The sequence below is a fragment of the Geotrypetes seraphini genome, chromosome 10 (genome assembly GCF_902459505.1).
Source record: "Geotrypetes seraphini chromosome 10, aGeoSer1.1, whole genome shotgun sequence".
NCBI lineage: Eukaryota > Metazoa > Chordata > Amphibia > Gymnophiona > Dermophiidae > Geotrypetes > Geotrypetes seraphini.
Genome location: NC_047093.1, coordinates 136884266 through 136956354, shown reverse-complemented (window position 1 = coordinate 136956354; position 72089 = coordinate 136884266). Strand labels below are relative to the sequence as shown.

The 72089-nt window shown below is 39.9% G+C and overlaps 1 protein-coding gene across 1 annotated transcript; it reads right to left on the bottom strand.

Annotated features, from left to right (window-relative positions):
* Positions 1-30879: 30879 nt before the first annotated feature.
* LOC117368637 (vomeronasal type-2 receptor 26-like) lies at positions 30880-61783 on the bottom strand. The gene is made up of 7 exons (XM_033962364.1): positions 61770-61783; positions 57710-57998; positions 37928-38728; positions 35683-35910; positions 34569-34695; positions 31070-31959; positions 30880-30903 (listed from the first exon to the last, which is right to left on the bottom strand). Exons 1-7 carry the CDS (start codon positions 61781-61783, stop codon positions 30880-30882), a joined length of 2373 nt encoding a protein of 790 aa, XP_033818255.1.
* Between the last annotated feature and the right edge of the window lie 10306 nt (positions 61784-72089).

Sequence of the window (72089 nt, the reverse complement as noted above, 5' to 3'; positions counted from 1 at the left end):
CGAGAGCGAAGGGGGTGATATGATAGAGAACAGAAAGAAGGGGAAGGGTCATTCATTGACAGGAAAGAAGGGCAAGAACTGTAGCTTATATTCTGCTCCCAGAGGAAGAAGCAAGAGTAAGTTCACAAGGGAAGATAGCGGGGCACAATGCTGGCATCAGGGAGGGACAGAGGTATAGACAGGCAGTGCAGGAAAGAGGGTGGCATGGAGCCTCTGGACCGCATAAGCATAGGAGTGAGGAAAGAAAATGGACAGAGAGCTTTGTACGAGCACCACAGCTGAAGGAAGCGGCAAAGTAGGATTCAAGCCCCGCTTTAACTTAGTGAGCACACGGTAGACAGAGGGAAGAAATCAGTGAAGCTCCCGCTGAATGCAGGCACTGCTTCATCTTTCCAAGAAATTTAAGGCTATTGGAGTCCCACTGGCATGGCACTGCTGGATTGGCTACTGCTAGGAAACCGGATAGTAGGCTTTAGTCCTTTGGTCTGACCTAGTATGTGACCCAATTGGGGAGTGAGAGGGAAGGAGGGAGAAGGAAGACCAGAGAAGGGAGAGGAGAAGAAAGAGAGATGCCAAGACCTTGGGGCACTCCTGGACAACAGACCCTCTTATTAGATGGCTGTTTATAGTTTCTGAGATAAATCCTTGTAGTTGGTAGTTTAAGTTTTTGGACATATGTGATTTCCTGCTAATCAAGTAGTGATTTTTGCACTTTTCTTTGCTTTTTGAAATTCTGGAACGCTGTGATTTTGCACTTGACACTTTGGACATTTTATTATAACTATTGTCAATTTTTGCACTTCTGAATTCATATTTATTAGATTTTATATATGTACAAAAAAGCTTATTGAGCTAGATCTAGAGCAGGGGTCTCCAAAGTCCCTCCTTGAGAGCTGAATCCAGTCAGGTTTTCAGGATTTCCCCAATGAATATGGATGAGATCTATGTGCATGCACTGCTTTCAATGCATATTCATTGGGGAAATCCTAAAAAATCCGACTGGATTCGGCCCTCTAGGAGGGACTTTGGAGACCCCTGATCTAGAGGATGGTGTTATATGATATTTGTGAGTAACCTTGCAGGCACTTTAGGGTGCTGTATGCTTGACTAGCCCTAGTGAACATCTGACTTTTTGTCAAAAAGTTCCCATAAACTGATTGCCATCCTCTGCTATCTATTACATTTTCTGAATCTATTAGTACTTCTAAGCTGTATTAATTAAGTAGTACAAACTTGAAAGCCTATAGGTTCAAAACAGTTCCATGAATTGAGAGTAGGTCTGTTTCTTCCAGTTTATATGTTATGACCCTTCTTTTATAGAGTAGGCTATTTATTACGAAGGAAAAGAGATACCAGACCTATTCATAAAAGTGGTCACAGGGATGAAGCAGGAAACTACAGGCCGGTGAGCCTCACTTCAGTTGTTGGAAAAATAATGGAAGTGTTGCTGAAAGAAAGGATAGTGTATTTCCTTGAATCTAATGGGTTACAGGATCCGAGGCAACATGGCTTTACAAAAGGTAAATCGTGCCAAACGAACCTGATTGAATTTTTTGATTGGGTGACCAGAGAGCTGGATCGAGGACATATGCTAGATGTAATTTATTTGGATTTCAGCAAAGCCTTTGATACAGTTCCTCATAGGAGGCTGTTGAACAAACTTGAAGGGCTGAAGTTAGGACCCAAAGTGGTGAACTGGGTCAGAAACTGGCTGTCGGACAGACGCCAGAGGGTGGTGGTTAATGGAAGTCGCTCGAAGGAAGGAAAGGTGACTAGTGGAGTCCCTCAGGGTTCGGTGCTGGTGCCAATCCTGTTCAATATGTATGTAAGTGACATTGCTGAAGGGTTAGAAGGAAAAGTGGAAAGGAGAGGCAGACAGTTTCTGGAAGAGGCATAGAAAAAGAGCAGATGCCATATGGAAGAGGCAAAGAGAGGGCAGGCAGTGGATAGAAGGAAGAGAATGATGAGGAAGGCAGAAAGACGACAAAGGTAGAAAAAAATTTCTATTTGTTTTATATATTTATGTTTGCTTTAGGATAAAGTATATTGTAGCTGTGTTGATAATAGGTAATTAATAGAAAATGGAAATAAAGTGATCCTGTTTATTGCACTAATTTTAATACAGTTTTTTTTTACTAATTCAGAGACCATAACTCCTTTCCTCGGGTCAGGACATGGATAATGTAAAAGCAGTATAGTTTATTGACCTGAAGAAAAAGGTTTTAACCTCTTAAAGCTAATTGAGAAATGTATTAGTTTAGTAAAATGACGGGCACTAAATTTTCTTCCCGCCATACCCCTTGCTTCCTATCCAAATGCAAAATATAAATTGGTGGGCTTCCCAAAGCTCAGCCAGCTGAAGATATCTTTTTCTAGGAAGGAAGGGGGGATTTGGTCAGACACTTTGGAGGTTGTATAGAAGAGAAACTGTACACTGGCACTGTTATGGTAATCTTTGGTGTTTGTTTTGAATTTTAAAATAAAAGAAATAAAGTGGAAATAAAGAAGTAAATAAGAAAATGGGGCAGGGGGCATGATAGGGAGGCAGAGGGCCCAGTGGACCTGTGTGCATTGGGGCCCTCGATGAACTAATCTTGTCCTGAATTCAGGTCCTTACCTTCCATGGCAAAGAGTCCAAAACGTCCATATTTTCTCTAATCCATGTAGTGCCATTTCTTGAGCCAGACATGATCATGTTATGCAGTGCGTGTGCCACGGCATACACAGCATTATACACACTGTAGCTGCTCCCAAAGAATGTGCCGAGACAGTGAGCTACGAAACCTATCTCAAGTGTAGAGTTACAGTCTCTTCTGATCTTCTTTGGGCATCTGCTGTCACACAAGAGCTTCCACCAATTGTTACTATTGATATCACTTGCAAGCCTGACAGGTATCATCTCACGGATAAATTTATAAAAATTTGGCATAGCTTTCTTATATGGTTTGAATATAAAGAACTTGTTACTTATGTTAAAATGTTCTATATTTTTTTTTTCTTCTACCTCAGCTATAGTGATAAAAACCAGGCCACTTTTCACATTTGCTTGAAGATACCATAGATCAAATAGAGAAAATGCAGAATTTTTATTAAAGTAGTAAATGTTCACAGCAGATGATTGTTTAATTGCTCTATAAAATTTCTGTAATTCTACACTTGAGCAAATGCTCTGGTGAGGACAGCTTTGATGTAATGCGATGCAGCCACCATTCCGTTCAATCCCTTCTTTCATGATCTCGATAGCTCTCACACTGCTTTCGTCATCGGTTGATATGATATTGACCCATTTCCAGCCAAAATACTTCAGTAGCTTGCCTATCGCAGCACAGAGATGCAACTCACTGGGGACAGTCCGGTAAAAATAAGGATACTGAACAGGGTCACTCATATAAAGATTCTGTGAGATATAACTGACCTAACAGGACAATATAAAATAATTAATATATAATCCTTTTTCATCTCTCTGAGAGAACAGCTTATATCACATAGGTCATAGGATTTAACAGCACATAGTTTGCAGGAGGGTGCTTGTGTCTAGGCTCCTGTTAGTCTCTCCTTTATAAAATTGCTCTTTATGAAGATCATTTTATAAAGGGATGCATAATATACCTTATATTACATGCTCCCCGTTTGGGGATATTTAGTCACTTACACATAGACAGCCTCATATTAGGCCAACTTTCTTCCTCCCACCCTCCCTCACAAATCCAAGGAGGTACATAAATGTATTTGAATCTAGAATGATTTTAGTGTAGTATTGCTTTGCAAGTTAATCAAGGCAACATTAAATGATCTTGGCTTTTCTTTGGAGCCTCTGGAAGAATACAAAATGGGAGCAGTCAGTAATTTTTTCAAGCTGTAAATATTGTTCAATCCAGTATGTATATTTGTTTTAGAGCAGTGGTCTGAAAGTGGTGGCCCAAGGGCCACATGCGGCACGCCAGGTAATATTTTGCGACCCGCAGTCTGTACTATTGCTGACCGCTCTTTCCAGCGTCCTCTGGTTTCCCCCTGGCCTCCCGCTCTTATTACTGCAGCCTACAGAGAGGATTGACAGTGCTGTAGCGATCCTTGCAGGCTGCTTTTGTCCTCAGCAGCACGTTCCCTCTTCTGTGATTTTGCCCTTGACATCAGAGGAGGAGGGGCAGGACCACAGCAGAGGGAACGTGCTGTGGAGGCCGAAGGCAGCCTGCAAGGAACGCTACAGCACCGGCGATCTTCTCTGCAGGCTGCGGTAATTAGCTGAAACTAAGATCAGGAGGCCCGGGGGAAGCTGGAGGACACTGCAAAGAAGGGGAACATGCAGGCCTTCGGGTGGGAGGAAGGTTTCTAAACTATACAGAATTCTACCTCATGCAAAATTGTTATTTCTTTAATAAGAAATTAACTATTTTTTCTGAGGCCCTCCAAGTACCTACAAATCCAAAATGTGGTCATGCAAAGGGTTTGAGTTTGAGACCACTCTTTTAGTAGTAAAGGGAAATAGGGACATTTCAAGGGGAAACAGTAGGCAGGAAGATGGGCTGATATTTCTTTCTACTGGTTGCACCACTTGGTTTAATTTTCAAGGCTCCTTTCTCTTGAAACACAGATTAGTGCACGGGTAGATGAGGTTAAATGTGATCAAGTGCAGGGATCCATGTTAGGAGCCACCACCCATGGAAAGGATCTAGATGTCATCACTGAGGATACATTGATAACCAGAGCTCAGTGTGTGGTGTTAGCTAAGAAATCAAATCAGATTTTAGAAATGGAAAAGAAAGATGCAGAACCATCTGAGACTCATTCAACCAGGTCACAGAGGAAGCTGTTGAAATCCCCCTGTAAGGTCTATGGCCTACAACCTGCCTGCTATACAGCAAAAATAGTACAAGTGAGTATTGGCCTCGTTGAAGGGGCCAATTAAATTGTTCACTCCTTGTTTGGAGAAGGGCAGCAGCCAACAACACAAAAAAAGACCTGTGGTACACCTCTTGATGATAAAGAGCTCCCTTGATGAGGACAAGCTCAAAAACTACCAAACAGTCCCTAACATGCGTTTCCTGACAAAACATAGAATGGACAGTTTGCATTCAACTCAATAACCAGTTAATTGAATGTAAATATCTAGACCAAGATGTCAATCTGGCTTCCGACCTGGGTACAGAACAAAGACAGTTCTTGTGTCCCTTTTTGATAATCTACATAGGGGCCATTACAATAAATTAGCCTTCAACACTGTGAATCATAATATCATGCTTACAAGACTGGCAGAAAAAGGTATTTATGGCACAGTACTTACAGTACATGGCTCAAAACCTATTTGTCAAAGAGACAACAATGAGTTTTGTTCAGCAACAACACATCATTACCTTGGGCAGTGAACTGTGGGGTGCACAGGGGTCCATACTCTCTTCCATCTGATTTAATATCCACCTTAAGCCTTTGGCTGAACAGCTTCAGTCAATGGACTCAAAATTCTATATCCATGCCTATGACACACAACTTATCATACCCATTAAATGAGATCTACCCAAAGCTTTGAGTAAACTGACTGCCTGTTGAAACTGGGCATGGCCAAGCTGGGCTCAGCAACTGACCTAACCCAGTGTACACAATCTCGGCCGAGCAGTTTGCAAGGTTCTTTTGGTACCTTGGTATTGGTATCAAAATAAGTGTTCAAAACTTTGGGTGCAGTTTTCTTAGGTACTGTTTATTGTTTCACCAGCATAAACAAATGTCAAATAAAATGCTCAGGTTTGTATCATCTTGTGCTTATGTCCAGCATTCACAAACAAAAAAACATGCAAGAATATAAAAGCCTTATTCCAACAAAATAAAAGCTTTTCTTCTGAGGAAGGGCTCTTTATCCACCAAGGGCCCTCCGTCCCATATGAAGTGGAACTCTTATAAACTAACTGGTATCAAGACTCTATATACAGGCTGCCCTGAACTTTTTAGCTAGGCTGGACCTAACACCAGCTAACACAAAAACAACAACTTTAAATTGCCAAATAAGGAAATGACAGAACTATAGAAAAAAAAAAACAGTGGACTTGTGTATGGATTGGTCATTTATATATAAGAGCAGCTATGGTTACCAGGAAATGATAGGATATGGTAGATAGGAGCAAATTTGCAATATGAGTTTTGATTGGCATAAGAGTAAAGGGTGTAGCCATGAGAGAAGGTTATAAAAATTGATGCATGCCTTTGTGTAAGCTAGGGATGATTACTTACAGCTAGATTTTTTTTTTTGACTTGGTATCTACCTGTACCAATCCCTCCAATGGGAGGGATACCAATTGAGACAATATCCTTTGTTAAATATATTTTTATGCTGTTACATTTTCATATTTTGCTTAAAAACATTGCCCGTTTGCATGGTACTTTGCGTCAATTATTGAGGAGCTTGGCAGCGGCTTCTCACTTCTGCCAGGCAAAACTCCCTTGTTGTTATGCTTAATGCCCCAAGGGATGGATCCTCTCCAAATAATTTTCCCTCTATGGATCAGCTTGGAAAGATACCCACCCCAGATCCCAAGAAAATGGCTGCCTGTGGCTTGTATTTAAAGTTCAAAACAAAACCTCAACATTTTCAATAAACTTAGACAGACTTTACTTTTCCCTCTAGCTCCCTTATTAGCAATGGCTCTCAGCCTATGCTCATACCTTCAGAGCTGAGCAAATCAGAACATTTTATTTCCATATCATAGGTAATATCATTATCTGCTATTTCACTATCCTGCAAAAACCCAGAATCAACCTTATCATTAGCCTCTCATCACAAACCTCTGCCTGAGTTTGTTGCCATGAGGTGGACTGTTGCTTTCTGGTTCTCTGTGGCTGTAGTCTGCTGCTTTCTTCTTTCTGTGTGGCTCTGGCTGCTGAGTCTGGAGTAGAGGTCTGCACGGGAATGGGGATCATGGGAATCCTGCGGGTCCCGTGGGATTCCCCCCTAACCCACGGGACTCCCACAGGGACCCCCTCTGGCCCACGGGACTCCCACGGGGACCCCCTCTAGCCAACGGGACTCCCATGGGGATGGAAGGCTTTGGAAGCAGGGTTCATCCGTATAATATAATGGACACGCCAGTAAAAGAGGGGGTTTAGAAGTTAATTACCTGAACAGAAAACAAAAAAAGGGTTCCACCAAAGAGATTCCACAAGGAAAACAGCAGCGCAAACACAAAAGAAACTGTGGAATTGATGATCCTGTCAGAAGTAATTGCTGCTTTTATGGGGATGGGCAGGGATGGAGGTAATTCCTTGTGGGGACAGGTGGGGATGGAGAGGATCCTGACGGGGACGGAGAGGATCCTGGCAGGGACGGGGAGGATCCTGGCGGGGACGGGCGGGGATGGATGGGATTTCTGTCCCCGTGCAACTCTCTAGTCTGGAGCAGGTGTGAACTCTGAGGATGGCCCTTGAACTGTCTGTGTGAAAACTAAACCCTTTTCTTTCATTGCAGGGAGCTGATTAGTCCTCCCTGCAGGTGTGTTAGGGTAGCCTGCCCTCAGAGAACTTCTCACCTGGCCTAAACCAGTTTGAGCTTGTTTGGGTATGGTGAATATTTCATTCCTGCTCTTTCCTTTTTCTGGTCCTATGGCTACTGGGAGATGTAGTCTTTGCCTCTTTTTTCCCACAACTGGCTTAGGTAAAGCTAAATATATCAAGGGATACAATCGTATATATCCAAAAACAATCAAATCCAAAACGTATTGTATATTGAGTTTAGTAGAAGGGTTTCATTCATACCACATCAAAAAGACCATGGACATAAAATATATATATATAATAATAAATACATAAACGGAGAAAAACAAATCTGATCCACAAGCAGCTGGGACTACACAAGTGCCCAAAGCCACTTGTTTCATCACTGGTTTGGAAAAAAACTCCTTACAAATATATATACTTTCATTTCATTCATATCAAAGGAATTTCTTATTTGTAACGTTCGATTAGTCTCGTGTATCAAAAAGTGTGAATAGAAGTCCAATCTATCTAAAACATTAATAGAGGCAGCAGCTCATTCTCATAGAGTTCTTAATGACGTGGACCAAAAAGCAAAAAAAGTCAGATATAGAAAAAATAACCTACCTTAGAGTACTTTAGCAAACATCTTCTTATCTAATTTCTGGCTTTTCTTCTCGACAGAAAAGTCTTTCTGTTTCGCCTCTGCAGGCTACTTCACGGGATCCATCTTTAGTATTCAATCATCTCCACACTCTTATGTAGCATAAACAGTGGAACTAACTCCTCTCAAGATGGCCCAAAACCCAGAGCCCAGAGCCCAGAGCCATCTTGAGAGGAGTTAGTTCCACTGTTTATGCTACATAAGAGCGTGGAGATGATTGAATACTAAAAATGGATCCCTGAAGTAGCCTGCAGAGGCGAAACAGAAAGACTTTTCTGTCAGGAAGAGAAGCCAGATATTAGATGAGAAGATGTTTGCTAAAGCACCCTAAGATAAGTCATTTTTTCAATATCTGACATTTTTTGCTTTTTGGTCCACGTCATTAGGAACTCTATGAGACTGAGCTGATGCCTCTATTACTGTTTTAGATAGACTGGACTACTATTCACACTTTTTGATACACAAGACTAATCGAACATTACAAATAAGAAATTCCTTTGATATGAATGAAATGAAAGTATATATATTTGTACGGATTTTTTTTTTCAAACCAGTGATGAAACAAGCGGCATTGGGCACTTGTGTAGTCCCGGCCTTGTGGATGAGGTTTGTTTTTCTCCATTTATGTATTTATTATTATTATATATATATTTTTTAATGTCTGTAGTCTTTTTGATGTGGTATGAATGAAACCCTTCTACTATACTCAATATACAATATGTTTTGGATTCGATTGTTTTTAGGTAAAGCTAAACCAGATCTGCCTGGTTTAGGCAGGGCTTTAGGAGGTTTCTTTGCTGGAAGGCTTGGCTTGTGAGTATTCCTAGGGGCTACTTTGGGACTCTCCTTAGCAGGCTTAGGAATACTTTCAAGGGATTTAACCTCATTTCCTTCTTCTAGCAAGACTTTCTCACTATGAACTGGGTCCGCCCTGTGACACTGTCTAACAGCAAATCAGGAATAGGAAAACAACAACAAACTCCATCTGAACCCAAACAAAACAGAGATTCTTTGGGTTCCTAACACAATGGGACAAATACCTGACTTTAAAATTTATTTGGGTACATATGAACTCTCCCTAAAATGACAGGAAAGGAATTTTGGGATACTGTTAGACTCACCGCTCACTCTGATCCTACAAATTCAAACAACCTTTAAAAATAGTCTGTATAATCTTTGGCAACTATGAAATATCTCTCCATATATTGAAAATACAAGTCTAAACAGAGTTGTCCATACCATGATTTCATCACGACTAGACTACTGCAATGCTCCGTGCATTGGTCTAAACAAAACGAGTTTGAATCACCTGCAACTAATTCAGAAATCAGAGTGAAAGCAGCATGACCACATTGCAATCTTCTAGAAAAATCTACATTGGCTACCAGTACCTTACAGGAATAAATTTAAAGCTCTATTTTTATCTTCACTAGGTCTAGTGGACATACAATGAAGCTACTAAGTGGTAGATTTAAAGCAAAATGCCTAAAACAGCTCCTAACTTAACATGTAATTAAACTCAAATTTGCTGCCAGAGAATGAGGTGAAAGCAGTTATCTTAGCAGGGTTTTTAAAAAAAGTTTAAATAATTTCCTAAAATAAAAGTCCATTAGCCATTATTAAGATGGACTTGGGGAATTCCACTGGTTATGCCTAGGATTAGCAACATAAAATCTATTTGACTCTTTTGGAATCTCTCCAAATACTTGTGACCTGGGTTGACCACTGCTGGAAACAGGATACTAGGCTTGGTTGACCTCCAGTCTCTCCCAGTGTTGCAATTGTTTTGATGTTATGATACTGTAGCTCTGATGATTGATAACTAAGATTGAAAGAATATGAGAGTGATAAAGCTTTCAAAAGAGGGTTCACCATACAATATAAGCAGTTTATATTGACATGTGTACCTTGGACTATACAAGGTCTGTTCAATTTGGGGATGTATTGTGTTGCAGCAAAATTTGTTCCACTGTTGATGACCAATGACTAGAAGAACAACCACAAATTGTGCACAAAAATCACAATGACAGCTCTTCCCAATCTACCTTAATTTCCTGACTTGGCCCAGCTGACTTCTTGTTTCCTAAACTTAAATCCATACTAAAAGGAAAGTGATTTGACACCATTGAAGTCATAAAGCAAAAATTTGATGAAGCAACTTTTGTCGATTCCTGAACATCTGTTTTCTAATGACTTTTTCCAGAAGTGGAAATGAAATTGGGAAAAGTGTATATTTAGGGAAGGGGAGAACTTTGAAGATGACCGGAAGTTCTTATGTTCTTATTGTTTAATATATTTTTATAAAATAAGTACTGGAATTTTTAACAGACTTCTTATGTTACCAGGAGCTTCTTCTATGTTATACTTTCTCTGGCAAAGAATCAAGATCCAGTCCCCAAATGACCAGACTCTTCTCCTTAGGTCACACTGTTCCTGTAATGAGCAGTTGTTGGTCAGACTTATATACCTCTGTTCAGTTCATTTAGCATGTGAACAAGTCTCTATCTTTCTTCTATATAACAACAGGGGACAGCTGTTGCCCAGACTCACAATACATTTGCTAATTCTTTTCCTTCCTCTCCTTCCATAGTTCATAGATATTCCAGTGAGCTTCTGGTGGGATTTCCCACTTGTGGCTGCTCTACATATTTCTTGCTGGACCAGCTCCAGGAAGAAAACGACATGCACCTCCCTAACTTGGAATATTATACTTCCCTCATAAAGCTCAAGCTCAAATCTAGTTGGGCCACTTCCTCAGCACAGACCTCTTTCTATTCAGATTTGATTCACACATTTTGGGAGCAGGAGTCTCAAATGTTCTTCCTGAAACTGCAAAGGAAAGAGCATTTTGGCAGCATGATATAGATTAATTCATTTGAAGAGGATTTATATATGCAAGGTTGGACTATATAGGGTAAGGAGAAGAGTGTAAAGTTAGATTAAGAATCTCTCTGACCTGTGGGTAGTGATATATCTGGAACATGTTGTAGAATGCATATGTTTCCTCATTTGTAAAGCCTTCAATGATGGCAGCCACTGTGCGAAATGAATTACACTTGAAATTTACGATTGTGTTCTGTCCTGCCAAAATTTGCAAGGCTGATTCAATTATTTTCCTTGTATACATGAAAGAATCTTTAATATGGAGCCCCAGTGTGATGTTGGGTAAGAGATCTGAGTTGTTGTTAATTTCCTCCACCGCAAAAACAAAGGCCAAGAAGTTATAGTTAATATAATAAAAATATCTGTAATGACATTAAGATCATAATTTCATAACAGTGTACCTGAAATATTTTTAAAAATACACATATTTATGCGTATTTATTTTTTTAATAAAATATCAGAATGCAAAGCAAATCAAAACAAAACTATGTCCTCTTTTACGATGCAGTGTGCAAAAGAAACCTGGTGTACTGAAGCCACTTGTAATGCTGCCAGGAACATGCAGCTTTTTCTATTTTTTTATAATGACCATGAGCTAATTTCCCCACTAAGGAAGTAGATTTTAAGCCCTTCCAGCACCTCTTTTGCATATAGTATGAGATAATCAGTTAGCAATGCACAAGTGCTGATGGATTTGCATTGCTTTGTCCACCCTCTATTTCCTACAAGTATATCTTATCCTCTATAATAAAACCCTTACCCATGCATGTGCTGTTGAAACGGCATGATGCCTGCTGGCGTGATTTATGCTTCCATGCTAAATTCAATTTCAGACATGTGGGACAGCGTGCGGCATATGGGGCAGCTTGCGTGGAGTGCGTGCAACAATTTGAGCGGTGGTGGCGGTTTGACTCCTGCACTGCCACTGCCGGGACACCTCTTTTCACCCCCGGACCAGCAAACACAGCAGCCGTGGGGCATTTGCTAGGCTGGCCCACTTCGATAATGCGAGGTGGGCTGGCCTAGCAAAAGCCCCGAGGCTGCCCGAGCTAGCGGATGCTGGACAGGGAGAGCAGGGAAAGGAGAAGGCATACTGCTAGACAGGGGTTCAGGTAAGAGGTGCTGCTGGATAGGGGGGAGGTAAAAGGAAGGGAGAAGGCCTACTGCTGGAGAGGGGGAGCAGTGAAGAAGTGCTGCTGGACAAGGGAGAGGTAAAACGGAGGGAGAAGGGCTGCTGCTGGACAGGGGGAGCAGGGAAGGGATGGTGCTGGACAAGGGGGAGGTAAAAGGAAGGGAGAAGGGGGAGCAGCCAAGGGGTGGTGGTGGACAGCCGAGGAAAGAGAGAGACAGAAAGAAAGACAGGCATACAGCGGCCAAGGAGAGAGACAGAAAGAAAGAAAGACAGACAGAAAGCGGCCAAGGAGAGAGAGAGAGAAAGAAAGACAGACACACTCATCTATTCTAACACCCGTTAATGTAACGGGCTTAAAGACTAGTAGAATATTAGAACAACCATACTGGGTCAGACCTGTGCTCTCCTGTTTCTAAAATTAGTCAATTCAGGTCACAAGTATGTTATGTTAGGATATGTTAATCACGTTCTTTGTACCCTCTCTACCTATTCAGTTCAAGGTCAGATTACATTACAAGAGATTGGTTCAGTTACCCAGGAAGTTACACAGACACAGACATTCAATAGAGTTGGAAGTTCAGGTAGATCAGTACGACTATTAATACAATTATGTTGTAGTTACAAATACATAATTACAAGTTACAAGTCAAAGGGAGCCTGAGAAGTTTCACTTCATGTACACCATCGAGAGTACTTCATGTACTGTGGTGTTTTGCCCATTAATATAGGTGGGTAAAATATGAAGGCTTTTAAAAATGAGGCTTATTGAGCATTGAATTCACCTCCAAAAACAGGTCAAGAACTCACCTGAAGCTGCACATTGTTTGATTTCCACCATTCTTTTAATAACTTATGATTCACAGTTTTTGAGACAACTCAGAATAGTCCGAGGGGAAGTGGCTTTCATAGACTCTTGATACAGAAGGAGGGGCATTGGATTGCTTTTATTTAGCCAGTGTGTTTCCAAATGGCTAGAATCATGCGTGTGGTATTGGAGCCCACTGTTTGCATTCTAGGCATTAACTTCCAGCTTAGGGAGTATTTTGGAAACAAAGAGGAGAAGTGCATGCCATTCCTAGGGCTAGGCAAGTTGAGTGTTGTAAGGGTTTTCTTTATTTTGGTGATTTAGAGTGTATATGAAGGGGTTTTGTGATCTTGCATGTTTCTGATGGTGTGTTTTTGTAGGGGTGGGAGCAGCTTTAAAGTGGTTTTCTAGATATTCAATGCTACTGATGTCTTTAACATATTCCTCCATTAAACCCTGATTATCACCAGATTACACACAAGCGGGTGCTGTAAATTATCAAAGGTTGTTGACTCTCCTTGAGTCAGGAATCTTCTTGAACCATGAATTGTTGTGCGCTAGTTGTAGTAGAGTAAGTTTTGATTGAGATAATTTTATTCTTCTTAGATGTTGGTGTAGGTGGTTAGATATTTAATCATGTTATGTATTTCTCAAGGGCAGGGGTAGGCATGAGATAGATTTGCATCTCAAGGAGGCACTGCATGCAAATCCATCTCATACATATTTATTGTGGATATCCTGAAAACCTGACCTGGTTCCGGCTCTCGAGGACCGGAATTGCCTACCCCTGCTCTAGGGTATCAGCAGTATGAATCCCCTGAAACAAGTTGCCTTAATTCATATACCAATGTTTGGAGTTGAAAAGGGCATATATAGTTTGGACTATTTTTGAATTTTCTGGGTTCTCTGCATTTATAAGTTGGTGGTGACTCCTAACAACAGAAGTAAATAGGAAAATAGAGCAGTGATTCCCAACCCTGTCCTGGAGGAACACCAGGCCAATCGGGATTTCAGGCTAGCCCTAATGAATATGCATGAGAGAGATTTGCATATGATAGAAGTGATAGGCATGCAAATTTGCTTCATGCATATTCATTAGGGCTAGCCTGAAAACCCAATTGGCCTGGTGTTCCTCCAGGACAGGGTTGGGAACCACTGAAATAGAGTCACTTGATTAAAGGCTTACATCATATGATCAGGACCTGGAATAACTGCGTTAGAGAAGGTCATATGATCCATGTTTCATAAGCAACTCATACCTCTCTTCCAATTTATAGCAAGCAGTTTTTTCAACAATTTGTTTTGACGTTCATTGCAACTCTAGGGAGTAATAGTAATTTATATATTCACCTATCCCCCTTTTTTTTGACTTGTTGAGGCCATGTGGGACAGTGTGTGAGAGACCCAAATAGAAGCAACATTTCATGCTACTGATCCCATGGCAAGCAGTGGCTTTCCTCAATGTCCATCTCAAAAGCAAATTATGAACTTTTCCTGTTTGAATGAAAAAAAGTATTTTCTCCTATTGGTTTAAAAAGTATCTCCTTGTAACTTCATCGACTGTCCCTAGTCTTTGTTTTCAAAGTATTCCCATGTAATGTAATTTAGTGTCTCCTGGTTTTTGTTCTCTTTGAAAGAGTGAAAAATTGACTAAGTCTCTTACTCTAAAATTTGGAGAGTTCACAAAAGCAAAATATAGTTTCACAAACTGTTCACTCTTTCTATCCAAAAGAACATTTTATTTGGGAATCAGTGTTTCCCATTCAATCCAAGAACATTACACCTTTGAAATTAAAATGATGAAATATTTTGACTCCTACCAGACAGCACTTAAAGATTTGGACTTTATTTCACACTCCAAAGAAATTAAAAATGTCTTTGCCACCTCTCTATCTCCTGTCTACCCACCCACTCCTCCCTCTTCCTGTGATACTATCACTGAAATGCTTACATGTTTTTCTTATATATACTGATATTTGTCACCATTTGCATCATAAAATGCATTGAGTTACCTTTCTTCCTTTGTTTTTGTTTTATTTCTGTTACCTTGAAAAGTGAGCCAACACAGCCACCAACCATTTCAACATATACACAAAGTCTTACTCAGCAACTCAGTGGCATGGTCATGGTAGGAGGTACCCCCTCTCTCCTTCTGCACCCCCACACTCCTCCCGTGTTCCTATCAAATGTTTGTCTAATTTTCTTCCCATATCTCTTTAACTCTTTGCCAGCACATGCAGCACCTACAGTCTTCTGCCCACACTGATTTTGGATCTCCCTTTAATGTTACTTTCTGTTTATCAGCATTACCCCACACCATCTTACATCTGATCAGCTAGTGATGCTTCAGTTTCAGTGGCATTAACCAGTCAAGTAGTGCTGAAAATCCAGGAGTAGCCAGCTCATCAGGAATTAACAAGGCAGGAGTCTTTCATGATGTGAAAGTTCTTCTCTAGGGTCCCCTCCTAAATGGTCTTCAGTTTGTAAAGTATGTGCTTTAAATGTGACTGCACATTCTATTTTGGTTGGTTGATTGTAAAGAGGAAATTCCCTGCCTTTTTGTGAAAATGTCATGTACATTCTCTGCTTTTCTCTTCTTTTCAAAGCATCCTTCTGGGAAAACCTTCTCACTGGCTGCCTAAGGTGGAAGAAGAAATGTACTTTTCACTGGGCAGAGGACATTTTCAAACAGGACTATCAAGGCATGTTCATCTGTTTTAAGATTGACAAAAGTGGGGTTCACATGACTGCACACAAGATGGCAGCCTAGCTAACTCCTCTGCTCCAGCCCTCTAGTATAATCTTGATTTCAACCCATCCAACTCATTCTAAAGATCAGTACCTTTCCTTTTGCGAGATTGCTATGTCCTCCAGATCTTCTAAACCGGATGGTTCTTCGCCCACTTACACCTCCGCAGCGCACAATGTGTCGAAGCGCTCCAAACACGACTCTCCGTCACCGAAGAAAGCTTGTTCCTCCACTCCTAAAGACCAAGGAGCCTCAATTGCTGCCGATTTACATATTTTGTGCAGCCTTATGCAGGATAATCTTGCTGTAACTGAGGACATTAAATCGGAAATCAATAATATCACTCTCCAGCTCAAACAATACAGCACCCGTCTAGATCTCAATTACAGGAAATGCAGCGGGGCCTACACAAGATCGATCTTATTCAACGTGATCTAGAAGATATGTCCAACCGTATGCGCAGGAATAATGTTCATCTCATCGGCCTTCCGGAAACTTTGGAAGGTAAAGATCTCATATCTTATCTCAAGGATTTTCTCCTTAAGACTTTGAACATACAGTTTTCTCCTCCATTAGAAATCGAGTGGGCCCACCATGTGCCATCTGCCTCCCCCCTCTCAGTTTAAATTTACAAGACCGATTGTTATGAAAATTCCCTGCAGATTTTACAAGCAGCAAAATCTAAATCTCCATTGCTGGTTGATACTAAAAAGATTTTATTAGTACCGGATCTGTCAAAAACCTCCGCTCAAAAGAGGAAAACTTTTCTCTACATGTGTTCTCACCTCAAAAGCATCGGTGCTCAATATGGCCTATTGTACCCAGCCAAAATGAAAATAACGTATCGCAACACTACCAAAAGTTTTGACGATTCTAAGGACCTACAAAAATTCTTGGACGAAAATGTTGGTGTTATGACCTGATGTTTCTCTTAATATATCATCAGTTGACGGGTTGACTTTACCTCTGTTCCTCCTCTATGATTGGCTCTTTTTGGGCTGAGGAGCAGTATGCTGGGCACATTTTGTTGACATGCCACCTCAGCACTGGTTCTCCTTCTTCATGCTTTGTATGCATGGCACTAAAATGGATCTAATTTATTTTTCTTTCTCTCAGTTTTTTTCCTTTTCAATCTCTATCATATGGAGCTTTTTTTCCTTTTGCTGTTTTTTGGTTCTCTCTCTCTCACTGAAAGCAGACTTCATTGGCAACCCTGAGATAACATAACCAGAGCATCAGATCTCATCTTAGACTCATTGGTCATTATCTTTTAATGCTAATTTAAGACTAAAATTAACCTGGTTTCCCTGAATGTTAAAGGTATTTCCAATCCTGTCAAAAAGAAGAAGATTCTTCAATATTTTAAACATCTGAATGCTGACATTTGTCTGATTCAAGAATCCCATCTTACAGTAGCTGAAGCTCAAAAACTTTCTATGGGAGGGATCCAGTAATGCTATGCAGCCCCGGCTGATGGTAAAAAAAACCCGGAACCATAATTCTCATCAGCAAATCTCTCAATTTTCAACTCTCTCTTCATAAATCTGACCCTATTAGTCGTTGGACTTACATTGAAGGCACTATTGATGATTTACCACTCAAGTTACTCAATATATACGCTCCTAATTCTGATGATCCAGTTTTTTTTAGCTCCTTTCAAACCATAACTAACTCTTCTTTATCTGAACATACCATCATCATGGGTGATTTTAACTTCCCCATTGATCTTCTACATGCCATCCTTCCAAACTCCGTTCAAGATCTGTACTTACCAATGCAATGTATACTTAAGGATGGTCTGACATTTGGAGGATCCTATACCCTACCACAAAGGATTTCACATTCTACTCTGCATCCCACAAAACGTATTCCAGAATCAACTATATCCTGGGAACTAAAGGCATCTTAAACATGACTACTGCTGCCAAAATTCATGACGTTACTATCTCTGACCATGCTGCTGTTTCTTGCTCCCTCTTTTGGACATCTACAACATTGTCAAAGATTTGGAGATTGAATAATATCTTATTGCAGGACAAGGACTTTTTATCCCACATTACTAAGGAATCTGAAATCTTCTTTTCCGTTAATCAAGATTTGGTTGCTGATTACCCCATGATACTCAGCATGGCTACGTGGGGAATCCATCAGTTATTCAGCATTCCAACTCAAACAAAAAAAAAGGCTGAATTATTTCACCTTGAAAAAGATATTCATACCTATGAAACAAAATTGTATGACAAACATAATTCAGTCTTATTCAAATCTCTGCAGTCTCAAATTTAAATACAATGAAATATTTAGCAACTCGGCTTCTTCGTCTATGTTCAGACAATCTACCACGTACTATGTACACTCTAATAAAGCAGGTCGTCTTTTGGCCTCCTATCTGAAGGGATGAAGAATGAAGCATAGAGTTTCTCATATAACCTCTTCTTCTGGATCGATTCACACAGCCACCCGAGACATCCTTGAAGATTTCCGCACCTTTTATGAGTCTCTCTATACCTCTGAAACATCTTGTCCTGATCATCAAATCACGGATTTTCTACAATTCATCAACTTACCTTCTGTTCCTGAGAATCAACGTCTATATCTACAGCAACCTATTTCATCTGATGAATTCTCCAGAGCCATTTCTTCCATGGCCTCAGCGAAAGCCCCAGGACCGGATGGCCTTCCATCTGAATTCTACAAATCATTTTCCTCCTTGCTATCTCCACATCTTCTAGCCTACTACCAATCTCTCATTTCTTCCCCGAATGATCCACGCTGTTTTCATGAAGCTAATATCATCGTACTTCTGAAACCAAATAGAGATGCTCATCTGGTGAAAAATTATCATCCAATATCTCTACTAAATATGGACTATAAAATCTTTGCTAAAATACTTGTATTCAGATTGGAAAATGTTATGCCTTGCCTAATTCATAGAGACCAAGTAGGGTTTCTAAAGGGAAGATATGGAGCAGATACTACCAGATTACTCTGCCATGTACTCCACTCTGCCCTGTCTGCTCCACATCCCCTGATGATAGCTTCCCTCGATGCTGAAAAAGCTTTTGATAGGGTAGAGTGGAGATACATGTTTAAAGTTCTTGATTATTTTGGTTTCCATGTGGAATTTACTGACATGATTTCACTACTGTACAACCAACCCATAACCAAATTAATAGTTAATGATGAAATATCTAACCCTTTCACTCTTCACAGAGGAACAAGACAAGGTTGCCCCATGTCCCCACTTTTATTTAATTTGGCCTTGGAACCACTATTATCCACTATTAGACAATCCACGTCCATTGAAGGTATTACTATAGCTAACATTGAATTTAAACTGTCAGTATATGCTGATGACATCTTACTATACCTATCAAATCTGCAATCTTCTCTCACATCTCTAGTCCAATTAATATCTTCATTTTCCAACATGTCAGGTTACAAAGTAAATTGGGACAAAACTGAATTAATGCCACTCAATGATGCCTGCACTCCCTTCCATATTACCTTGTACCCTTTCACTTGGGTTACATCTGGCATGAAATATCTAGGAATACCTTTTGACAGATATATTAAACCTACCACTACCTTATTTATTGATAAATCCATATCCACGGTAAAAACAAGGTTTATCTTCCTAGTCCCCTCTACACCTCTCCTGGTGGGGTAGACTAGACACCCTGAAAATGATGGTAGTCCTTAAAATTACATATATGCTAAACATGTTTCCTTTATTGCTCCCCGCCTCTTTTTACAAACAGCTAGAAACCTTAATGCTTAATTTTCTTTGGAACAATAAACCTCATCGAATCTCAATACAAAAATTGAAAGTTCCCAAATGCTCTGGAGGAGTAAATTTTCCAGACCTAGGTTTAAACCATAGAGCTTTTATTCTGAGACAGGGTGCAGCATGGCTTCATGTTACAGAACCAGCTGATATCCCCAATTGGCTACATTTGGAAACTTTGCTTGTACAACCCATCCCTCTTCTTCAATTATTGGGTTCCACTCATCTCCACTTCTTCTCTTGCAACCCCTTAATGCAAACCACTCATAACATCCTCACTGATCTTGACAAACATCTAGAACATCTATGGCTTCAGTCTGCCTTTTGTCCCATATGTCGTAACCGATTATTTTCCATTGGAAAGAAAATTATTTTCTGGCCATCGTGGTCTCAACACCAGTCCTTTTGTCATTCTGATGGTTCTTGGCTCACTTTTCATGAGATGCACTAAATTCTCCCTCCCAGCCTCTCAATTCTATCGCTGGCTCCATCTTCGATCATCCATTAGAAAATCTAGTTTCAATTTATTGTATATCACTCACGTCCCCACACTATACATCCTTTCTAACCAATTTCTCATCTTAGGCCATACAGCTTCGAAATTTTACAAACTTTTCAAACAAATTCGATTCGCTCCAACACCCGCCCTGAAAAGCTCCTGGGAACGTGATCTAGGAATTTCTATTTCTGACTCTACCTGGGACTCTATTCTGAAATCCACTTTTCATACTTCCAGATCAGCTTCTCTCACACAAAGTCTTTACTTCCTTTTACACAGGGCACAATGGACCCCTATTAAATCTCATAGAATTGATTCCTCCTTCCCTAGTTCCTGCTGGACGTGCTCTACATCCACTAGAATGCTGAAACACCTCATATTCTCTTGTACTGAGATACATATTTACTGGACATCTGTATGGAATACCTTATGTTCCTTATTTCACATAGATGTCGCATTGTTTTGTCAAATGTTATTGCTGAAGTCTTATGCTTCTCCGCTTGCCCTATCTACACATGATGCTTTTTTATTTTATATTCTTATAACCTTAAGCCCTTAAGGTTCTTCTTGGCTCCTGGAGGAATCTATTTAAAGCTTCTTATTCTCAATGGTGGAATTTAGTATGTCAAACTTACTGTTTTGAGGCCAAAATTGCCAAAAAACTAAAAAGATATCCTAGATTTCAAGATAACTGGCAATCTTTAAAGCTCTATCTGCAACACTCTGGTACCTAACTTTTCTTTCTATTCTTTTCTCTTCTTTCCTTCCTTTCTTTCTACTACTTTACTTTACTCGTTTCTTTCTTCCTCCATGATAACCTGTGCCTCTTTATGATTGATATACAAGTATTTTTTGGTTTTATTATATTCATGATAGATCATTGTTAATTCTTGCAGATCACCATCAATCATGTTTCTGTATCATTTTATCATTTCATTATTTGTATTATTGTATTGTATTAGTTCATGTTTATACGAAAAATTTTCAATAAACAAACTTTGACTTAAAAAAAAGATTGACAAAAGTGCAAATATATTAAACTTCAGTTTAAAAAAATGATAGCATATTAGCAGTGTATGGAAGATTATTGCTTGGCTAGTAAAAATTCACTTGCTACAGGTTATCATGAGTTTATGTGTTCAATGGTAAATAAAAATATTCATAGACAGAATGAGGACATCAAAAACTCAGTTGTAATTATAAATGTAGTAATATCGTATAAAAAAGAAGGAAAATGTAAACTCCTTAGAAGACATAGACCACAAAAGATCCTTCATATAGGTACAACAGCTAGTTACGGAGCAACTCACAAACACTTCTGAAATGGGAGGTAATGCACAATGCTACTTACCCTGAGTATTTAAAAGATATGGTGTTGCTAAAGGATTTAGTTAACTTAACTTCATACTGTTGAACAAATCCCCCGATTATAATGTCCCCATCCATGTAGTAGCCATCTTCTGAAAATTTCATATACAGCTTTGGACATCGGCTCTCAATTGACTTCCAGAGATCAGTGTAAAATATGAATAAAATCAAAAGGGGATGAGCTCCCATATTTCAAGGTGAGGAACAACTGCTCTTCCTGCTCTGTCACTTTGGGAAATGTCTAGTGGAAGATTCTGCACGTCATGGTGAACCCCACCTTTTTAAATCTATGTATTATGTATCACACAAGAAGTTTCAAACTGACACTGAGAAGACGCTTTGATGGACACAGATCACATTATGAATGGATCAGAGAACTTCATCCTGATGTTGATGTGAACGCTGATCCGAGCGAGTATCCTGCAGCTGTGTGGGCATCGGGTGATCTTTATAGGTCTCTGCTCCTGAAAGGTTTAGCCTCAGGGGATTTCATCCACTGACTTGTGCATTTGATATTAAATATAGATTGTTTTTATAAACTTGTTTTTCTGAACATGACCTTGCAAGATATATATTAATTTGAAAGGAGTGCTTTGTGAAGAGTATAATAATACCAGCAGGGGAATTGTGTACTTGATTTATAAAACACAGAAATTAAATAAATTAGAAAATGCATTTTGATGATTAGAATATAACAGATAGTCAACCCCCTGAAGACCATGACAGGACTCACTGTATATAGAATAATATTTTCTGTCTTATAGCTGAATTTATCAGTTGTTTCATTATGAAAATACTTAATTTTGAGGGCAATCTTGTGGATTTGTTCACAGGTGAATGGTTCTTTAGTCATATACAAATACGCATGGAAAAAAACCACTTTCCTATCTGTGTTATGGTCCTTGACACCAATAAAGCCTTTATGTTGAATGGACGTTATTTATTTGAGGCATTGCACTGGTATCATCTAGGCTCCAATTTTATTAATAAGGTCAATGTATTGCACTATTGCCCATTGGCCTGCATTTTTCTTGATGGTTCTTGATGGTTTTTCTTGATGGTTGTGCCTTTGAGTTATCCAGATGAACCAATCAAGGATGCCCCAATCAAGGATGCTCTTCAATTTAGATTTAGATCCATTATTGCACACAATTCAGTCACATCTCACAATCTTTGGAATTCCCATGAGTGATCAAGTTAAGGAAGAAGTCCAGCTCATGGCCTTCATAGATGATGTTCTACTCTGATTAATGCATGCAGAAAAGTCTACACAGCAGTATTAGCCCTGCTTAAGTGTTTTGGATCTTTATCTGGCTGTACTATAAACTTGGAGAAAACTGAAGTTATGCCACTTAATATACACTATACAAAAACTATGCTAGCTTCCTTTCCACTTCAATGTGCTCCTCTGGGCTTAAGTATCTTGGTATAAAATGTTCTCCCTCTTGGGAAGACACATTGAAAATTAATATACATATTATGTTGACCAAACTATGTGATTTATGCCAGTCTTGTTTCCCCTTATGGCTTACATGGTGGGGTTGGTTGGAGGCTATCCGAATGACCATGACTCCTCAAATTCTCTATGTTCTACAGATGTTACCCTTTTCTTTTCCAGCTTCGTTTTTTTAAACAAGTTTATTGTATCTTGCATAAATTTTTAATGGTGAGGTAAAGCGCTCAGGATATCTCTCAATACCCTGAAACTACCCAGAGCTAAAGGGGGAGCCAAGTTTTCTAATTTTTGTAGATACGTATACATTAGCTTTACCCTGTTCCAGTCTGGGTGTCGTTGAAGTCAAAAGAAGTTCAACCTTATCCACTGCAAGCTTTGCTTGGATCACCAAAGCTCCCATTCCTTTCTACCACTCCCATTGTAGCAGCAGCCTATGATTCTCAATTAGACTGTTCTATTAACACTATATTCCTTTATGAGGTAACCCTGTATTGACCATTGGTAATCATCCTTTTTATTGGAAACAGTGAATGGTTCGGGGCATTTTTTTCATTGAGAGATATCCTGGTTAATAACTGATTTCTATATTTCTTAGAGTTGCAACTAACGCATGGACTTTTAGATCATCATGCATATCAGTATTTTCAACTTGGACATTCTGTTCAGCATTATTTAACATTGCTATGAGCATTTAGATCGTGACTCAGATGTGTTACTACTTTTGAGAACTGGTATTTTCATTCCAAATATCACTTCTCGTTTGCACAAAAAACTGCTACTTTCATCTTGAAATGGCTTTTCTTTAGGAGGAGAAAAAACTTGAAATGAAGGTAATGGCAAGCACTGGTCCAAACCTTTAACCTTCAACATATTTTCTTACTTTTAACTTTTGATTACAGATGTGATTCCCTCCCTTTTGTACAACCCTTAAATGACTCACTTTCCTTTTTTACAAGTATTTCTTACCCCTTATCCCTCTCGTTAAAGTACGTGTGTTTATGTGTCTGTCACCCAAATTTATAGTTTTAAATATGTAGATGGCTTAGAAATCCGATAAGCGTTATATCAAATTTTTAATAAACTTTGATGGAAAGGAATTTCAGCTAACCACATCTACATATGCCATGGGTTGGCTCCAGGACCCTCTTCAACCCTTAGGCATTCTCTTGGTTGAATTATGATTCTGATGTATCTATTTATCTAAGTACGTGTTAGTTACATGCTGATTATTTTTTTGTTTTTATGTAGATTGCTTAGGTTTAAGCAGGTTAGAAATGTTTTTTTTTAAATTCTTTATTAATTTTCAAATCAAATGCAAAGTGCAAACAAGATACAATCAAATACATTAAACAGCACTTATATCAAACAAATATTATTACAAAGTACATTCCCCTCCCCTCCCTCCCTAGATGTGTGCAAAAATCTATTAGGAATTAAAAACTTATTCAATTAATCAGTTTTAACAAATGCCGTTAATGGATCCCCCATGTATCTTTAAATTTCCTTTTATGTCCCAATTGTTTAGAATATATTCTTTCATATCTATAATATTGACAAAGAGTTTCCCACCAAAAGTTAAAGTTCAATCTGTCCCAGTTCTTCCAATTTCTAGTTATTAACTGCATAACTACCCCCATCATAATAAGAAGTCTGTTTATGTTTGCATCAATTGGACTCTTAGGTTGCAATAAAGTCCCAAATAAAACAGTATCATAAGACAGTGGAACAGAAGCCTCCAATATCCTGTTAATGTTACCCCATATTGATTTCCAGAAATTGAGTATCAAGGAACAATTAAACAACAAGTGATCCAGTGTCTCTACCTCAAGACGAGAGTGCCAGTATCTATTAGACTTTGAACTATCCAACTTTTGCAAATGAACTGGGGTCCAGAAAATTCTATGTAACAAAAAAAAACCAAGTTTGTCTCATAGATGCTGATGTGGTGGTATATCTCATCATCCAAGTCCAAATCCGTGGCCATTGTGTAGCAGAAATATGCTGCTTTGTTTCAGTGCTCCATGAGGGGCATAATCGAAAGTTTGTTTTCATCTAAGTCGCAAGTCATCCAAAGTAAAAAACAGCCTAGGACATGTTTTCAAAAAATAGGTCCAAATATGTCCAAATTTTTATTTGTTTTAAAAATCATCTAAGTATACGTCCTGCCGATTTGATCATCCAAGTCGCTAAATCGTCCACCTTTATACCACATTTTCATCCAACTTTTCGTCCAAGTCAAAAACACCTAGAACAAGCCCTGTTGGACGTGGGAGGAGTCTGCAAAATGATGGACTGAACACTCAGACATGGCACCTAAATAGTGGGGTATCTTACAGGGCACTGCTGTGAACTTCACATAAAGAGTGCCATGTATTCATCTCATTACAGCTCCCTTATAGGTCATGGTGAGCCCCCCAAACCACCTCCAGAATCCCTAGACCCACTTATCTACCACCCCAATAGCCCTTATTGCTGCAGGAGCCACTTATATGCCAGTAAAAAAGGGGAGTGCACATATTTCAATATCAATGCAGTGATTACAGTGGCTTATGGGCATGGGTCCTCCTCTCCATGGGTCTCTAACCCACCCCCAAGATGCTTTAAGATGCCTCTGTGCAGCATGACTAGGCTTTCCTATGCCAGGCTGCCAGGTAATGAAGTTCTGGAGGCACAATTTTCAAGTTGTCGGTGATTACTGAGGTAGTGTGTGTGGATCTGTATTATGTGTTTGCAGTGCTTATCTGGTCACTTTAGGTGGGTTTTTGTGACTTAGACCATGTTTTAAATGATCTAAGTCACAACATCCAAGTTCCATCGATCCTGTGTTGTATAACTTTCGCTTATACATGCAGTACGACTAAGTCTAAGCCTGTCCACATCCCACCCAAATCCCGCCCTTGACACTCCTCCTGACACGCCCCGTTTAGCTACGGTTGTTCAGCGGCACTATGAAGGCCTAGGTCGTTTGTAAATACATCCAAAACCCGGTTTTATTATTGGCATTTGGACGTTTTTTGACTGATGATCGTCTAAGTGCCGACTTAGGCCGGTTTTTGGATGTTTTTCTCTTTTGATTATGAGCCCCCAAATGTCTTTTAGGCTTGTTTTAGGTTTTTATTCAGATATTCATTTGTACCACTTGGCGGCCTGGTGCTCTTGCAAATCTGTCTGGTAACATAGGCCTGGCAAGCTATACTGTTTTTTTAAGTTGCAACAATCAGGGAACCCTTTCTGAATGGCCTTTTTCAACTGCAGCCATTTATAACTTTGAGATTTTGAAATGCCAAATGATTGTTGCAATTGTAATAAATTTACCATTTTCCCATTCTGAATTACATCATCTAAAGTCGTATGCCTGTTTGCAACCAATGTTTCCAGAGGATTTTAGACTCGCCAATTTGTATCTTGGAGTTTAACCATAGGGATTGACATGTGGATTGTTGTTTTGGAGTAGGAATTAAAGTATTAATAAATTTTAATGTATTCCAGGTGGAAAGAACAATACTATTATCCTTGTATATTCTAGGAAGCTTGATACTCAAAATATGGCTAAAATGTAATGGGTTTATCCAAACGGCACTCAATTTTTATATATAAATGTTCTTGTGAGGATCACCAATCGAACTCTCACCAAGATATATATCGAGCTCAATATATATCTCAAACTCCTCCTCACCTCTAATGTATAATCCCTAGCTCCTCAGAAGTACCACCTGGGCTCAAAAGCTTTCACAGCCCTAGGCTTTATGTACTACTTCCTCACTGGAGCTGTTATCAATTTTTACTCACTAACTTTATTTTTAAATTTTTATTTAACAACCCTTCTATCATATTTCAAGGGTACTTAGCTTTTAATTGTGGTCTTCTTTTGAGGGAAATAGGAGCCAACATGTTTCACCCACAGAAGATTTTTTCAAGGCTTATCATCCCTATTTAAACAACAAAACTGTTTAGTTTATTTCTAAAACGTTTAATATACTACTATCTATTCAATAACTCACTCCTCATGCTAGCAGTGTTAGAAAATATATAAGTTTTACTAAAACCATCTCTCTTACCTTAGCAAGCTTTACACCGACATATATGACCACTGAATGTTGATTCAAAATGGCCGCGGCTTCTTCTTCTCTCTTGTATATACCCAACAGGACCGGTCAGCTGACAGTTGCATCAGCATTATCTACTACAGCATTATGGGCCTGGGAGGCTGTAAAGGAACTAAGTCAGTGTTTCCCAATGTGGGGCCCACGCTCCACAGGTGGGGCAATTTGATTGTTTATGGTGGGCAATTCGAAATTAGAATTTTACGGAAATTGATCCAGGTTAGTTTCATCTACATCTGTTGACATATTCTTTATTAAAAGACTCGTATGTGTTTCGGCCGTAAGGCCTGCCTCAGGAGTCTGAGCCTCAATGCAGAATAACATGTTGCTACTTTTCTCTCTGTACATAAATTTTGTACTTGAAACAAAAAGTCAATTGGACAAAAGAAACTAGACAGCAAGTTATCTGAAGCGATAATTGGAGAAGCTGTTTCACTGCTCAAGACAGCGGGCATATCTTTTCACTTGCTGTCTAGTTTTGTTTGTCAAGTTGACTTTTAGTTTCAATTACAAGATTTATTCTGCATTGAGGCTCAGACTCCTGAGGCAGGCCTTACGGCCGAAACACGTACATGTCGAGTCTTGACTGCAATAAAGATATTAAGCACCACAGGTTGCCTTTTCTGTTTTCTTTGTGTTTCTACCTTGAAAAGATTAGATATCCTGCTTGGGTGCTTTGCCAATTTTGGAACCGAATTCAGAAGGCTGCCTGGCACTGGCCTTACATTACAACCACAGAAATTGTCATCAAAGCCCACTCCAGTCCATCCTGACTTGTCATGCCCTTTTTGGAACACAGATTATTTATTTTATTTTATTTTAATGTATATATTGCCTACACTGACCTTACATTTAGGGATCCTTTTACTAAGGTGCCGCTAGCGGTTTTAGCGTGCACTGGATATTAGCACGCACTAACCCCGCGCTATATGAAAAATAAAGGCAAGCTCTATGGAAACCTTAGCGTGTAGCGGGCATGGCAATGTAGCGTGCACTACGCACGCGCTAAAACCGCTAGCGCACCATCATAAAATGAACCCTCAGAGTAGCTATCTAAGCACCATTCCTGCCAGTGATAACACATCAGCATTCCTGACTATCAAAATTGGCACTCGGCACTTGTTGCCTCCCACTCACTCTCAGTACCTTGCAAGTATTACACAGACGAGCTGTTCTTCGACAACATGTGGATTTATTTAATGGCACAAAACCAGAGTGGAATTGTCCCAATCAGAATGATGCGCACCAAAGAAAGTGTCCTTCAACTCGTCTGATCAATTCAAATGCCTTTATTCATCCAAAGTCTCATTAATTCATCCAATGACTCAATGACCCGACATGCACATGTTTCGGCCAAACCGGCCTGCCTCAGGAGTCTTGTGAGTCTTCGACGGGTGTATTAGAAAAAACGTACAATATATAAAGATACACGCACCCTCTAAACGCGGCTGCTAAATTTGAAGTCGTAAAGCAGCGAATGTCACTACGACCGTGCTGCAACTTCAAATTTAGCAGCCATGTTTAGAGGCAAAAACAAGCTCTCAATAGGCGGACTTTTCCTCCAGGAACCTGTCCAAACCTTCCTCTGGCAAGGCAGGTAAAGGCCAGATTGCCCAGACCCTTAAACCCCTATCCTCTCTCTCTAAAAGATCCCCACATTGCTCGTGGTAAGACCTCCACTCTCACTCTGCTGCAAGTGCCTGTCATTACTCCAGCGAGTGACCCTGAATCCTTCTTACATGGAGTTGATTAAATAACTACTCTACCTCTGGAATAGTACTAACGAAGGTGGTATTGTTGCTTCTGTTATGAAGTTGATATCTAGCTCCAGATGGCTACTTCAAAATGCTAGAGCACCCCACCGACTTTTGCTCGATAAGAACAGCGTGATCTAAGATCAGAAAGGTTCTACTGTGCCAGACAAATAGCCTATCATGTCCAGCAGAACGCTCCCGCGGTAGCATCTGGCCACCACCCAAAGAGTAGCAACATTCCATGGTACTGATCCAGGGGCCCGCCATCCCATATCCTTCCAAGTAACACACTGGACATACACCCAATTACCATGCCTACAGATCTAGATAGATATGCAAATAATCTACAGTAATACATAGTAACATAGTGAATGATGGCAGATAAAGACCTGAGTGCTCCGTAAATAATTATTTACGTTAAATGGTCCTTTTCTTAGATATTCCTTAACACAAAATAAACATTTTTTTCTTTTTAATACTCGCGCCCTGCCCGATTAGTACCGGGGGATGCCTATGGATAACAGTCCTAACCTTCCTGATTCCATGAGTCACCCGTTATTGCTCTTAGGTGCACTGTAGTTAAATACAGGCCTTAACCCTGTCCCGAGTGCATACTGGACCACGTGGAGGCGAGGATGTAAAAGTACCGACCTAGTGAAAGCTTTGGCCTACTCCACACCTCGCCGCAACCAACCATGCAGTAATCAGTCCAAAAACTAGCCAAACATCAGGTGAGCACATGGGAAACAAGGTCAACATACTTCATTATAATTTGCAGAATCATAACAAATGTCAAATGCATTGACATAGTTTCAGATCATTGCTTGAACTTTGCCAGTGAAAACTGTGGAAGTTAGAACTTTTGAACACCAACTCATAGTTGTTTCTTGCAGTTTTAGTCCAACAGAATGTAATTTTCTAAACAGAAAATCCATGTTACAAGTCTGTACCATCGTACCCACTATCCACCACCCACCTGCCATAATTTTATAACTCTCTCACCTAGCAGCCGCTTGCTGGGCTGGCTATTGAAAAGCAACCAACTGAATGGATGTGTTTGTATTGTATGTGAATACCTTCCAAGTATTTCAGTGTCTGTTTTATATCTCCCTACCCCTCCTTTCTTCTATGGTATGCGTGTTCAGGAGAAAGTCCCATACCATTTGTGTTGCCTTTCTCTGAACTGCCTCCAAAACTGAGCACAGGACTCCAAGTGGAGCCTCATCGGCAAGTTGTATAGTAGTGTTAACACTTCTTTTCTTCATCTGGTTATTCCTCTCTCTATGCAACCTAGCATCTTCTAGTCACAGTGGCTCATCATCTTGATATCAACAGACCCTATCAACTGAAGGTTCCTCTCCCGGTCAGTGGATATCAACCTCTTGCTCCCTGGCACATACAAGTCCTTTGGAACATTCTGGAAGATTTATGGGTCCAATGTGTGCTCCAATTTAGTCACTTAGATTTGCAGGCATGGCCCTGAATATGATTCATAACAGTTTAACTAATCCCTACTCATTGGCAGCCCTGGCTTGAACAAGGCAATGCTGAATATTGACAGCTAAGTGTCTCTGTTTATGTTTCAAACTTGATAGGTCTAATAAAAAGAAAGCTAAGTTGATTTTATGTTCCAACCATTCTTCCGATTAAGGAGAAATAATTGTTTAATCATTTCTACTTGTATATATTCTAACTTTATTTCTATTTTGTATGAAATCAAAAGTAAGATCAGTTCAATGTTGGTTTTCCTTTACAAGAAAATGTTACTTCTATTATTTCTAAGCCTTTAAGAAATTAGTGCACAGGTCAGCATTTAGTTCACCCTGGTAAGAGGACCCCTGAGTTATTACAGGACCCTTTTACTACTATGTGCTAAAATAAAGTCTTAATTATGTTTTCAAATGTCATATTTAAGGGCCAATATTTTCTTTTGTTGTTGTTTCAAGACATTTGCTAATTTCATATTTACTAAACTAAACTAAACCTTAAGTTTATATACCGCATCATCTCCACGGATGTGGAGCTCGACACGGTTTACGAAAACTTAAAATATAGGAAGAGAAGGAAAAAAAAAGGTTTACATGAACTTATATATAGAAGAGAAGAGTAAGGGGGGATAGAATTACATTTACTGCTTGGGATTTGCAAAAATTAAGGTAGGAACACTTAACACCTCCTGTTTAGGAAGTCCTAAGTTCTTTCTTAAGTCCACATTATCCAGTTTTCATTTGATTATCTTAATGTGCAAGTAGGAGAACACTGGAATGTCCATGCCCTTTCTATGACCCACCACCTTCGATTAGGATATGCTGACTGGCAAATTACTACAAAAAGCTTTAATGCACTTTCTGATTAATCATTTTCCGTAAGTGTGTGATAGCATTTAATGCAGTTTAGTAAAAGAGCACCTATATTTTTCTTAGGTCCTTCTTGTTGTTCCTTTCAGGCCTCAGCAGAATAATATAGCATTTAGGGATAAAGATACAGCACAACAGTCCAGCACTGGAGGCCAGAATAGCAAATATCTCCACTGCCACCATGTACTTGCCCTTGGAGCTCAGGTATGTCGGGATGAAGGAGATCCAGACGCTGCAGACAACCAGCAGACTGAAGGTGATATTCTTGGCCTCATTGAAATTGTCAGGTAGATTTCTTGCTAGGAAAGCTATAATGAAGCTTATACCAGCCAGAAAACCCAGATAACCCAGAACACAGTAAAATGCAATTACTGACCCTTCATTACATTCAATTAGTATTGTTCCAATTTCTGATCTCAAATTAACATATGCAAATGGGGGAGCAGTGAACAACCAGGCAAGACACAGAACTGTTTGAATAAGGGAACAGGAAAAGACTATAGAATTAGAGACCCTGGAACCCATCCATTTATGGAGTTTGCTTCCAGGTTTGGTAGCTTGAAAGGCTGTGACCACAGTGATGGTTTTTGCCAGTATAGAGGAGAAAGCAATGGAGAAAGTGATCCCAAATGTAGTCTGTCTGAGAATGCAGGTGACATCCTCAGGATGCCCAATGAATAACAATGAACAGAGGAAGCAGAGTATGAGGGAAATGAGGAGAATATAGCTGATGTGTTGGTTGTTGGCTCTCACTATGGGAGTGTCTCTGTAATAAATAAAGATTCCCAAGATGGCAGCAGTGATGAGAAAGAAGAACATGCTGAAGGAAGTTAAAGCAATCCCTAGAGGCTCCTCAAAAGACAGGAAAGTTATCACTTTTGGTATGCAGGTATCTCTTTTCTGATTTGACCATTGATCATCCGGGCATGTTATACAGGTTTCCATATCTAAGAAAGAAGATTATCATCTCATTATCTCACATATACTATATCATGAGTACTGTTTACTAATGTGCACTTAAATAGCATGAGCCCTATAACCTTCACCTCTCAGCCATGATGCTAACTGCTTGTAGAGTGATAGTCTGTGAACTGCACATTGAGTTAGCACCTGATATTTTAACACTAATGGCTACATATAGCATGGATGCATGTAAGATGAGGTAGTATATGCACTCATGCTACCCGTAAGCATATACCACAGACCATTACACAAAAATGGAATAATTCTACCCCCAATCTGAATCCTGAACCTCTCCCATTTCACTGGTGAAGACCTAACCCTTCCCTCGCTCATACTAAAAAATAAATAAACACCCAGCCTTTAATGCTGGTGTCTCGGAGGTTAGACAAGGGGCATGAGCAATCCTCAGACATTTTAGTCACTTTTCAAGCTCATATTGAAAATAGTGTCTCTGATCAATAACTGTAATTTTATGGTACTACAGTCTGCCAAATACGGATGATACAACCTTATTTGATAACTTTACCCCTAGAGATAGATCTGAAAGATTGATTGGAGCCATGATTTACAATCCAAGCTGATAAAGCTACATTAGCAAATGGGAATCATTATTACTCCACTTGTAATGTATGAGAGACATCTACAATAAGAGCTAGGGGTGTGATTTAGATCTTGGATTACTGGCCCTTCATCAGATAGTTATGGATAAAAGATATTAAGAGAGACAAATGTCCCAAACCTCATTGGGATGGTGGGAAGGGTATGGAAGTCTAGAATCTAACCTAGTGGTATGGTGGTTGGGGATGTTATTAGTGATGCTACTCATTCTAGTGGGTGATTTGAGATTGATATCGGAGGGATTATGCTTTTATTTAAAGCTGTTTCTGTGATAAATGCATATTGATAGAACAGATGCATTCCAGTGCTACCAATGCATTTTCTGGTTAATATATCTGTAAAACTTGAAGATGTTATAGGGCAATTTGATAAATTAAAGATTAAGAAATCAACTGGACCCGATGGCATACATCACAGAGTACTAGCAGAATTTAAAAATGTTTTCCAGAGCTATCGTTAGTAATTTGTAATTTATCCTTAACATCCTGCATGGTACTTGATGTTTGGAGGGTGGCCAATGGAACAAAATTTTTTTTAAAAAGGTATCAGAGGTTATCTAGGCAAAATGGTAGAAAGTATTATAAAGAATCAAATTACAGATCATATAAATAAGTAGGATTGATGAGACAAAGCCAGCATGAATTTAGTCAAATGATATTATGCTTCACCAATCTAGAAAGTCATGGGACAGGAGGCAAACTCCTTTTGTGGATCAATAACTGGTTTACTATAGTTTTAGTTTAGTTTAATATGACTTGATATACATTCCTTCAGAACAAATCAGAGCACTGTAAAAAATAACAAAAAAAGGGAAAATGAATGGAATTGCAATGTCCCATCTAAGGGATAGCTCAACGTGACACCAAGTTTTTTAAAAGGATTCCAGAGGTAATCTTAGAAATTATAGGCTGATTAGTCCAATGTTGGTGCCAGGCAAATTGGTAGAAACTATTATAAAGAACAAAATGACAGAACTTGTACATAAGCATGGATTAATGATAGAAGGCCAACACGGATTTTGTCAAGAGAAATCTTGCCTCTCCAATCTACTATATTTATTTGAAGGGGTGAATGAACATGTGGATAAAGGTGAGCTGGTTTATGTTGTGCATCTAGTTTTTCATAAGGCATGTTAATTTTTGAATCTAACTTACCTCACTTTTGTAAACAGGTTCCCATCAGTTATTTTCTCTTGGGTCAGGGCAATATTAATTTTATTATTATTTTTTTTATTTTATTAAAAATTAATGAACCATCTTATTCAAAAATGGTGTACAATGCCTGCAATGTAAGTCTTCCTTCATATACTAATTCAGAAGGTGTGAGTTTAATGTAAAATCTTAAAAAGACACAATCTGATTTTTTTTTTTCATTTTGGTGATTGTAGGGCTCTACTTAATTTCCATAAGACAAGAATGATGCATTTTGATATTTCAGGGTATCTCTGTCCTTGGACAAGACTAAGAATCTCAGTTTTCATATGACAGCTTATAAAGGCCTAGTGGCCCATCTAGTCTGTCATTCCCCACCATCCATTATCTTTTCTTCTCCCTAAGAGATCCCACATGCTTGTCCTACAGTCTTTGTGTATACCACCTCCACAGAAAGGTCATTCACACATCTACCACACATTCTGTAAATAAGTATTTTTTTACATAACTCCTGAGCCTTTCATTTCTTAGCTTCGTTCTATGTTCTCTCCTTCTGGTATCCCCTTCCCTGTGGGTATTTTGTTTTTAAAGATACAAAGAGCAGTTCCTGAGTTATCACCATGACTGGTTGGCCTGCTGATGTGGAAGGGAGGGATCTTATCAAGTATTTTCCACATTCTGTAAAAAGAAATAGACACACCCAGCCTGTGGAGCAATCAATTACACATTTTGGAGTCCTACATTCCTCCCTAATTTCAAGAGCAAGGACCATAGTAGATACCCTATATTTATTTGTAACCCCTGTGTTCCATGATGTCACCCACCAGTTTGGTTGGAGATCTCTCCCTCTGCACACGGAATACAGTCAAAGCAGCAGATGGGTTTTCCTTCCTTGGTTAATTTCCTGTAACCAGGATGGCAACTTGGACTGCATCTGAACTGTGGAGGTTTCTGAGGATTGAGAAAACAGGTTATGCAACTTCATTTGATACTGGATGGTTGTTTTTAAAATGGCATGATCCTTTTCAGATATTTTCTTTGGATATCAGAAAAGGTCATTAGTGGATAATTTTTAACTTGTTCTGGTCATGTATAACAGCATATTTCATGCTTAGGAAGGCACTTGTAAAAATGCCCCAAAAGTGTTTATTCTTATCAGCACATAGACAGATTAGAACAGCCTCAGAACAGATGTGACAACTTTCATGGAGATAAATTTATAAAGGCTAATTAAGTTATATAATAATATTTAAAGATCACTAATCTAAGGACAGGCTATAGTAATCAATAAAGGAACATTCATAATACATCACATTACAAACAAAAACTGTGCAATAAAACAACCTATTAAAAAAGCAGGACCTCTACTGCAGGGGGAGGAGCCAAACTAAAATGGCGCCCTGAATGAGCCCGGCAGAACACCGTCGTGCCTTACACTTTGTAAGCACAGAGAAAAAGCAGTATATCAGGCACCATCCCTTTTCTTTTGATTTCAAATGAGCTGGAAATTTGTTTCAATTAAGTAGGCAGATGGGCCTGTTTCATAGTTTATTAAATTTTGATTGAACGCTTATCATAAAATTCGAAGCATTGTGTAAAAACATAGTTTCAATAGAGATGGGAAACAAACAGCAAATAATATGCATAATCCTTATAAACAGACAAACTTGATTTGGGAAAGGGAGTGAAAACAAGAGGAGAAGAGTGAGAACTACAATTTGTGATGAAAGAAAACCTAAAAGGATAAGAACAATGGGATATGAAAAGGTGGCAATATGAGTTCTCATAGGGATGGGGAAAAATTTGTCCTCATGTCATTCTCTAGTATGGAGGCTAAAGATTTGCCCATAAAGCCAAAATACATCATTCTTCTGACCATTTTATGACAAGTTTCATGATACCTGTTTGGATCAGCACCTCTGATCACTTAAAGCTCACCTGAGTAAAAGAACTCTCCCAGACAATTGCCTTCTCATCTATGGTAAAATCCTGCCCTTGGGGAGCGTGGGGGTTATAATGCCCAACAACTTCATATTTCAATGTCATATTAGGAAGAAAGATCAAATTCAAAATATCATATCCAGTGGCGAGGTCTCCATTTTCATCCAGGTACATCTCTTCCCCTAGACCATTCTTAAAATGGATGTTCCTCAGATAATTATGAAGCTAAGGAGTGAGAGGTACATTTTCGGTAGTACCTGGTTAAACAGGTCTTTCAAACATAAATATATATTTCTTAATAACTATAAGGCAAATATATATATTTTCTTGCAAAAACATCAGTCATGGTTTTGGAACTTCAGAATTGGGTTGTTTTACTCTATAGATTATATAAATGGGCTGAAGATAGCTTTGATTTTAGCTCCAGTGGTTGGAATGTAAAGACAGAGCCTCATGGATTTCTATGCTCTATGTCCCAAAAATACCAAAGAAATATGAGGATTAAAAATTTTCACATTCATTGTTGGTTTAATCATGAATTAATATGAATTTGACTGTTGGGCAGACTGGATAGACCATATTTTTATGCAGTCATCCATTATGTTTCTATCAGGGACAGAATCAAAAACCTTAGACACCCAAAAACTCACAAAAATTGATACCTGGACATCCTGCACCAATAATCAAACCTTTTCCAAGTGTCCTGGATGGAAATTAGATGTTTTCAACTAGACCAATTTGAGAATCAATTAATTGCCAAAAACATACCCGAATTGAGCAGATGAGCACTGGAGGGATTAATTAATGTCCCCCATACTCCACCAGTGATCACTAAATGCTTCCTAACTCACAAACATGTGAAAATGAATCAGTACACACCTGTGTCTAGTACAGCAATACCTGATATGGGAACGCTTAGTAAAGAATCACACAGAGATCTTAAGTAGCCAAGTAGGTGGGCTAGTGAACCATAGAGAAGAAAAGCCAAGACCAAAAATTGGTGGAAATTTTTGGTGGAAAGTGAGAGGTTACTTTAGATGCGACTGCTATACTTAATCGTGGCAAGGAATCTCCCTGCCGCGATTAGTATAGCGGCCGCAGCTATGGCCACCAGTCTCCCCTCTCTCCCCCAACAATCGTGGTAGGAGGTGCCCAACCCCTCCTGCCCACAGAACCGACAATCACTGCAGGAAGGTGCTCAACTCTTCCTGCCAGTAGGCCCCGCCCCTGGAGATCGCCGGCAGGAGGGTATCCAACCCTTCCTGCCGGACCCCCCCAGTGACCACCCATCAAAATTCCCCAACCCCCAACCCCCCTGCACAGACCCCCCCCTAATGAAACCCCTTACCCCAGAACCCCCCTCTAGCTTACCTGCAAGTTGGTCATCCTGCCAGCAGGCCTGCCTCCATCCAACCCAATGAGGTGGGCCCATCCCTCCCCTGCCCAACCCACAGGATCCTAAGGCCTGATTGTCCCAGGTGCCTAAGGCCCCTCCTATGGCATGATTAAGTATAGCAGCTGCGTCTACTTACCATGTAGGCCAGCATTTTTCTGGCCTACATAGTAAGCGTCTCCCACTCTACTAGGGAGACAAGTAGGGCTACCTAGGTTCTCCTAAGGCTACCACCTAGCCTTAGGTGAGCTTAGGTGGGCTTGCAGGCCTCCCTAGGCTCCCAGAGGTACCTTCAATATAGGCGGCCTGCCTAGGGAGCATTTAAGAAAACGTGCCTCCCGATTGGCTGATTAGACAGGTGTAGGACACCTACAGCTGCCTACAATCGGGATGCACTTTGCAAACTCTGGGCCTGAATATCCTTAGATAGCACGACACAAGTAATTTAAATAACTATGAACTTTTCCTGATCATTTAAATTGCTTTGACTGCGGTTGGTTGATCATGATTGTTGAGTGTATGTATCAAAATCATGGAGGGAAGAGGTTGTTTAAGGATGAAGGGTCACCTTAACTACTCCTGTGAAAGCTCCCCTCTCACTTTGTGCCAAAGTGTACCACTCTTTTTCTTATGAATAAAGAATTCCAGTAACAAATACTAAACATAAAGATAAAACTCACTTCTATACTGCAAATACCACTAAGTTCTATGCAGTTCACAGGTGAATATAGATGAATACTGCAACAAAGATCTAACAACTAAAAAATTCTATAAAAAGATGCATTTTTAAAGCCCGTCAAAACTGTTGGTAGGAGTTGGAAGATGTAAGTACATAATTCAGGTCCTTACCTTCCATGGCAAAGAGTACAAAACTTCACTATTTTCTCTAGTCCATGTGGTGCTATTTCCTGAGCCAGACATGATCATGTCATGAAGTGCATATGCCACGGCATACACAGCATTGTACACACTGTAGCTGTACCCAAAGTATGGGCTAAAACAGTGAACTATAGCATCAGTCGTAACTGTAGAGTTGCAATCTCTTCTGATCGTCTTTGGGCATCTGCTGTCACACAGGACCTTCCACCATATATTAGCCTTGATATCATTTGCCAGACTGACAGGTTTCATCTCACGAATAAAGTTTAAAAAATGTGGCATAACTTTATTATATGGTTTGAATATAAAGAACTTGTTTCTTATTTTAAAGTGTTTTTGATTTATTTTTATTATTTCTACCTCAGCTATGGTGATAAAAACCTGGCCACTTTTCACATTTCTTTGAAGATCCAGTACATTATATAGTGAAAATGCAACATTTTTATTAAAGTAGAAAATGTTCACAGTATATGATTGTTTAATTGCACTGTGAAATTTTTGAAATTCCAAATTTGTGATTCTTCTCTGGTGAGGAAAGGTTTCATGTAATGCGATGCAGCCACCATTCCGTTCAATCCCTTCTTTCAGGATCTGGACAGCTCTCACACTGCTTTCGTCATCAGTTGAAAATATACTGATCCATTTCCAGCCAAAATACTTCAGTAGCTTGCCTATCGCAGCACAGAGATGCAACTCATTGGGGATAGTCCGGTAAAAATAAGGATACTGAACAGGGTCACTCATATAAAGATTCTGTGAGATATAACTGACCTGTCAGGAAAATATAAAATAATTATAAAATAATTAATATATAATCCTTTTTAATAACTCTGAGAGAACAGTTTATATCACATAGGTCATAGGATTTAATATCACATAGTTTGCAGCTCAGTGTGTGATGGCAGTTAAGAAAGCAAATCAGATTTTAGAAATGGAAAAGAAGGATGCACAACCATCTGGGACTAATTCAACCAGGTCACAGAGGAAACTCTTGAAAACCCACTGAAAGGCCTATGGCCTACAACCTGCCCTTGAAACCCTGTCCAGCAAAAATAGTACAAGTGAGTATAGGCTTCAATGAAGGGGCAATTAAATTGTTAACTCCTTGTTTGGAGAAGGGCAGCAGCCAATAACACATAAAAAGGATCTGTGGTACACCTCCTGATGATAAAAAGCTCTCTTGATGAGGACAAGCTCAAAAACTACCACCCAGTCTCTTACATGCCTTTCCTGACAAAACTGACAATAACTGGTTAACTAAACATAATTATCTAGACCAAGATGTCAATCTGGCTTCCGACCTGGGTACAGAACAAAGACAGTTCTTGTGTCCCTTTTTGATAATCTACATAGGGACCATTACAATAGATTAGCCTTCAACACTGTGAATCATAATATCATGCTTACAAGACTGGCAGAAAAAGGTATTTATGACACAGTACTTAAAATACATGGCTCAAAACCTATTTGTCAAAGAGACAACAATGAGTTTTGTTCAGCAACTGCACATCATTACCTTGGGCGGTGAACTGTGGGGTACCATGGGGTCCATACTCTCTCCCATCTTATTTAATATCCACTTTATGCCTTTGGCTGAACTGCTTCAGTCAATTGACTCAAAATTCTATATTGATGCCAATGACGTGTAACTTCTCTCACCCATTGAATGAGATCTACCCATAGCTTTGAGTAAACTAACTGTCTGTCTAAGTGCAAATCAGGAATGGGAAAGCAACAACAAACTCCTCCTGAACCCACTCACTACATAGATTCTTTGGGTTCCTAACACAATGAGACAAATGCCTGACTTCAAAATTTATTTGGGTTCATATGAACTCCCCTTAAAATGACAGAAAATGAATCTCGGGATACTGTTAGATTCATCGCTCACTCTGATCCTGCAAATTAAACAACCTTTAAAAATAGTCTGTTTCATCTTTGGCAACTATGAAATCTCTCTCTATATATTGAAAATACAAGTCTAAACAGAGTTGTCCATACCATGATAGCATCACGACTAGACTACTGTAATGCCCCGTGCACTGGTCTAAATACAAAGTGTGTGAATCAGATGCAACTAATTCAGAATTCAGAGTGAAAGCAGCATGACCTTCTTGAAAAAGCTACATTGGCTACCAGTACCTTACAGGGATAAATTTAAAGCTCTATTTTGATCTTCACTAGGACTAGTGGACATACAATGAAGCTACTATGTAGTAGATTTAAAGCAAAGTGAATAAAATATTTCCTCTCTCAACTTGTAATTAAACTCTAAAATTTGTTGCCAAAGAATGAGGTGAAAGCAGTTATCTTAGCAGGATTTTTTAAAAAGTTTGATGTAATTAAAAGTGAAATCACCAACTTTAAAAACCCAATAAGTTATCTTCTGTATTGCAGAACCCCAAAATGATTTACAAAATATAACATTTCTTTATAGAATTCTTCAGTTTAACACGCTTGCTTCCTTATTTAATTTTCTAACACCTCAGAATGTCTCCAAAAGTCACTTCTTGGATGCTGTAATCACAGTCCTTCCTAAACCTGGTAAGGACCCTCATCTAGTTGCAAATTATCGACCTATTTCATTACTTAATATAGATTATAAGATTTATGCTACCATTCTTTCCTCTAGGCTTCAACAATCTATGAGCTCACTGATTTCTACTCATCAAGTTGGATTTATGCCGGGTAGGCTTATCACAGATAATTCCCGTCTTCTCTTTCACCTTGCTTCCCTTGCACATACTGCTAAAGACCCCTGCATAGCCTTGTCACTAGATGCTGAAAAAGCGTTTGATAGAGTTGAATGGTCACATCTCTTTAGAACTCTCCATTGGTTCGGATTTCCACCCCAATTTATAGACTATGTCAAAATTCTTTACTCTTCCCCAAAGGCCTCTATAATTACCAATAATGTATTATCAGCCTCCTTTTCGTTACATAGGGGCACTAGACAAGGTTGTCCCCTTTCCCCTTACCTTTTCAATATAGCTCTAGAACCTCTTCTTCTTGCCATCAATTCTTGTGAAAAAATATCTGGTATAGTTCATAATGATTCTGAATATAAATTGTCTGCATTCTGTGACCGGGCCGGTACCTGTGTTTCAATGGGGACCGGACCACGTCCACCTTAGAGCAATCCCTGCGTGCTTCCCTTAAAGGAAGGAAGTCCTGCTGTCTGACATTCACTCATAAGGCATGAAATAAAAAGGCAAAAAGAAAAGAAAAGAGTCAATTCACTTATTCATGCGGTGACCACTTTATTCTGTGGTATACTGCTGTGAGTAACCATACAGTTAGTCCAAACTCCAAGCAGTGAAAAATAATCATACAAACAAAAGTAGAGCTGACCAAAAAAAAAGGGTTCTGTTTGCAGCTCTCATCTGCATGCAGCTGCTTCAGGTAAGAAAAATCAAACACAAAAAGGTGTTGTTGTCTTAATATTCAGACCAAGGCTCAACACTACTATTAACACTTCTAATAGTTCTGTGCACAAGCCTTAAGTTATAACGGCTTGACTCCCAACCAGCTCAAATGGAGTTGGTGGGGGAAGGGGAGTAAGCAAATCCACCAATTACTTTTCTGTATCACAGAATGCCACTAATGGCCCCACTAACCCAATCTGGATAGACAGTGGATTCTCCCCAACAATTACTCCCCTGATTCACAAAAGCACAGCAGAAAACAAAGCCAGCTTAACCATGCTGGATCCTGAGAGTTCCAAAAAAAAACAAAAAACGTTTTTTTTTTCTTTTCTTTGCTGCACATAAGCAGGGCAGCACAAGTCACTTTAAACTTTTGTTACTTAAAGAAGCATTCCTTAGCAATAGACAGTCAGATAGAGTATGTTATAACTCCCAAACTACCCAGCCCTGCCACTTAACTTTCCTCCATCAGGATGTCTTCAGGCAGACTGGGATTTTCCAGATATTCCATAGGTTCTGGATGTGCTGGCTGGCTGGCAACAGGGTCAGTGTCTGTCTCCTGCATTTCAATGTCTTGGGCTCCAGGAGAACCACCAGGAGAGCCCTCTCCCTGGGCTGTTCCAGGGTGAACTGCCTTTCCTCTCTTCAGAGCAGCCTCTAAAGTATTCAGGCGAACACACCCTGCTCTCTGAAGGGGAGGAGCTGCCTGCAAAGTTTGCTTAGTTTTTCTTGGCTTCCTCATTATCTCCTTCAGCTGGGAGTTTGTAGAGGGAGGAGGATCCCTTCGAGGCTGTTCAAGGCTATTCTCCTCCCACTCCTCTACTCCCTGGAGATCAGCTACCTGCGATCTAAAGGGGAATATATCTTCTTCCCTATTCTTTACCTCAGGCTTGTAGCATTGGTTAGCCCTTCTCATGGCTGGGCAAGTTTTAGTCAAACCCCAGCCTGGCACAAACTGAGCTCTAAGGCTAGGGGTGTGACAATACGCAGATGATGTGCTGCTTTACCTCACCAATCCTGATTGTTCTCTTCCGGCTTTGTTTGACTTAATTCACTCCTTTTCCATATTTTCTGGATATAAGCTCAACCAACATAAAACTGAAGTTTTACCTCTAAACGCTCACTCCCTTCTGGCCATGGTTCAACCTTATCACCTTCTTTGGTCTCCCTCTCACATCCGATATTTGGGAATCGATCTCTATCCTACTCTGTCTGCTACGATTCATCACAATAGTGAGCACCTTATCTCCTTCACTAAATCTCTACTGCAATCTTGGCACCCTCTACATCTTTCCTGGTGGGGCAGAATAGAAACTATTAAAATGGTTGTTGCTCCTAAAATTAATTTTATACTTAGTATGATTCCAAGATTATTCTCAAACTCATTTTACAAATCCATTGATAAACATATCTCCAATTTCATTTGGAGTAGTAAACCTCCCAAAATTGCCCTTAAAAAATTAAAGGCCCCAAAAGATAGAGCAGGAGTTTTATTACCTGACTTTTTCACTTATCACAAAGCTTTTATACTACAGCAATCTAGCTGCTGGCTCTCTCTGACCCCTAATTATTGTCCTCTTTGGTTAGATCTGGAGCACACCTTATGTACCTTTTCTCCTTCACATGTTGCCTTATTGACAACTTACCCTCACCTTCTTAAGACTAATCTTATTATTTCTCAGTCAGTGTCGTGTTTGCTTGAATTAGACAAATCATTGGATATTTCTATTACTATGTCTCCTTTAATCTCTATTTGGCACAATCCACATTTCCTAATAGCCAAAAAACCCTTTCTTTGGCCTCAATGGGCAAAACTTGGGATCTGGTCCCTAGCTGACATCTGCACACCGACCTTGCAACTTCTCACTTTTGCAGAGCTATGTAACAAATTTTCTCTCCCGCCTTCGGCGTTTTACCAATGGGTACAACTCACTAGTGTCATTAAGAAATCTAAGATCCTACCTACACTTTCTACGGGAACCCCCTCTCTGCTCATTCTCTGTTCTAAACTTCTTGCCAGTGGTCACACAGCATCACAATTTTATAAATTATCTATTTCACATATGATACACTCAGACGCTTCTCTACATAAATGTTGGGAACTTGATCTTGGACATCCAATTCATAACAAACAATGGACAAACCTCTGGTCTAAAACTCTTAGAATCATTTCATCTGCAAATTCGATTCAATCTATGTTCTTTTTACACCACAGGACAAATTGGACACCTCAAAAACTTCATATAGCTGGCCTTCTCTCCTCCAATCACTGTTGGAACTGTAAGTCCCATCCTGGCACCTTACTCCATATGATATCTGAATGTCCTCTTCTACGAACCTTCTGGTCTGAAATATGGGCTATTTTTCGCTCAATCTTTAAACTCAACATTGATCTTTCTTCTGCTATCATCGTACTGAAATCAGAGGCTCCTAATTTGAATATTCCCCCGTCTCAGCGCTCTTTATTTGACACGCTACTCATTATCGCTCTACGTCTTATTCTTTCCAATTGGAAATCATTTGATTCGCTCTCAGTACATTTCTGGTTCCAATCGGTACTACTTCAACATAAACATGAGTCATTGATTTCCTCCATTTCGTCCCTGTCTTCTAAATTCTCTACTAAATGGGTCGCTTTTATAGATTATTTGGATTCTCTTTAGATCCATATTCTCATTTTATAATTATATCTCTTTCCATTTTTCTATTTTTCTAATTTACTGCTGTTCTCTTCTCTCTTCTTTCTCTTTCTCTCCTCTTCTTGGGCCTCTGAGGGATCTCTCCTTTCTCTTTCTCCCTTCTTTCCATTAGATTGATTGTCCCCTCCTACCTGCTGCCCTCTTTGCTCCTCTCTTTTGATTTCCTTCCTTTCCTCCCTCGCTTATCTACCCTACTTTATTGCTCCCCTATGATATTTTATCAATTATTCTATTAATGAAATTCGTGTATTTGACTTGCTTCTTAAATTTCGTACATTGATATTATTTTGTTTATTCTGAAGCTTGTTGATGCTATTGTTGTTCCATTGTCTGTTAACCTTTCTGTCCCTTCTTGTGTTATATAAACTTTCAATAAATTTTCATGGTGAAAAAAACAAAAAAAACAAAACATGTTTCACTAAACAACCCTTGTTTAAAATTCTAAATGACTTTTTTCTAATGTTCTTTAAATTCTTCTAAACAATGACAAATTTTATCCTCTAGGTACTATTTTTCTTTATTTTCCTTACATTACATTACATTAATGACTTATATTCCGCCTGTACCTTGCAGTTCTAAGCGGATTACATCAAGAAGATAACTGGACATTTCCAGGAAGTTGTATATCGTACCTGTTACTTTACTTCTTGTTTCCCTCAATGATATTTTACTCAGTTGGTGCACTTATCTGTTTTTGAAGCTTTTCAACACGGGGCCTTATTCCTTTTTCTCACTTGTCTGTATTCCAAGATGTTTTTCTTTTTATCTTCTTTTAATACCTGTACTTTAAATAAACAAACAAAGGAAAACTATCTCCCTGTCTCTATGTGTATAGAATTACCTGGTGTTCCTCATATGCATTTATAAAACTCACTGTGAATACAATCTAAAGAAATGAAACGCAAAATTAATTTTTTCTTCTCTAAGCTATAACTTCAGATTCACTTTTATTTCCTCTCTATCCTAAAAATCTTCAGCTGCTTTGTCATTCATTAGTTCCAATTCAATCATCCACTACATTCAATTCTGTAATTCTCTGATTTTCTTTAATTACAATAAAATCATCAGTGGATGTTTTTATTTTACTCAGACATGCACTATCAACTCATGCATACATTCTCTTCAACACACATTCTCCTACACACAGCCATACTCTCTGACATTCGTAGCAGTTTCCTCACTTACAAGCATGTATTCTTCACTCAACCACAGGAGCTCACACACACACATCCATACTCTGTGACTCTCCAAACTCTCAGTTCAGCTTCCCACACCTGATGCCTCATAACCAATCAGATGCCTCATAACTTTCCTAACTTTTCTTTTTTTTAAGTTCAATTTGTTTATTGAATACTGAAGAAAAGGAAAACAAAGTACATCATGTAACAATAAAAAACAGAGTACAGAAATTGGCAAAGAACCTGTGTGCTCCGATCTCCATTTTTAATCTCTCACTCTCCATAGAAATCAATGGGGAATTTCAAAATAGTGAAATAAAATATATAAAGCATGCTGTGATTCAGATAAAATAAGTCACAATTCATAACCCATTCCAGTTTTTCACATCCATATTTTCAATACAATAATTAAAACAAAATTAAAGGACATAGCACAATTTCTTCAAAAATATCAATAAAAATTATTCAAAAATCCAAAACAAAAGGTCTAAAAAATAAAATAAAATCCTCACTAACACACATCTTGACCAAAGTTCGTAAAAATAACTCAAAAGGTCTATTTTACCCCCAAACACATAATAATAATAATTATAATAACTTTATTTTTGTATACCGCCATGCCCAGGGAGTTCTAGGCGGTTCACATCATTTAAACAGATTTACAAGAATTACAATTAATCAGATTTACAAGCAACAAAGTCGTTGAGGTAAGCATGAAGGGGTTGTACAAGTCATTGGAGTTAGCAGGTTGGGAGAGAAGAATAAGAAGGAGTAAAGGGAGAGTTCAGATCATTGGTGGGAGGGGTGAGAAAAGTGGAAGAAGGGGGGATTAGGGATTCTGTTCGTGGAATAAATGAGTTTTGAGTAGTTTTCTGAAATCAAGGTAGGTGGGGGCCTCAAGCATAATTTGGGCTAGCCATGGGTTCTGTTTGGCCACCTGGAAGGGGAAGGTTTTGTCGAAGAACCTTTTGAGGTGACATAATTTTGGGGAGGGGAAGGCGAATAGATTGATTCTGCAGGAGTTCTTTTTGTTGCAGTTCAGGTTAAAATGAGGGATGAGGTAGCTCGGAGATAGACCAAATAAAGTTTTGTAGCAAAAGCAAGCAAACTTGGAATAGGATTCTAGATTCAATAGATAGCCAATGTAGTTTGTGGTAGAAAGGGGTGATGTATTCCCATTTGTTCGAGCCAAATATAAGGAGGATGGCGGTGTTCTGGATCAGTTTCAGTCTTCTGATGGTTTTCTTCGTGGAGCCCAAGTAGATGATATTGCAGTAGTCAAGGATGCTGAGAATGGAGGATTGTACTAAAAGGCGGAATGAAGTGTCATTGAAGTATTTTTTTATGGTGCGTAGTTTCAAGAACACCAAGATGCATTTCCTGACTGTAATATCAGTATGTTTTTCAAGGGATAGATGTTTGTCTAGGGCAGGGGTCTGCAACCTTTAAGACATAAAGAGCCACTTGGACCCGTTTTCGAAAAGAAAAAAAAACTTGGAGCCGCAAAACCATTATAAAACAAATCTAACACTGCATATATTGTTTCTTATCTTAATGCTATATACAGGATCACTAAATTGAAAATAAAATCATTTTTCCTACCTTTGCTATTTGGTGATTTCATGAGTCTCTGGTTGCACTTTCTTCTTCTGACTGTGCATCCAATCTTTCTTCCTTTCTTTCAGCCTCCTGTATGTTTCCTCTCCTCCAGACCTCATTCTCTCCCCCAACTTTTTCTTTCTGTCTCCCTGTTCCCCCTTCTTTCTGTCTCCGTGCCCTCCCCCAAGCCACTCGGTTTGCTGCCACCGCAATCGGGGAACAGCCCCCAAGCCACCGCCGTCCCAAGCTTTCCCTGCAGAAGTGTTGCGCTGACCAGCATTCCGCTCCCTGACGTCAATTCTGACGTAGGAGAGGAAGTTCCGGGCCAACAAGGCATTTCTCCTCATTCCATCCAGCCTGAGCCCCATCTCTCCTTGATCCAGCATTTCCCTTCTGTGTCTGTCAGAATTACCATTCCACCTATTTTCCAGCATCACCCTTCTTTGTGTCCATCTCACCTATATCCCTATCTCACTACTTTTTCAGAATCTTCATTTGTCTCTGTCCTTATCTTTACGCCATGTTCACCATTTGCCCTTTCAATGTCTTTATCTCCCCCCACACACTTTTTCAGCATTACTTCTATGTCTCTATTTCACCTCCTCTTCATGTCCCCTCTGTATCTCTATCCTTATTCAGTAGGTCCTGCTTACCCTTTCTCTTCTTTGTGTCACTATCTCCATTTTCAGCTTTCCCCCCTTTTCCTTTGTTAATGCACCCTGTAGCCAGAATCTTTCTACCCTCCCTCCACTCCGGCCCAGCCCAGTATGAAATATTTCCTTTTGTTTCCCTCCCCTCTCTCTTTCTCTCTCTCTTCTCCTCCCTCACCCACGAGTCCTGCATCTGGCCCTCTCCCTTCTACCTGCACCTGGCAACACCCCCCTGCTCCGCGGCTCTCTTCAGCAACTCGTCAGCAGCAGTGATCAAGACAAGCTGCTGACATCGAGGCCTTCCCTCTACGAGTCCCGCCTTTGTGGAAAAAGGAAGTTGAAACAAGCGGGACTCGCAGAGGATAGGCCCCGACGTCAGAAGCTTGTGTCGATCGCTGCTGCTGAGTTGCCGAAGAGAGCCGCGGAGCAGGGGATGTGGCCGGAAGCAGGTAGAAGGGAGAGGGAGATAGGAAGGCTGTAGATCTCCGGAGCATGACACCGACCCCGGCCAGGATGATTTCTTTTTCAGGCACCTTACAAGTCCAGCGTCGCGGCGGGAAATAGCCATGCTGAGCAGTGAGCTCAGCACGTACACAGATGAAAGCCTTGCTTGCTGATTGGTCCGGCGGCACGGCGGGACGGGGCCGCCGGACCAATCAGCAAGCAAGGCTTTCATCTGTGTATGTGCTGAGCTCACTGCACAGCATGGCTATTTCCCGCCGCGACGCTGGACTTGTAAGGTGCATGCCTGCGTGACACACTACCGGAGCCGCAGCAAAGGTGGAAAAGAGCCGCATGCGGCTCTGGAGCCGCAGGTTGCCGACCCCCGGTCTAGGGTGACTACCAGTACTTTTAAGGATTGTTCGAGGGGGAAAGCCGTTCCTTTCACTTGAATTGTGGTGTCTTTGATTTTGTCATTGGGGGTAGCTAGGAAGAATTTGGTTTTGTCAGGGTTTAATTTTAGTCTATAGGATAGCATCCAGAGTTCTATTTGAGTAAGTGAGCTTGAAAGAGAAGTGAGCAACTCTGGTGTGAAACTGGTTAGTGGGATGACTATTTTAATGTCATCTGCATAGATGAAGAATTTGAGCTTGAGGCTTTGCAGGAGGTTTCCAGGGAGGCGAGGTAGATGTTAAACAGGGTGGGGGAAAGGGGGGAGCCTTGCAGAGCACCACAGGCATTATCCCAGCTGTATGATAGACAGTCGTTCTTGAATACCCTGTATGATCTATTTTTTAGGAACCCGTGGAACCAATTGAGGACCTGGCCAGAGATACCGATGTAGGCAAGGCAGTCTAGGAGGATGGAGTGGTCGACAAGGCCGAATGCACTGCTCAGGTGCATTCGACCTTGTCGACCACTCCATTCTCCTAGACTGCCTTGCCTACATCGATATCTCTGGCCAGGTCCTCAATTGGTTCCATGGGTTCCTAAAAAATAGGACTCCTTTTATGAAGTTGCGGTAGCGGCTTTAACGCTCGTGACGTTTCATCACATGCTAACCCCCACGCTAGCCAGAAAACTACTGCAAGCTCAAGAGGAGGCGGTAGCGGCTAGTGTGGCCAGTGGTTTAGCGCGTGCTATTACGCATGGTAAACCACTAAAGCGCCTTCGTAAAATGAGTCCATAAAGTCCTATAACTCCTTAATAAAAATTTTTAATAAACCCAGACCACTTTAAATCATATCCTAAGGATCCCCAAAGTCCCTTATAATTGAATTAAAAATTTTGAAAACAACCGACCAAATTCTGGACAAACAGTATTAAAACACCATTTAAAATTTAAAATAATAAAAACCCAGGCTCATAGATCACCTTACCTAAACTCCTAGATGACTACCTGGCTACTCACACCATTATTCAGGGTCTTTTCGGGGAAAAAATAAAAAAACGCAATCACCCTGGAACTCCAACTCGGAAAGCACAAACATTGAGGCCCAGACTTCAATTTAGGCCTACCGGACCTCCAGATGCAAACTGAGCATGTGCAAATTTCACACATGCTCATACATGCCCTAGGTCAAACTTCATCCCTGGCCTTTCCTACCTGTTAGGAGCCGGCCAGCCTTTATTCCACAGCTGGATACCGACCTGACGCGACTGACCCCTAGACCATCAGAGCCAGAACAGACCTCAGGACATGTCCCAAGATGATCTGGACACGGGCCATATGGAAAAAAACATTGGGGCTGCTCAAAAAAATACCAGAGCAGTCCCTGGGAGGTAAAACTTTTAATTTTCTATTTTATACCCCATCTACACTGGGTTAACCATTGCTGGAAACATGATACCAGGCTTGGTGGACCTCTAGTCTCTCCCAGTATTGCAAATTTTTTGTTCTTATGATGTTATGATACTGAAGCTTTGATGATTGAAAAATAAGATTGAAAGAATATGAGAGTGATAAAACTTTCAAATGAGGGTTCACCATACATTAAAAGCAGGTTATAGTGACAAGTGTACCTTGGACTTTACAAGGTTTGTTCAAAAAATTCCAGGACAGTTTGAATTGCACACCAACAGGAAGCTCTTTTGAAACATGCTGGATGGCATTGAGAAGCTTGAAACCTCATGAATAACATCCCTTTTCCCGTTTGAGTTTGGATACATTTGGACCCTTTGTTAATACCTCCTTTCTGCACCCTGCTTACACACTTTGTAGAAGAAATTCCTGCTTCAGATAAGTTTATGTTTATTTCTTTGTTTTGAGTTTTGTAAGGAATGATGGTATATAGCTATTATGTGGTGAATACTTTTTAAGAGTTAAATGCTACTTATCTGAACATTATTTTACTCAAGTAAAGAACTACTATATAGAGTGGAATTTTCTAGATCAAGGATGTGTCTGCATATTTAAAGTTGTTCTGTCTGGAGGATTCAGTTTTCTTACTAAATCTAACGTGACACTGAGGTCTTTTCTTCACTTTTTAGACTAAATCTATGGTATTTTTTCTCATTGTTGTATTTTCCTGAATGCATTATATTGTTTTGTTTTGTTTTTATCTTTATTGAGTTTTCAAATCTGCCAAAAAATGCAATACAATATACATACATATAATTACATTATATTAAACATAGAAACATAGAAACATAGAAGATGACGGCAGAAAAGGGCTACAGCCCATCAAGTCTGCCCACTCTGCTTACCCACCCCCTGTCTATGCCCTAATGACCCAATTTCCTTATCTTGACCCTCGTAGGGATCCCACATGGGTTATTTTTAAAGTCTGGCATGCTGTCTGCCTCGATCACCTGCACTGGAAGCTTGTTCCAATGATCAACCACTCTCTCTGTGAAGAAATACTTTCTGGTGTCGCCATGAAATTTTCCGCCCCTGAGTTTGAGCAGGTGCCCTCTTGTGGCCGAGGGTCCCTTGAGAAAGAAAATATCATCTTCCACTTCGACACGTCCCGTGAGGTACTTAAATGTTTCAATCATGTCTCCCCTCTCCCTATGTTCCTCGAGAGTGTAGAGCTGCAATTTGTTCAGTCTCTCTTCGTACGAGAGACCCTTGAGCCCCGAGATCATCCTGGTGGCCATCCGCTGAACCGATTCAATTCTGCGCACATCTTTACTGTAATGTGGCCTCCAGAATTGCACACAGTACTCCAGATGAGATCTCCCCATGGCCCTGTATAACGGCATTATGACTTCAGGCTTTTGGCTGATGAAACTTCTATTGATACAACCCAATATCTGCCTTGCCTTAGATGAAGCCTTCTCCACTTGATTGGCAGTTTTCATGTCTACACTGCTGAAGTCCTAGTTAAAGTTTCTCCGTTCAAGAAGTACGTCCTGCATGGATTTCCGCTTCCGAGGTGCATGACCTTACATTTCTTAGCATTGAAGCCTAGCTGCCAGGTTGAGGACCAACTTTCCAATGTAAGCAGGTCCTGCGCCATATAATTCTGTAAACTGCATTCACTTACTATATTACATAGTTTGGCATCATCGGCGAATAGTGTTATTTTACCTTGAAGCCCTTGAGTCAGATCCCCTATGAATATGTTGAAAAGGAGTGGACCCATGACCGAGCCCTGCGGCACTCCACTGGTCACATTAGGGATTTCTATTCCGCCATTACCTTGCAGTTCAAGGCAGATTACAAAAGAATTATCCAAGATGTATTACAACAAGAACTTACAAAAAAAAAATATTGGTCATAATTGGTGCATAATCATATATGCACTTATAATCAATCAGTATTCATACAACTATAACCCTTTCCCCCAACCAACATTTTCATCAGGGAATAAAATCACACAAAATATATACCCCCTCCCCATCCTCCCCTCCCCTCCGGATGTGTGTGTATTATACCAACAGAAATAAAGATAAAAAACAACTATATTGAATCCACAAAAGACGTCAATGGGCCCCATACTAATTTGAATATCTTAGAATGCCCCAGCATATCCGCATTCATCTTCTCATACTTATAACTTAAGCATAAATTTGCCCACCAAAAAGTAAAACTAAAGCGATCCCAAATTTTTCAAATTACGGGTAACCATTTGCATGGCTATCCCGGTCATAATAAGGAAAAGCCAACATTTATATCTATTCAATGAGGGTTTAAGATGCAATATCATCCCGCATAGACTACCTCATATGTCAATGGATCGATGACTCCAGTATGGTATTAATCTGTCTCCAGATTGACTTCCAAAACTTGAGTATCAAAGGCTAATAGAACAGCAGATGATCCAGTGTTCCTATTTCTAGATGACAGTGCCAGCATCTATTAGATTTGGAACTATCTAATTTTTGTAAATGAAGAGGGATCCAGAATCTTCTATGTAACAAAAAAAAACGTTTGTCTCATAGATGCTGATGCTGTATATCTCATCCTCCAAGTCCAAATCCGTGACCATTGAGTAACAGAAATATGCTGCTTTATCTCAATGCTCCAAATGTCTCTAAGACTAGTTTTTTGGGGTTTTATTCAAGAATTCAGATATTAATTTATACCACTGGGCGGCCTGATGTCCTAGGAAATCTGTCTGAAAGCACAGGACCTGCAAGCTATAATGATTTTTTTAGATTTCGCCAATCAGGGAACCCCTTCTGTATGGCTTGCTTCAACTACAACCACTTATAATTTTGAGACTTTGAAATACCGAATGATTGTTACAGTCATGAAAAATCAAGCATTTTCCCATTTGATAAAACATCATCTAGTGTACGTATACCTGCCTGCATCCAGTGCTTCCAGAAGATCCCAGACTCGCCAATTTGAATCTTGGAGTTTAGCCATAAGGATTGATAAGTGGATTTCTCTATTGGAATATCTGTTAAGTTGTTAATAAATTTCAAGGTTTTCCAGATGTCAAATAAAATACTATTGCCCTTAACATATCTGGGTAACTTGATACTCAACACATGAAGCAACCGTAATGGGGACATAAGTTGCCACTCTACATAAAGCCACTCAGGGAGATGTTCCATGAGCTCAGGAAGGATCCAATACATACCCTGATGCAGTATATAAGCCTGATGGTACCTATAAAAGTTTGGGAAATTTACCCCATCCACCGGAATTAGTTTATGTAAAGATACTAAAACAATTCTCGCAGTTTTACCCTGCCAAATAAATTTGGTGAGAATACTATTCAATTTCTTTTTTTTTTTTTTTAGTTCAATAATTTTTATTGAATATTATAAGAAATATACAGAAAGCAGTTCAAACACACAAAATCTGAATAAGAAACATTGGTGTAGAAGAAGTCCATATCTACAGTCATTTACATACAACCAGATTAATAAAAAGAATCCAGGGTATGTGTAACTGCTAATAGAGGATATATGAAAGGCAGAAAAGCAGGGAGAGTGAAATAAGAGAGAGGGAAAGAAAGAGGGAGAGAAAGAGATAGATAGATAGATAGATAGATAGAGAGGCAGAAGTGTCTACTGGTTAGAATGAACATATGAATCTAAGAATGACCAAGGTGATTTATTTCGCACCATGTTTGTGGAGAGTCGAGAAATCATGTTTACTATTCAATTTCTTATAAAAAGACCCCTGACCTTTTCCGGGATACCTCAACTTTTACTAACACCTCATTAGAACTTTTCTGTTTTACTACAACTCACTTTAGTGCATTTCTTCATTCTGCTCTTCTTTCTAAACCAGGGCTTCTCCCCAGCACAATATTGCATAGCCCTCTGCAGAGGATCTGGCCCTGGGTCTGTAAATTCCATTTGCTTAGCTGCACTATTTCTCCCTTTTTGCCTCTCCGATTTAATGAGAAATTTCTGTCTGTGGTGGATGGTGCTAGTTTGGTTAGATGGGAAGTAGAGGGGATTCACTATTTGTTTCACTAGGAGGATGACGAGGGAAAGATCAAATCATATGCCCACCTGTGTGAGGATTTTGCTCTTCCTCCTCCTACTGATGGCTTTGCCTACATACATGCAAATCCATCATTATATTTCTTCTCTACCACGCTGCCACCTTACGGCTTCTTGTCAGGAGCCGTTGTCTACCACATTTACATTTGGCTCGCATCTGCCTATTTCTCTGAAATTCCACCATAGACATCTAAAGGATGAGTCCCCCCTGCTTGATTATGTCTGATTATAGGATGATTGGGCTCATGATCTTAATGTAGAATTGCCTGAGGATGTGATTTTGAAAGCAATTAAAAAACTGCCTGCTTTAGGTAAATACACTGTATTTTAGGAACAGCATTATAAATTGGTTCTCCGCTTGTACATATCTCCTAAGCAAGCCCACTTAGCTGGGCTTCATCCATCTGCTACTTGTCATCGTTGAAATGCCCCTGTAGTAAGCTTGGTACACATGTTCTGGACCTGCCCCTCCATTCAATTCTATTGGGATACTATTTTTCTCTTTGTAGACCGTATTTAGAACATTACCATACAGTGTTCTCCTCTAGTATTGTTTGGTGCCTCACCTCATTTTCATCCTAGACTAGCTGGAGTGGCAGCTTTTCTCCGGTGGACTGTATTGACAGCTCTGAAGTGTATTTTGATCAAGTGGTTGGAGGTGGAGGCTCCTGACTATTCTCTCTGGCGCTGTTGACTGATCACGCTACTGATGTGGGAGTGCAGGGGAGTGCAGGATATTTCCTCCTTGCTTAGGCAAGCATTTCAACGTACGTGGGAACCCTTTTGGAATACAATGACACCGGTGGCTCGTAGTCACTTATTGAACTGTTAAATTTACTGCTCTGGTTCTGTTGCTTGGTTACCTGTTCCTGGCTGACTTTTTGTTGCCTTTCGGGTACCTTTTCCCCATAATGGCTTGTGGGAGGACTGGGGGTTGGGGGTTGGGGGGTAGGGGTGGTTTGATACTTGTTGAAACTCTGAGCTGGTTTTGCTGTATTACTGTGTTTTTTTGTTTGCTGTTCTTGTTGGGCTCAATACAATATATTTGACAATAAAAAGACCCCTGAAAATAAACTGGCAACATAGTCATTTGGTAGCAAACCACAGGCAAAATCATCATTTTAACCATTTGGACTCTCCTCCACCAAGACAGATGTAATGGATTCCATCGCTCACAAATTTCTGTGACCTTCAGCAATAAAGATTTTTAATTTACTTTCATTGTTTCTTCCAGCGTTTTTCTAATCCAAATACCTAAATATTTTATACCCTCTTCCTTCCAAAGAAAAGGGAATATATCAAATAATCCTATTGGACAGTGTACATTTAGTGGAAGAACCTCCGATTTACTCCAATTTATTTTGTATCTAGAAAATTTCCCAAATCGGTCAATCAAATCGAATAAATGTGGAATGGTAGTTTCAGGATTCCTCAAATGAAGCAAAATATCATCTGAATAAGCAGATACCTTATATTCCCGACCTGCCTGTTGAATAGCCAATAGCAAGGGTTCCAGAACAATATCAAACAGCAAAGCAGATAATGGACACCCTTGTCTAACTCCCCTCTCCAGAAGGAAACGTTCTGAAAAAGTATTATTAATCTATAATCTGGAAGAAGGGAAAGTATACAAGGTTTGAATCATTTGTATGAACCCAGAACCAATACCAAACCAACGCATTGCTTGGTACATAAAGGTCCATTCCACATGATCAAAGGCCTTCTCTGCATCCAAAGATGCAGAGAAGGCCGGATCTTCCATCGCTTTTGTTAAATTTAACATATGAAAAGCCGATCTGGTGTTATTTGAAGAAAGTCTCTGATTAACGAACCCCATTTGGTGCATACCAATAATATAAGGAAGAGCCTTAACCAAGCGCAGAGCCAATCACTTAGCCAAAAGTTTTCCATCTACATTAATCTAATTTGAAACCAACATGGGATCTTTATTTGGCTTTGGCAAAACAATAGTTAGAGATTCTGCCATAGTACCTGAAATGCAACCTTTAGTTGAGCCTGATATAAATTTAAAAGATGAGCTAATAGGGTAATTTAGAATGATTTATAAAACTCTACAGTGAAACCATCACCACCTGGAGCGGATCCAACTCTAGGGGCTCCTTCTACAAAGGCGTGCTAGCGGTGTTAACACACTCTTAACACGCGCTAAAATACTGTGCACGCTAGACACTACTGTCTCCTCTTGAGCAGGCAGTAGTTTTCGGGTAGCGCACGTCTGTGCTAATCCGGTGCATTCGCTAAAAATGCTAGCGCACCTTTGTAAAAGGAGCCTTAAGGGACTTCAATACTGTTTGAAGTTCTTTCAGTGATATAGGCGCCTCAAGATTTCTTTTTATATGCTCGGGAATTTTTGGTTCCTTGATTAACTTTTAAAACTCTAAACCTTCAAGTTCTTTATTTGAACAAAACTCAGAAGAATATAAAGCTTTATAAAAGTTCAAAAATTGTTTTAAAATACTTCTAATTTGAGAATATCACCCTTCTCATCTTTAATAGCCACAATCTTTCCTTTCTTTTTTTTTTGCTTTGAGGTAACTGGCCAATAATCTTCCCGCATTATATTATTGAAGATTTAAGAAGCGTTCAACTTGATTGTTTTTTCAATTATGGGGAACACGTCATGAGTCATGGAAGGTGTTTTGAATGATATTCATGCTTCTAAAGTGGTCATGAATCAGTGAAAGATGATTCACAAACTGGAAGACCATCAATGTCAACTGATGTTGATAATGTTGATCAAGAAAGGGTTCTTCTGAACCCTAATTGGTGATTAACTGTTAGATAATTGGCAGATAAATGCATCTCCGTTGATTCATTCCACAACATTCTAATAGATAAGCTGGCAAAGTTTGTTCCACGGTTGATGACTGATGACTAGAAGAACAACCACAAATTGTGCACAAAAATTACAATGACTGCTCTTCCCAATCTATCTTAATTTCCTAACTTGGCCCTAGCTGACTTATATCCATTCTAAAAGGATAGTGATTCAACACCATTGAAGATATAAAGCAAAATTTGATGCAGTAACTTTTGTTGATTCCTGAAGATCTGTTTAATGACTATTTCCAGAATAGAAATGACATTGGGAAAAGTGTATATGTAGGGAAGGGGAGAACTTTGAAGATGACCCAATGGAACATCTTGTAGGATTGTTTAATACATTTTTATAAAATCAGTCCTGGAAAAATTTTAACAGAACTCTGTGTTACCAGCAGCTCCTCCTATGTTATACTTTCTCTGTTTAAGAATCAAGATCTAGTCTCCATATGACCAGATCCATCTACTTAGGTCATACTGTTCCTCAAATGAGCAGTTGTTGGTCAGACTTACATACCTCTGCTAAATTCATTTAGCATGTGAACAAGTCTCTATCTTTCTTCTATATAACAACAGGGACAGCTGTTGCCCAGACTCATAATACATTTGCTAATTCTTCTCCTTCCTCTCCTTCCATAGTTCATAGATATTCCAGTGAGCTCCTGGTGGGATTTCCCACTTGCGGCTGTTCTACATATTTCTTGCTGGACCAGCTCCAGGAAAAAAAAGGACATGGCTCCTCCCTAACTTGGAATATTATACTTCCCTCCATAAAGCTCAAGCTCAAAGCTAGTTGGGCCACTTCCTCAACAAAGACCTCTTTCTATTCAGATTTGATTCACAGAGTTTGGGAGCAGGAGTCTCAAATGTTCTTCCTGCAACTGCAATGGAAAGAGCATTTTGGCAGCATAATACAGATGAATTAATTTTGAATAGGATTTATGTATGCAAGGATGGACTATATAGGGTAAGGGGTAGAATGTAAAGTAAGATTAAGAATCTTTCTGACCTGTGGGTAGCGATATATCTGGAACATGTTGTAGAATCCATATGTTTCATCATCTGAAAAGCCTTCAATGATGGCAGCCACTGTGCGAAATGAATTACACTTGAAATTTACGATTGTGCCCTGTCCTGCCAAAATTTGCAAGGCTGATTCAATTATTTTCCTTGTATAACTATAAGAATCTTTAATATGGAGCCCCAGTGTGATGTTGGGTAAGAGCTGTGAGTTGTTGTTAATTTCCTCCACCGCAAAAACAAAGGCCAAGAAGTTATAGGTATTAAGTGCTAAATATCTGTAATGACATTAAGATCTTAATTTGCAAAAATGCACATATTTATGAGTATTTATTTTTTTAAATATAATATCAGAATACAAAAATCCCCAAACAAAACTATGGTCTATTTTACCATGCAGTGTGAAAAAGAAACCTGTACCATATTTTTACGCAAATAAGGCACATACATGTAAAACGCGCACACTCCTGTAGCGCGTGGGAACCAAGCATTTATGTAACAAAATTTTGTTATAGCGTGCCCATGTATATACCGCGCATATTCCTCCCGCAGATTAACTCTATCGTAGCTGGGCAATTTGGAAGGAATAAAGGGGTATACTCTGGTCATCAAAAAAGTATTCTGAACACTGCTATAAATAAAAAGAAGTTCGTACGCTGAAGCCCTGCTAAGCCTTAGTTTACCTAAGTTTAACTGGAATTAATTACAAAGCATCATTCAAGAATCACAACCAAAATCTGAAATAGTATGAAAATTCCCTTGATACCTGAACCACTTGTAATTCATCACTTTCAAACTGCCTCCAATGGTTTAGGCCAGAGATCGGCAACCTGCGGCTCTCTGACTGTGTGGCTGCGACTCTTCTCTTGCTTCATCGGATAAGTGGCATCGAGTCCTACAGCTGCCTGCCGCTAACCCGGAAGCAGGGCCGGCATTAGGGGAGGGCAAACAGGGCAACTGCCCTGGGCCCCACAGCTCAGGGAGGACTCAGAGGATGTCCTCAGACAGATAGACAGACTAAAGAGCGACAAATCGCCAGGTCCGGACGGCATTCACCCAAGGGTACTCAAGGAACTAAGGAATGAAATAGCAGAGCCACTTCGCCAAATATGTAACCTATCCTTAAAAACTGGAGAGATCCCGGAGGACTGGAAAATAGCAAATGTCACGCCCATCTTCAAGAAGGGTTCAAGGGGGGACCCGGGAAACTACAGGCTGGTGAGCTTGACCTCGGTCCCGGGAAAAATGATGGAAGCACTGATTAAGGACAGCATCTGTGAGCACATAGAAAACAATGGACAGCTAAAGTCGAGTCAGCATGGCTTCTGCAAGGGTAGGTCATGCCTCACAAACTGGGGTAAACAGCCAGGTGGATAAAGGGGAATCCATTGACATCATTTACCTTGACTTTCAAAAAGCCTTCGACAAGGTACCGCACGAAAGATTGCTTAAAAAGCTGTGGAAACACAGGGTGCAAGGGGAGGTCCATCGATGGATCAAAAACTGGCTGGCAGGCAGGAAACAGAGGGTTGGAGTAAAGGGCCATTACTCAGACTGGCAATGGGTCACGAGCGGAGTTCCGCAGGGGTCAGTGCTGGGACCGCTCCTGTTCAATATATTTATTAATGACCTGGAGGCGGGAACAAATTGCGAAGTTATTAAATTTGCGGATGACACCAAACTCTACCGCAGGGTTGAAACCATGGAAGACTGCGAAGATCTGCAAAGAGACCTAACGACGCTAGAAGAATGGGCCAAAAAGTGGCAAATGAGCTTTAACGTAGGGAAATGCAAGGTCATGCATGTAGGGAAAAAGAACCCGATGTTCAGCTACAATATGGGGGGATCACTGCTAGGGGTAAGTAACCTTGAAAGAGACCTGGGAGTGATGGTAGACACAACTTTGAAGGCGTCGGCACAGTACGCCACAGCCTCAAGAAAAGCAAACAAAATGTTGGGTATCATTAAGAAGGGTATCACGACCAGGACGAAGGAAGTCATCCTGCCACTGTATCGTGCAATGGTGCGCCCGCATCTGGAATACTGTGTCCAGTACTGGTCGCCATACCTCAAGAAGGACATGGCGGTACTTGAGGGAGTCCAGAGAAGAGCAACTAAACTGATAAAGGGTATGGAAAACCTCTCATATACTGACAGACTGAAAAAGCTGGGGCTGTTCTCCCTGGAAAAGCGGAGACTTAGAGGAGACATGATAGAAACCTTCAAGATCCTGAAGGGTATAGAAAAGGTAGACAAGGACAGATTTTTCAGATTATGGGGAACCACAAGTACAAGGGGGCACTTGGAGAAATTAAAAGGGGACAGGTTTAGAACAAATGCTAGAAAGTTCTTTTTCACCCAGAGGGTGGTGGATACATGGAACGCGCTTCCGGAGGCTGTGATAGGCCGGAGCACATTACAAGGCTTCAAAGAAGGTTTGGATAAGTTCCTAGAGGATAAAGGAATTGAGGGGTACAGATAGGAGTAGAGGTAGGTCATAGTGATAGTCTGGGACCACTGCTCAGGCAGTGGGTCTGATGGGCCGCCGCAGGAGCGGACCGCTGGGCGAGATGGACCTCTGGTCTGCCTCAGCGGAGGCAACTTCTTATGTTCTTATGACTCCTGTGGATCGGCATGCCTTCACCCCTCTTTTGGTGCTGGTCTGACATCACCCTTGCCTTCCCTGTCCCACTAACTGACTGCAGCAGTGATTCTGAAGTGCTGCCTATGGCCTCCTTCCTGCTTTCCTTCTGCTATGGTCCGCCCAAGAAGAAAAGGAAAGTTGCGTCATTGGGGGTGCAATGCGGCCGAGGAGGTCACAAGCAGCACTTCAGAATCGCTGCCGCGGTCAGTTTCTCAGCGGGATGGGGAAGGCGAGGGCGATCCAAAAAAGGGGGAAGGCATGATGACTCAACGAAACCCGTTGGACCATGTTTGTAAAATCTTGTATAACGCGCTCAAGGATATAATGCGCAAGCTTATACTGTGTTTGTAAAATCTTGTATAACGCGTGCATTATATGCGTGAAAATACGGTAGTAGCCCTGATATAGGTCTTTCTGGTGTGCTGAAGCCACTTTTAAGGCTACCAGGAACATGCAGCTTTTTCTATTTTTTTATAATGACCATGAGCTAATTTCCCCACCAAAGCAATGCCATTAGATTGTGAGCCCTTCTAGCCCCTCTTTTGCACATAGTATGAGCTCACACACTATTCCTGAGCTAATCAGTTAGCAATGCACAAGTGCTGATGGATTCACATAGCTTTGCCTACACTCTATTCCCTACAAGTATAACTTATAGAACATAAGAACAACCATACTGGGTCAGACCAGTGCTGTCCTGTTTCCAAAAGTGGCAAAATCCAGGTCACAAGTATATTATGTTAGGGTATATTAATCAGGTTCTCTGTTCCCTCTGTACCAGTGGTTTCAAACTCACAGCCTGGGGGGCCATATGTGGACCGCCAGGTACTATTTTGAGGCCCTCGGTATGTTTAGCATAATCAGAAAAGTAAAATAAAACAGTTTCTTCATCATATATCTCTTTAGCTATAAATTACAATATTATTATTAAGACTTAGTCAAAAAGAAAGATTTATAAACTGTAGAGTTTTACCTCATGCAAAATTGTCATTTCTTTAATAAGACATTAACTATTTTTTCTGAGGCCCTCCAAGTACCTACAAATCCAAGATGTGGCCCTGCAAAGGGTTTGATTTTGAGACCACTGGTCTATACCTATTCAGTTCAACGTCAGATTACATTACAAGAGGTTGGTTCACTTACCCAGGAAGTTACAATGGACCATTTGACACAGACATTCAGGTAGATCAGTACGACTATTAATACAATTATGTTGTAGTTACAAATACATAATTATAAGTTACAAGTCAAAAGGAGCCTGAGAAGTTTCACTTCATGTACACCATCGAGAGCACTTCATGTACTGTGGTGTCACCATTAATATAGGTGGGTAAAACATGAAGTTTTTTAAAAATGAGGCTTATTGAGCATTGAATTCACCTCCAAAAACAGGTCAAGAACTCACCTGTAGCTGCACATTGTTTGATTTCCACCATTCTTTTAATAACTTATGATTCACAGTTTTTGAGACAACTCAGAATAGTCCGAGGGAAAGTGGCTTTCATAGACTCTTGATACAGAAGGAGGGGCATTGGATTGTTTTTATTTAGCCAGTGTGTTTCCAAATGGCTAGAATCATGAGTGTGGTATTGGAGCCCACTTTTTGCATTCTAGTCATTAACTTCCAGCTTAGGGAGTATTTTGGAAACAAAGAGGAGAAGTGCATGCCATTCCTAGTGTTAGGCAAGTTGAGTGTTGTAAGGGTGTTTATAGTTCTTTACTTAGGTGATTCAGAGTGTATATGAAGGGGGTTTTATGATCATGCATGTTTCTGAAGGTGTTTTTTTTATTGCGGGGGTGGGAACAACTTTAAAGTGGTTTTCTAGATATTCAATGCTATTGTTGTTTGTTGGAGTCATTATATAATATAATCAAATTCTCTAACATATTCTTCCATTAAACCCTTGTTACTTAATATGTCATCATCTGATTACACACAAGCGGGACTCTACTTGAGCCACGAACCTTCTTGAACCATGAATTGGTTTGAGCTAGTTGGAATAGAGTGAGTTTTGATTGAGGTAATTTTATTCTTGTTAGATGTTGCTGTAGGTGGTTAGATATTTAATCATGTTATGTATTTTTCTAGGGTATCGGCAGCAAGAATCCCCTTAAGCAAATTGCCTTAAATCGTCTACCAATATTTGGTATTGAAAAGGGCATATATTGTTTGGACTACTTTTCTGGGTACTCTGCATTTACAAGTTGGTGGTGACTAAAATATCTTTGCATACTATTTGCTTCATTCACTCTACACACAGGGAAAATATTGTAACAAAAAGTCAGTCAAAATATGTGTATGACTTCATACTATTTGCTTCAAGCATTGAAGAAACTATTCAATTGAATGAAGAGGCCTTAATCTAATCAACATTATATCTTACTAAACAGTGGTCACCGTTGCGACATTCTTGATGGGAAAGATTAGGTACTATAAAAATGATAATGCCAAAAATTAACTATACTCTGCAGATGTTGCCTTTATATTTCAATAAGTTGGAAAAGATTTTAAAGTCTTTTTTATGGAATAACAAGCCGCCATGTATTGCCATCAAAAAACTGAAAGCTAATAAGTCATCGGGGGAGTTAACTTTCCTATTTTTTTGGAATACCGCACTGCGCACATCCTTAAACAATCTACTAGATGGTTTGTAAATAGTGAAAATAACGATAATCTTCCTGAATGGTTACATGTGCAATTAACGTTATTGGTTAGCTATCCCTTATGTCTTGTTCCGTTTTCATTAATCAATAAGTTAAACAACAGAGTTGCTCTTCTTAATAGTACATCACAAGCTGTGAAGAAGATTGAGAAATGCTTCTCTATGCCATGTGAGACCACTTTTCATGTACCTATATGGAATAACAAGCAAATTCAGATACAAGAAGGGGAGATGGTGCAATGGCCATTGTTGCAATGGGTTGGTGTATGGTCAATTAATCACTTACATAGAAATGATAAGTGGTTATCCTTTCATGATTTGCAGCAAGAATATAGGTTACCTCCTAATCAATTTTATAAGTGGATACAACTTCAACATAGCCTTAATATTTTTTTGAAACACAAACCGCTCTGTTCTTCAATTACGAGTCTGCTCTCTTTCATGTCTGTAATAACGACCAAAAAGGGGCCTACCTCTAAATGGTATAAAATATTGCAGACAAATGTTTTCGTTCATCCCAAAGGAATGGAATCTACATGGCAACTGGACATAAATAAGGATGTTTCTGAGCAATATTGTGAGCAAATCTGGATTTCCATTCATAAATCATTAAGATCAACTGCAATTAAACAATCTATTTTTTGTATTTCACAAAGCCATTTGGACTCCATATAAATTGTCCAAGATTAAAAGTGATAAATCAAATAAATGCTTGTCATGTTTAAAAGAGGCCAGCACTTTGTCACACAGCTAACCCCTGCCTAGACCTGCAGGCGGCTTAGCAGTGCTTTACTCTGACCTGTTGGCGTGGCTTCCTCAGGAATGAGAAAGGCCTTTCAGGTAAAAACAGACCTAGGCCCCTGCCTAGTCTGCTCAGGCCACTCTGAGATACATTTACCAAGACCTGACAGTAACTCAGTTAACGACAGATCTGCAGCAGTCAGGTTTGGCAATAGTAAAACCCGACCCAAAATAGCCAAGCAATTGTTAGTGAATCAATTGCTTGGCTATTTTATATGGGGTTTTACTAATTTTCATGGGAGGATCGCTACAAGCTTTAGTGAATGGGGCCGGATGAAAATCTGGTCGTTAAGGGCTCGCAAACCGATTGGTACATGATCGGTTTGCCTAGTGAATCTAGCCCTTAGTCCTGATAATTGAAAGGCAGGCTCTGTCCTTTCCTCAGCTTAGGAACTAACATAAAACCATAAGAATTGACGCTGCTGGGTCAGACCAGTGGTCCATCGTGCCCAGGAGTCTGCTCATGCGGCGGCCCTTAGATCAAAGACCAGTGCCCTAACTGAGAATAGCCTTACCTGCCTACGTTTCAATTAAGCAGGACTTTGTCTAACTTTGTCTTGAATCCCTAGAGGGTGTTTTCCCCTATAACAGACTCCGGAAGAGCGTTCCAGTTTTCTACCACTCTCTGGGTAAAGAAGAACTTCCTTATGTTTGTACAGAATCTATCCTCTTTCAACTTTAGAGAGTGCCCTCTCGTTCTCCCTACCTTGGAGAGGGTGAACAATCTGTCCTTATCTGCTAAGTCTATTCCCTTCAGTATTTTGAATGTTTCAATCCTGTCCCCTCTCACTCTCCTCTTTTCAAGGGATAAGAGGCCCAGTTTCTCTAATCTCTCACTGTACGGAAACTCCTCCAGCCCCTTAACCATTTTAGTCACTCTTCTCTGGTTCCAGCTGGCATTTGAAGGCAAGTCAAAAACTTCCATTGCCTCTTCTCTTATGCAGCTCTCAGCAGTGGGTCTCTGGTTAGAGAAGTCCTCTGCCATTTCTACATCCTCACTGCTGTGAGGTTGAGGAGAGAGACTCCTCCCCTTTCCTTCTTGGCCATGCTCCTGCTGGTGCCTCTGCTTTTCTTCTCCTGCCTCTGTCTCTCCTGTCTCTCCCCTACTGTGATTCAGGGCTCTGCTTTTACTTGTGTCATAGTTCCACCCCTCTCTCCTAGGAGGAGGGGGGTTGGGCTGAAAATCCATAGGGAAATAAAGTTGGTTTCTCCTGCAGGACCAGGTCTCCACTTCTCAATAAAAGTCCTAACAGGCTTTTTGGTATATTTACTCTGATATGGCACATTCTGCTGAATATCCTTAAGCTCATACCCTTCCTGCTCTATCTCACTATCTGAGGGGTAGTCAGCCATTTCTATATTATTATTTTTAACCTGGTCAGCTCTCCTGCCCAGGGACTGTGTTCTGCTTTTATTAATCACAGGGACAACGGTGGCCATGGGTTTGTCACAATTTTAACCCATTTATTATACTATTGTGAATATATACGTGATTATTGGCTATGAGTATGGGATACCATCTGTACCCTGCTGAGAATCAAGTTATCACTAACATTAAATGTCATTGTATTGGGCCATTTTGGACTTCAGCAGCCATTATCAAGTTTCAAGTTTAATGGTTATTTGATATATTGCCTATCATAATACTAAGTGATTATACAAAATATTTAAATCAGAGGGAACACAACAAAAACATATATTATTAGATACATAGACAGAACGGACTAACATGGCACAAAAAGACTAAGGGTGAACTACAATAAGGTATAGTAAAGGAGAGAAAACAAAAAAGAAGGCTAGAACAAAGGGGAGGGGTAGGAGTTTTAATCAAACTGTTGATTATCCGCATGGAAAGGAGAGAGGAAAGTAGATTAGATTATTGTTCAAAGGTGTTTCTATATAAAAAAGTTTTAAGAGCTCCTTTAAATTTATCTAGGTTTGCTTCCTCTCTAATGTAAAGGGGGGAGAGCATTCCAAGTGAGGGGAAAAGTGACGGTGAAACAGGAGTCCCAGCGAGTGCCAAAAGTATTAAGAGTAGGGACGAAAAGTAAGTTTTGAGAAGAAGATCTAAATGTTCTAAGTGGGGTATTAGGGATAAGTAATATCAATGAAGGACGGTTCTCTGGATTGAAGTGCTTTAAATGTAAGTAATGCAATTTTGAAAATGGTTCTGTGATGGATAGGGAGCCAATGGGCATTTTTCATTAATGGAGAACCATGGTCGAATTTCTTAGAATTAATGATGATTTTAATAGCTGTATTTTGGATTAGTTGGAGTCATTTGATTTCTTTTTTATATATTCCAATGTACAAGGAATTGCAGGAATCGAGTTTTGAAATTACTAGTGAATGAACTAAAATATTGAGAGAGGATGGATCTAGAAAGTTGGCTAAAGATCGGATCATTCATAGTTTGTAAAAGCAATTTTTGACAATGGTGCTTATCTGGTGATGATAATTTAATTTATTGTCAATGATAACACCCAGAATTTTGGTGGAATGAACCTCTTCGATTGGGCACTTGTTGATAACCATTTGAAATTATTAAGAATCTTGCCAAATTTGGCCATTAAAATGATCTTGGAATATTGGAAGGATGTATCAATGGTAGAATATATAACTTGGTGGAATACTGTTTGTATAGATTAGGGGAAGAGGCCAAGATGGTGGCACAAACTGGCTAACTTTAAAATCCTGCTCCAGAGCTGTTGGCATTTTTGCCTCTTACCATTATACTGAACTTGTCACCATGAAGGCAGGAACTCAGGCTGCCGGAGGTGCAGCTACTGAACCTGCCGAGGAGGCAATAATGGCGGATGAGCTTCCACCGATGGAGATTAGTATGGGGGAATTGATTCCCCCCAATGAGGTAACTTTGGAATCGATATGGAAGGTGCTACAGAGGTTGGATGCTAGAACCTTGAAAACATCTAATGAAATAAAGGCTCTGGGGGAAAAACTTGACGTTATCTAAGACTATATAACAAACTAACAATGAGACAAAGACTACAATTACAGAAATGCAGAAAAAGATGCAGTCCTTACAAGAATTTAAGAATACAGCTATAAAAGATAGTATAGTTATACAGAGAAATATTGAGAATTTTAATAGGTGCCTGAACGTAAGAATACTTAATTTTCCCAAGTCTCCCGGGATATCCCTCTATGACATGTTTAAAAATTACCTAGTGGAAGTGTTAAAATATACCTCGGACTATATTCCACCACTGAACAAGATCTACTATCTTCCTTCCAACTTTAAAAAAGACCGAGAAGCCTTGGAAAGCGGAAACAATCGAGCTGATCAAGGTACTCAGCTGGATTTTCAAAACCTAACTGAAATCCTGGAGGAGTCCATATCAGATTCTGCACTTAGAACAACACTTCTAGCTTCTTTCGTCTTCCAGCAAGATTTGGATGTATTTATGAAACAGTATTTTAGGTCTTCAAAAAACTTGTTTCACGGGAAGCAGATTTGGGCCTATCAGGATGTTACAAAGTTAACTCAAAAACCAAAAAGCAATTTGTAGCTTTAAGATAATTTATTCATGAGCTCACTGGGTCACATCAAAATGGAAGATGAAACTATACTATTGTATGCCGACGACAACCTCCTCCTCATCCCCATAACCAATAACCATCCCAATATTGCCAAAAAAATCTCAAACAATATAGATAAAATTCAAACCTGGGAAACGAACAACAAGTTGAAACTGAATGTCACTAAGATCAAAGCCATTGGTTTCCGCATCGCACAACAGAATGTCATACCTAATCTCACTCTTTCATCAGGCATCACTCTCATAATGGAATAATCCACCAAGGTGCTAGGCTGCATCTTAGACGACACTCTCACAATGGAACCACAAATATCTAACCTGCGGAAAAGACCATCTACACTATGCGTGAACTGCGATTCACAAGACCTTACTTCCACCCACACCACTTTGCTCTGATCGTTCAGATGATGGTTCTACCCCAACTGGACTATTGCAACTCCACCTACCTTGGCATCAACATCGCTCTTATCCACAAACTACAACTCATCCAGAACACAGCTGTTAGACTAATCTACACATTAAAGAAATTTGCCTCAATTATAACCTTCATCAGGCAACTACATTGGCTCCCAATATCATCCCGAATAATCTTCAAATCTTCATGTATCCTACACCAGAGCCTTTACAGAAGCTCAGCAGCCGCTCTCATCCAATTATTCTCTAATGTTTGGTCGACATCAAAAAGTCCTAAACCTGCCATCCACAAAACACTTCCACTACATATGAGTTTTCTACTCTATGCTAACCTACCTGGGTTTAAAAATCTGGAACGACATACCAGAAGCTATCAGGAAAGAGACAAACTATACACTAAATTCAGAAAAAACCTGAAGACTCATCTTTTTGACAACTAACTAGTCAGTTTCTGTATAGCATCCCTTACGTCTAAGTCCCTCCTCTTATCTCTCTACGTCCTTTTCCCTTCCTTCTTTCCCCTTCCTCTTTGATCTGTTGCCTTGAGCCTGTATCTTGATTTTAGAAAATTGTAACTCAACTCTTTCATAGGCTAGTAACATAGCAGATGACGGCAGATAAAGACCCGAATGGTCTATCCAGTCTGCCCAACCTGATATCTTAATGCATTCAATATCCAAGCAACTGAAATGCAAGGGACCTGGGGAGAGGAAGAAGCGATATGGATCGCTCTGAAAAGAGAAGATGGAACTTCTATCTACATGGGTGTAGTCTATAGACCTCCGACTCAATCGCAGCAAATTGATAAGGATCTGATTGTGGATATCCAAAAGTTTGGAAGGAAAGAGGAGGTTCTGCTGTTGGGAGATTTCAACCTGCCAGATGCGGACTGGAATGTTCCGTCTGCGGAATCAGAAAGAAGTAGGGAGATTGTGGATGCCTTTCAAGAGGCTCTGCAAATGGTGACGGAACCCACAAGGTAAAAAGCAATATTGGATCTGGTCCTCACAAATGGAGAGAGTATCTCTAATGTTCGAGTGGGTGCTCACCTGGGAAGTAGCGATCATCAAACGGTTTGGTTTGATATAACGGCTAAAGTGAAGAGCGGCTGCACGATACTTAAAGTCCTAGATTTCAAACGTACGGACTTTAATGCAATGGGAGAGTACCTGAAGAAAGAGCTGTTAGGATGGGAGGACATAAGAGAAGTGGAAAGACAGTGGTCTAAGCTGAAAGGAGTGATAAAAATGGCTACGGACCTTTATGTGAAGAAAATCAATAAAAACGAGAAAAAGGAAGCCGATATGGTTCTCCAACCTATTGGCTGAGAAAATAAAGGTGAAAGAGTTGGCGTTCATGAAATATAAAAAAAACCAAGAAGAGGAGAGCAGAAAGGATTACAGGGTGAAACTGAAAGAAGCCAAGAGAGATACGTCTGGCGAAAGCACAGGCGGAAGAACAAATGGCTAAAAATGTAAAAAAGGGAGACAAAAATTTTTCAGATATATTAGTGAAAGGAGGAAGATGAAAAATGGAATTGCTAGGCTAAAAGTTGCTGGGAACCAATATGTGGAGAGTGATGAGGAGAAAGCAAATGTGCTAAACAAATACATCTGTTCTGTGTTCACAGAAGAAAATCCTGGAGAAGGACCGAGATTATCTGGCAAAGTTACACGAGAAAATGATATCATGAGGAGGCTGCCGCCCAGCGACCAGCACAAGCAGGAAGTGGGGCACAATCAAGAAGTAGCCAATCAGAAAGAGTATAAAGAATAAATAGAGATGATGCCTGACTTGCGATTGGTGCTGGCTCGGATCCGATCTGGGAGGAAACCGTGCTTGAATCCCGGGACTGGTTCTGACTTGGGGCTCCCGCAGCTCCTTCCTTCCCCTCTTTTAGCCTCTACAGCTAATGGCTAAGTCGATAGCAGCCCCTGCCTTGCTCCTTCCCCTACCCCCACCCAGGAGTAGCTCAGCACTCCATGAAATATTCCAGTAAGACAGCTCTTTTGAATATTTTTACTACATAGACCTCGGTAGCCTTTGTAAAGTCCAAAATCATGTGTTGTGTATTTTAAATATATTTCAATTGGCAAAATGATATAGGGGGGGGGGGGACAGGGTTCAGAGCCTGGCAGGGAGATATGGGGGTGGGTACAGAGCCTGGCAGGGAGTTACGGGGGTGGGTACAGAGCCTGGCAGGGAGTGAGGGAGGCTGGGTGCAGAGCCTGGTATATATTACTATACAATTTGTTTCAGAATGTTTTTTCCCTTATTTTCCTACTCTAAATCTAGGGTGCATCATATGGAGCGAAAAATAATGTCTCCTGGTTTTTGTACTCTTTGAAAAATTGACTCTCTCTTACTCTTACAGGGTATATATTTATCCTTCACTGATAAGTCTCTTACTCTAAAATTTGCTGAGTTCACAAAAGCAAAATATAGTTTCACAAACTGTTTACTCTTTCAATCCAAAAGAACATTTTATTTGGGAATCAGTGTTTCCCATTCAATCCAAGAACATTACACCTTTGAAATTAAAATGATGAAATATTTTGACTCCTACCAGACAGCACTTAAAGATCTGGGCTTTATTTCATACTCCAAAGAAATTTAAAACGTCTTTGCCACCTCTCTATCTCCTGTCCAACCACCCACCCCTCCCTCTTTCTGTGATACTAGCACTGAAATGCTTATATGTTTCCCTTATATATACTGATATTTGTCACCATTTGCATCATAAAAGGCATTGAGTTACCTTTTTTCCTTTGTTTTTGTTTTATTTCTATGTTACCTTGAAAAGTGGGCCAACACAGCCAACCCACCATTTCAACACATACACAAAGGGCTAGATTCATTAAGGCCACAGAACTGATCCGATCTGTGAGTGATCTGATCCTTGGCCGGGAGGCTGATTTACCACGTGTCCTCATGCAAATGAGGGCCTTCATAATCACACACATACATCCCCGATTCTACGGATCGCTCTCCAGCAATCCTGATGCATGTGTAGACCATCTCCTTTACCTGTAGATGGTTTGTAGGGAAATCCTTCCGAGCATTCCGCACAAGAATGTGCGAACATAGATCTAATCTTAAGCGTGGCATTATTTCTGCACCGTTGGTGGAGCACTGCTAAACTATGAGACATACCTTCAATCAATTGCAGTGCTGGTGCATTGATAAAGAACCATCCAACACCAGGGGAGGAGATCGCCAGAAGAAAATGCTACAGCGTGAAGCGAGATGGATTTTTAAACTCAATTCTTTAATACCTAATGGTTTAAATGCCAATATTGGTTGGAAAGCTTTTTGTTGACACCATTGAGTTCCCATTATTTGCTGTTTAAAATCTAGACACTTATAGTTAACTGTCCAATTAGAAATGAGGTGTAGTGAATGGGGTTGAACCAGTAGGAAAGAGGTTAAAAATCAGCTGGTTCAGTATTTAATGCGCATGTGGGGGCATCTAAAATTCACCGGCGCCATTTTATGAACCTTTGTTATCAGTCGTTAACAGTGAGTACTACATTTTTCTTAACGTAGTTTTTCAATCTAAAAGTTGTTAGATGACATTAATGTTTGTGTTTTGCAGTATTCATGAGAGACCCCCGAGGAAGCCATTAACTAGTGGCGAAACGGGACCCGTCGGGCAAAAATTGTACTGCTTTCAGCACTTTAAGCACTTGAGCACTTTTCTACAATAAGCTAAAGATAAGTGCACTTTATATTTAACTATTTATATATTTATTCAAAGTTTAAAAATGCTTTAAATTAGGAGTAAGGGATTGGGGACGATGAGCGAAAATCCTCCCTGCACTACCATTCTGGCGTTCATTCATTGAACGTTTCAGGATTTCTGAGACCCCAACCCTTAATTATATTACAACTTTTAGTTGGTCAGAAACCTGAGGTACACAGTTTGAATGTTCATTCAGTGAGGTTTCATACAGCCTTTACTCTATACAGTGGTTCATAACACAGCCAACACACCATTTCAACACATACACAAAGGGCTAGGTTCACTGAGGCCACAGAACTGATCCGATCTGTGAGTGATCTGATCCATGGCCGGGAGGCTGATTTACCATGTGCCCTCATGCAAATGAGGGCCTTCATTATCACACACATACATCCCCGATTGTACGGATCACTCTCCAGCAATCCTGATGCATGCGTATACCATCTCCTTTACCTGTAGATGGTCTGCACATGCTCACCGTGCTTGAAACCTTTTTTTTTTTTTTTTTTTTTTTTAATCAAGCTGGAAACTTTCATGAGCCCATG

Bases quoted from the DNA above. Each gene is read 5' to 3' on its own strand.
- LOC117368637 (XM_033962364.1), bottom strand. The intron at 35,911-37,927 runs GTAAGGACCTGA...CTCACTCCTTAG, and splicing joins TGTACTCTTTGCCATGGAAG to CTTCATAATTATCTGAGGAA. The intron at 30,904-31,069 runs ATATAGGTGCTC...GTGTTCTCCTAC, and splicing joins ACAAGAAGGACCTAAGAAAA to TTGCACATTAAGATAATCAA.